Raw genomic sequence first — 71,581 nt, 5'->3', positions numbered from 1 at the left:
ATAGAGGGATTTTTGATCCGTCCGGCCGAGGTGATGTGCTTATATGTTGCATTCCATGAGAGCATGTTTTATCACCTGTTATTTTACTATTCTACTCACTGGGCTATAGTAGCTCATCCCTCTCCCCTAACTCCAGTTGTGCAGGTTCAGAAGTCAGAGAGAACTCAGCAGGGTACAGGAAGAGTACAGAGTTTTGTCATAGCTAGCGTGGACATGTAATTGTATAGAGATAGTGTATATGTATAGAATGGTGCTTGACTTATAAGACTTGTAATCCCTTTGTAGCGTCACATGATCAGTTTATGTATGTTTCTTTCTTGTTGTATGAGCAAAACCAGGCTTAACATGATGAGTTTGATCCGCCTAGGGCCATGAGGAGCTCTAGTAGGGATTAGTAGAGAATAGAAAGATTGCATGCACAGGTTAAGCCTTGGAATGAAGAAAAGTTTTATGTGTTTTACAGCAAATGTATGATCATGTATGGGATTTTACAGGTATACACAGGATAGCAGGCTTACTACGGGTCCCGGCGACCTTAAGTCGATCTGGATCCTAGTGCCGGTGGCAGTTCGGTTTCCGGGCTGTTACAGATTGGTATCAGAGCCCTAGGTTCACATGGTCGGACCTATAGAGAGAGAGTTGGGCTCATAGAGAGGTTTAGCAGGCCAAGCACCATAGGAAAAACATGTCCACTAGGATAGGATGTTAGTCCTGTCTATATGCTGATGTGCAATGCCCTGAGTTATGCATGTGCATGTTTTTGATGTGTTGCTGATGTGTTATGTGAATTGTTGTTTTCCAGCGAGTGAAGATGCGAGGACCTCGTCGATCCGCGAGATTGACTGGAGTCCCATCTGTAAGTGAGGGTACAGCTGCTCGTCCACCTGCCTTCCCAAGGGCAAGATCTCACAGGTCAAGCAGGGAAGGAACGTCACGAGACCCTAGAAGGTCTTCTGACGAGAGCAGGAGAGGTGTGATGGAAGAGGATAAGAGTAGAGATGTAAGCATGGGTGTGGGAAGGTCAGAAGAAGGTATGGGGGAGTCCCAGGGAGGCGTTCAGGCCTCGGGGTTTGGATATCCACCCTTTCCACAGGGCCCAGAGTATCCGATGGGAGGCACGTCGGATTACTCCATATATGCCCTATCGAAGATCCACCATATCACATGTATCCACCCCCACCTGTTCATCCAAGTCTAGTACAGCCTGAAGTGAGAGAACCAGTTCCTCCACCACCACCTCCTGAACCAGTAGCCCCTGTTGTGGAAGCACAGCAACCCAGTTCTTCAGGGGGAAGTAAGGTGAAGATGACCGAGTACTTAAAGTTGGATGCTCCTAAATTCAATACAAGAGATGATCCCTTTGAGTATCTCAGTGCAGTCAGAATGATAACAAGTGAGTTGGGAGCTGATGATGGTAGAGCCATTGAGATGGCAGGGTTCACGTTAAAGTGTAAGAAAGCTAGAGAATGGTTCAAGAACTATGTGGACCTGAGACTGGAGAGTATGACATGGGAAGAGTTCGCCAACGAATTTGCTGGATGGGCTTTTCCTGACAGTTCTAGGGAACTAAAGGTTGTGGAGTTTGAGCAGTTGAGACAGCTGGAGGAGATGAGCGTTGATGAATATACAGATAAGTTCCTGGAATTGTTGCCATATGTCGGTCAGGCATATGATACAGATCAGAAGAAGGCAAAGAGATATGCCACAAGGCTTCATCCCAGGTATTTCTCTTTGATTCTTCATGCGGAGAAGGAAAGTTTCCACTCTATTGTGGATGCTGCTAGAAAGATGGAGGCGAGTGCCATAAGTCAAGGTGTAGTCAAGGCACAGTCTTCTGGTGTTAAACCAGGTTCCTCCTCACAGAGTACAGCAAGTGCAAGTAAGAAGAGATGGGAGAAATTCAGAGGAAAGAGAGGCAAGTTCTGGAACAGGCTTAAGTTGGGTCTGGGAATGAGTAGTGGCTCCAGTTCTGGCGCAGAGTTTCCAGTATGCAAGAGGTGTGGCAAACAGCATAGAGGAGCTTGTCAGTTGGGATCCACAGCCTGCTATAGATGTGGGCAGGAGGGACATTATGCACGGGAATGTCCTCAGGCGACTTTGGTTGCACCATCCCAGCAGATGAGTTCGGGCAGTGTAGTACAGCCAGTAGCTTCAGCCCTACCACCAAGCAGTGGCAGAGGAAGAGGAAGAGGGGCAGCCTCTTCATCAGGGATGGGTTCCCGAGGTGCAGGTCCATCAGCCCCAGCACGGATTTTTACCCTGACTCAGCAGGAGGCAGACACGTCGAACACGGTGGTGTCAGGTAATCTCATCATTGGGTGTTCAGAGGTGTATGCTTTAATGGACCCCGGTGCTTCTCACTCTTTCATTTCTTCTAGAGCCGCAGAGAGGTTGGGTCTGATAGTGTCCGAGTTAGAGTGTCCTCTATGGGTCAGTGGACCCAAATGTGATCCATCTTTGGCAGAGTCAGTCTGTCGGTTCAGTCCAGTGTGCATAGAGGGTAGATACCTTCCAGCTGACCTGGTGGTTCTAGAGTTGACAGATTTTGATGTCATTCTAGGGATGGACTGGTTATCTACGTATGATGCTACCCTGAACTGTAGAGACAAGGTAGTCAGTGTCAGAGACCAGGATGGGTCAGAGTGTGTCTTCAGAGGAGACAGGAGAGGGACACCTAGGGGTTTGATATCAGCCCTCCAGGCTCTTAGAATGTTAAGGAAGGGGTGTCAGGGGTTCCTAGCTTATGTGAGAGAGCTAGACAGTTAGGTTAGGGAACCATCCTCAGTACCAGTTGTTAGAGACTTCCCAGATTTGTTTCCTGAAGAGCTTCCAGGACTACCACCGGATAGGGAAATAGAGTTCGAGATTGAGTTGATGCCCAATGCCAGACCGATCTCTATTCCTCCCTACAGGATGGCACCAGCAGAGTTGCGAGAGTTGAAAGATCAGTTACAGGATTTGGTAGCTAAGGGTTTCATCCGCCCGAGTACCTCACCCTGGGGTGCTCCAGTATTATTTGTCAGAAAGAAGGATGGACCTCTGAGACTTTGTGTCGACTACAGACAGTTGAACAAAGTCACGATCAAAAACAAGTATCCATTACCCAGGATCGATGATCTATTCGACCAGCTGGCAGGAGCAGGTTGTTTTTCAAAAATAGATCTGAGATCTGGATACCATCAGTTGAAGATCAGGGAAGGAGATGTGTCCAAGACTGTTTTCAGAACCAGATATGGGCATTATGAGTTCCTTGTGATGCCGTTCGGGTTGACTAACGCCCCTGCAGCATTCATGGATCTCATGAACAGGGTTTTCAGGGAGTACTTGGATCGTTTTGTGATCGTCTTTATTGATGATATCTTGGTGTACTCCAGGAATGCAGAGGACCATGCCCAGCATCTGCGGATAGTGCTGCAAACCTTGAGAGAGCATGGCTTGTATGCCAAGTTCTCCAAGTGCGAGTTCTGGCTAAGGAGCATTTCCTTTTTGGGACATGTCGTATCAGAGGAAGGTATAGCAGTAGATCCCAAAAAGGTAGAGGCAGTAGCCAATTGGCCTACACCCACTACAGTGACAGAAATCAAGAGTTTTATGGGTTTGGCAGGCTACTATCGGAGGTTTGTTCAGGACTTCTCGAAGATAGCTGTTCCTATGACCAGACTGACCAGAAAGAATCAGAAGTTTGTGTGGTCAGAGGAATGTGATGAGAGTTTTGCAGAGTTGAAGAGACGGTTAACTTCAGCACCGGTGTTAGCTCTGCCGATCAGTGATGCATCCCGAGTGGGATTAGGTTGTGTGTTGATGCAGAGGGATAGAGTAATAGCTTATGCTTCGAGACAACTAAAGAAGCACGAGTGCAATTACCCGACACACGATCTGGAGATGGCAGCTGTTATCTTTGCACTTAAGATGTGGAGGCATTACCTCTATGGGGTAAAATGTGAGATCTATACGGATCATAAGAGCCTGCAACACATCTTAAGTCAGAGAGAGTTAAACTTGAGGCAGAGACGGTGGGTAGAATTGCTCAGTGATTATGATTGTAAGATCCAGTATCATCCGGGCAAGGCTAATGTTGTAGCTGATGCCTTAAGCCGAAAATCACTTGGCAGTTTATCCCACATTGCAGTAGAGAGAAGACCGGTGGTGAAGGATTTCTACAAGCTTGTGGAAGAAGGGTTACAGTTGCAGTTATCTGGTACAGGTGCTTTGATCGCACAGATGAGAGTGACACCAGTGTTTCTAGAGCAAGTGGCTCTGAAACAGCACGAAGACCCCGAGTTAGTGAAGATTGCCAGGATTGTTCAGTCTGGCCACAGTGCAGAGTTCAGATTTGACGGTGAGGGGATTCTTCGGCACGGTAAGAGGTTATGTGTACCAGATGATAGCAGTTTGAAGGCCGACATTATGAGGGAAGCTCATAATACGCGGTATAGCATTCATCCGGGAGCCACCAAGATGTATCAAGATCTGAGAAGGGTGTATTGGTGGCCAGCAATGAAGAGAGACGTGGCACAGTTCGTGTCAGCCTGCGAGACATGTCAAAGGGTGAAGCTAGAGCACCAAAAGCCGGCTGGAATGCTTAACCCACTGCCGATTCCAGAATGGAAATGGGAGAACATAGCTATGGATTTTGTAGTGGGGTTACCGGCGACGTCTAACAGACTAGACTCCATATGGGTGATTGTGGATAGACTCACTAAATCTGCTCACTTCCTTCCCGTCAGGAGTAACTACTCTGTGGACAAGTTGGCGCAGGTGTATGTAGACGAGATAGTAAGGTTGCATGGAGTTCCAGTGTCGATCGTATCAGATCGAGGACCTCAGTTCACCTCCAGGTTTTGGCGGAGTCTGCAAAACGAAATGGGCACAAGGTTGGATTTCAGCACTGCTTTCCATCCACAGACAGACGGTCAGTCAGAGAGGACCATCCAGACCATTGAAGATATGCTGAGAATGTGTGTGTTAGACTTTGGCGGTTCTTGGAGGCAGCATCTACCTCTGGTGGAGTTTGCCTACAACAACAGCCATCATGCTAGCATAGGGATGGCTCCTTATGAAGCTTTGTATGGGAGGAAGTGCCGAACACCTGTTTGCTGGGAAGAGGTAGGAGAGAAAACTCTTGCAGGGCCAGAGTTAGTCGAGATAACCAGCAAGTTAGTGCCTATCATCAGAGAGAAGATCAGAACAGCTGTAAGCAGACAGAAAAGCTATGCAGACATCCGTAGGAAGCAGATAGAGTTCCAGGAGGGGGATATGGTATTGCTTAAGGTGTCTCCGATGAAGGGAGTGGTTCGCTTTGGAAGGAAGGGTAAGCTAGCTCCACGGTACATTGGTCCCTTTGAGATCTTGCAGAAGATCGGGCCTGTGTCGTATAAGCTAGATTTACCGGCTTCTATGGAAAGAATTCACCCGGTATTCCATGTTTCTATGTTGAGGAAATTTGTGTCAGATCCAGAGAAGGTTCTTAGTGAACCTGAGGTGGAAATCTTAAGTGATCTCACCTATGTAGAGCAGCCAGTGCGGATCCTTAACACCCAGATCAGAAAGCTGAGAAACAAGGAGATACCAATGGTGAAAGTTCTGTGGAACCACCACAACCTAGAAGAGTGCACGTGGGAGACTCGGGAGTCCATGCTCCAGCAATACCCATATCTGTTTTAAGGTTAGTTTTTCCCCTTTTCTATGTGTTTATGTTGTGTTAGGGACATTCGGGGACGAATGTTCTTAAGGGGGGGAGAATGTAATACCCGGCTCGAGTCCGGCATCGGCATTCCTGTCGTCCGGTGGACTCTCGGGTGTCGGAACCCTCGAGAAGGGTAATGCATATGTTTTCCAAGGTCTTTTCACTTGTTTTCATGTTTTGAAGTGTGAAAAGCATTGAGTTTTGAAAGAAAAGCAACAAGGGAGAAATGGAACGGTTCGGCCGCCGAAGGTCACTTTCGGCCGCCGAACATTGCATGGTTGCGGCTTCACGTTCGGCTGCCGAAGGTGGTCTGGCCAGCCACCTATAAAAGGGCCAAGGGTCGGTGGAAGGAGGGTATTTCTCCTCCACTTGCAGCCAGAGGTGAGTTCCAGCCTCTCCTACGTTGACTTTCATGTTTTCCATGATTTTCATCAAATCTTTCAAGAGTTTTAAGAGTTTTGGTGATTTATGAAGGTTTTGAGCAAAAGAACCAAGGTTTGAAGCTTGGAGCTTTGGAAGAGCTTTTCTTCATATCTCCACGTTAGGATCCTTCATCCTCAAGTTGTGTAAGAGGTAAGTGAAGATCCTGAGCTTCTTTGATGATTTTGAAAGGTTTTATAAAGTTTGTATGGGTAGTATGCATGTTTAGGTTTAGGTGAGGTTTGTGGTGATTTGTGGTGTTCCAGCATGTTTAAGTGTTATGTGCTATGTTTGTTTGGGGTTTTAGGGTAGTTTTAGACCCCTTTGTGCATATATATGTGTATATGCTAGTTGGGAGTAGTTGATATGCATGTTTGTAGGTTTTTGGGCAACGTTTGCATGAAACAGAGCAGGGTTCTGCCCTTCGGGCAAAACCAGGTTCGGCCGCCGAAGGAAGGTTCGGCCGCCGAACCCCTTGTGGAGGCAGTTCGGCTGCCAAAGGTTGCCCCCGAAAGCTAGGCTTTTGGTTTAGAAAGAGACTTTCGGCCGCCGAAAGAGGGAGTTCGGCCGCCGAAAGTGTGTGAGTTTCGTCTCTGGACGAGACCTTCGGCCGCCGAAGGTGCCGCCGAACATGCATGAGTTTCGTCTCTGGAGTGGGGTTTCGGCCGCCGAAAGTGCCCTGTCCAGCTTTCTTTTGCATGTTTTATGTGAGGTTTGAGGTTTGTTTAGAGGGGTTTTGGGGAGTTTCTTAGAGATGTTATTGAGTGAGTTTGGTCCCTCATTTGAGTCCACCTGTGTAGGTACGGACCAGAGGAATCAGGGAACTCAGCAGTGAGTCCAGTGTCAGAACCTGCAGAGTCAGTTCAGAGATAACAAAAGGTGAGTGGAATTTAACTTAAGGTTTTAATATGACAACTGAATATTTTATCATGCTTCATGCATCATGAATATGCTTAGGGTGAGTGCATTAGTATACACAAAGATGATGCATTGCATTTATCCTTGTACTTGGCACTGCTCCTTGTACATTGCTTATGTGAGACGGCACGGACTTCGTGAGGATTCATTAGCCCTCAGAGGAAGACCTGGAACAGCCCTACGGGGACCAGGCACGACACAAAGACCTGGAACAGCCCTACGGGGACCAGGCACATGGTACTTAGGTACCCCAGATGAGATAGAGGGATTTTTGATCCGTCCGGCCGAGGTGATGTGCTTATATGTTGCATTCCATGAGAGCATGTTTTATCACCTGTTATTTTACTATTCTACTCACTGGGCTATAGTAGCTCATCCCTCTCCCCTAACTCCAGTTGTGCAGGTTCAGAAGTCAGAGAGAACTCAGCAGGGTACAGGAAGAGTACAGAGTTTTGTCATAGCTAGCGTGGACATGTAATTGTATAGAGATAGTGTATATGTATAGAATGGTGCTTGACTTATAAGACTTGTAATCCCTTTGTAGCGTCACATGATCAGTTTATGTATGTTTCTTTCTTGTTGTATGAGCAAAACCAGGCTTAACATGATGAGTTTGATCCGCCTAGGGCCATGAGGAGCTCTAGTAGGGATTAGTAGAGAATAGAAAGATTGCATGCACAGGTTAAGCCTTGGAATGAAGAAAAGTTTTATGTGTTTTACAGCAAATGTATGATCATGTATGGGATTTTACAGGTATACACAGGATAGCAGGCTTACTACGGGTCCCGGCGACCTTAAGTCGATCTGGATCCTAGTGCCGGTGGCAGTTCGGTTTCCGGGCTGTTACAGAGCCGAACATGCAAAACCACTCGGGGGCAAGCTGTGGCAACCAAACCACCATGCAGGAGGTTCGGCGGCCGAATGAACCTTCGGCTGCCGAACCTGAGTTCATCCAGAACTCAGCTTCAACGGCAAACCATCTCCTCCTTCCCTTCAAGCTCTCAAAACATGCATATCTCATCTACTCAACTCACATATACTCAAGTATATGTTCACAGGGGTCCAAAACTATCTAATACCCCAAACAACAAATCAAACATAACACAGAAACATATATTCATGCATATATCCGCAAACCTCCCATTTAAAATCTAAACATGCATCTCTCTCTTCACAACTCCCATAAAACCTTCAGAAAACATATAAAAACATAGTCAAAACATCACTTACCTCCTGGTGAGTGATCTAAACAAAGGAAAACGGATCAACTCTCTTCACCCTCACTAACTCTCCAAAGCTCACTTTTTTTTTTCTTCAAAACCTTCAAAACTTGGTAAACGAGCAAACTCCTGCATGAGCTGCTCAAACTTAGCAAATAAAGCATAGGAGACGTGACCAAACTTCTGGCAACAAATTGGACATAACACCTGTCCACAATGCTGACTAAGGATACCCAACAGCTGGCTGGCCAACTCAGTTTCGGCTGCCGAATTGCATGCAAAACCATGCAACATTCGGGGGCCGAACCTGAACTTCGGAAGCCAAACATTGAGCACTTTCGGCGGCCGAACTTATCTTCGGCGGCCGAACTTGGCTCCTCTGCCTTAGTCCATTTCAACTCAAAACTCATTACTCTAACACATCAACACAAATCACACTACTTTAGTAAACCATAACCTGATTTATAGAATTCCGTCACCCCGGATTCCACCAACTAACAGGAATTCCGGTGCCGGACTCTAGCCGGATATTACATCCCAAATGGCAATCCAATGTGCATGAATTGTAATCCAATTACTGTCGGATGATAATAGAGATGTGTTATGAAGATCAGCTGGCTGGCGTGGTAGATGTGATATTGATTGTTGCATCCCGAATTGGCGCAACACTCTATCAGGTTGATGCCATTCTACCACGTGGAAGCATATCAAGGGAACCACTGCTTTCCAAATGTCACGTCCTTGCGTGCAATATAATGACAATGATGCAAGGAGTTCATCGGAATATGGCTCCCATACCAGAAATTTTTCATATTTTAATCCCTATATTTTTTTGTCCAAGACCCTATATATATTAAATTTTTTAAATAACTACATTTTCAGATCAATTATGAATATTATAAATTTATTTCACCACTTTTTATTTCATTAATTTTTTAAATAAAATAAATCTAACTAAATAATTTTTTTCTAATTTTCTAATATTTTCCCTACACAAAAAATTTACAACAACATTTACATTTACAAATTTTTTCCTACTTTAATACTACCTTAATTTCTACAATTTTACTCACAACAACATATGTAAATTAAATTTTTTAAAAAATTAATTTCATATTTATTATGAATAATATAAATTTATTTCCCCACAAACTACCCTATTTTTTCATACATTTCTTTTTTATTTATCACATTACTATAAATCAGGAATTTTTTTTCTCATTTTCTTATATTACTTTTAGTAATTTTAAATTAATACAACTATACATTTTTTACTATTAATTACATACAAAATATAATTTTTTCAACAATATAAATATCTTACTAATTAATTAAATAAATAAAATATATCATATTTTTATAAATAATATTTAATTACTTACTTGTATGAAAATCAATCCCAAATCTCACGTGTCCACGAAGGCTGTATCCGAATAGAAAAAACTACAAAATACAACATTTACATTTATTAATAAATTTTTATTTATCTAAATTTCATAAAAAAATTAATATAACACGTACCTTTTTTTGTTGAAAATTTAGTGAGATGGGTTGTGCATAGAGAAAATATTGAAAATTTTTTTTTTAGATGGATTCAGATGGGTAGAGAGAAATTTAAAAGAAAAGAGAAGCAGCGAAACTTGGAAGAAAAAAGAAATATGGAGCAGGGAGGGAAGGTGGAGTAGGGAACAAGGTGGCAGGAAGGTGGAGCAGGGAAGAAGATGGGGAGCTGGGGAGCGGGAAGAAGATGGGAGCTGGGGAGCAGGGAAGATGGGGAGCAGGAAAGCTGGGGAGCAGGTGATACGGATCCAATAGGGCAAATTTCTAACAATAGTGTGGAGCAAACTTATGTCATTCAAATGGATCTAAAAGAGTTCAAAATCATATTCATATGATCCATATACATTTGGGGCGTGCTTCAACTCATATGGGACAGATTTGATGCAACACTTGCAATCATAGGCTTAGGGAGCCTAATCAAACCTATGGGCTAAAACTACACAAAGGGAAGCCTAAAGTGAAGATCAAGTAAGGCTTTTGTGAAGATTCAGCTTTGTTATGATGGGCTTGCTATGTTTTATTATTTGAACACTTATTTTATTTTAGCTTTGTTTGGGCTTGTATTTTGGCCATATTTTATCTTTTAAGTTTTAGAGTGTTGGACCATGTATTTGGGCTTATGTTTTAATACTTATGTGTTTATTGTGTGATTGGGCTTGGGCCTTATATTTTTTTCGGCCAGGCCTAAGAAGAGTGTCTTAGGGCTTTATTTGTTTTCTCCTTACTATATAAGGATAAGAAACACTTGTAAGAAGCAGCTTTTAATCAAAATTTCAGAATTATTTTCATGCCTTTGGCTTGTATTGCTTTGAGTGAGAGTGAGGATTTGCTTTCACCAATTGCACCAGGAATCTTGGCTAACTTATCAACTATTCATTGTGGCGTTTGTCAAATTCTCATCTAAATCCTTCGATCATTGGTGTTTCAGCTTCTCTAAGTGTGGGGTGCCATAGGAGGTGGGTTTATCAAATCTTTGGATTTCATATCTACTTGTGCGTGTGGGTTTGAGGCTTGTGCCATAGGGTTCCGCGTCAGTTGGTATCAGAGCCAAAGTGAGGTAAATTCTGATTTATCTTAGGATCTAGGGTTTTTGAGTTTTCCTTTTCTTCCTTGTTCTTTTCGGTGAAAGCTTGTGTGTCCATGGCTGCACCTTCTTGATTATTAGTTATAAAAAAAAAAATCAAAATCCAAAAAAAAAAAAATCAAAAATAAAAAATCGCCTTTACATTATTTATCTTGATTTGGCCGAAATTGTGGTATGTTTCCTTTTTCGTCCATATTGCCTTACCTATCTCAATTGATTGCTGTAATTTATGGGAATCAATTTTGAATTTTGAATTTGGTTGAATCCAGATTAGGAGATAAAAGAATTTCTGCCTATTTCCTAAAGTGCACATTTAAGGAAATTGCATCTAAATTGATTTGATGTCAAATCCTTCTTTTAACACCAGAATTTTCGTCCATGTTTCTGATCTGAGTGAAATTTACATTTTTCTTTTCTGATTCTATTTGTGGGGTTTTGATACTTTCTTTTTTGGGTAGATTTATATAGATCCATATTTAATTTTCTTTGAAGTGAATTAAATTCAAACATTTATTCAGGTTCGTTTTTTTTATTTGCATTCTAAGTTTCTTTTTTTGGTTTAAGCTTGCTTTTACTTCCTTGACATTGCTGGAGTATTGTTTGCTTGTGTTTATACTCTAGGTGATATTTTTTTCAAGTAGCACAAAACCTGGTTCTTGTGTTACTTTCCAAATTGTCAGTGTCTTCTTTCTAGTTTTTGCGCGCTTCCTTCTTCTTTTAGGTTTTCTTCTTTGTTTCATTAAACGCACCTTGTGGTTGGTTGGTTGACCTTAGTTTCTGAAGTGCAATTGAAGAATCAGCAAAAGAATGGTAAGAGTGCAAAAACTTGAGTACTTTCTTTTTTTAACACAATATTTGCTAGTTCTTTTTGTTCTTTGTTGATTTAAGGTAGGATGAGTAAAAACAAGAATGTGGTGGATCGTACTGATAGAAGTGAATCGAACATGAGTAACGATTACAAGCTCTTTAAGAAGTCAATCAGTGGTGAGATACAAAGGCTCAATAAGACTCTTGAGAGGTTGACTGAAACTATGGAGAGTTTGAATGTCTCACAAGCTTCCACTTCTACAAGACTACCTCAAAGAACTCTTAATTGCAATAATGACTGTGACGATTCGGATGTGTTGGTTAATAATGTGTTGCTTGCTGCACATTGTGAAATGCTTGTTGCTAGGGGTGCTCTGAATATGCAGGTTAAGGAAGAAAGCCTAGAACAACGGGAAAACATATTTCACACTAGGTGTTTGGTTAATGAAAAAGTGTGTACTCTCATTATTGATGGAGGTAGTTGCACAAATGTGGCTAGTGTGTATATGGTGGAGAAATTGGGCTTGACTTCTATTAAATACCCTAAGCCATACAGATTGCAATGGTTGAATGATTGTGGTGAGGTTAGGGTTACACGCCAGGTGGTTATACCATTTTCTATTGGTAGGTACAAGGATGAGATATTGTGTGATGTGGTACCTATGCAGGCAAGCCATATTGTTGGGTAGGCCGTGACAACATGATAGAAATGTGCAACATGATGGGTTCAATAACAAGTACTCCTTCACTCATGAAGGACAGAAGGTTATATTCGCTCCTTTATCACCTCAAGAGGTATACGTTGATCAAATAAAGATGCTGGAGAGGGAGAGGGAGGCTTCGGCCTTAGCCACAAAGGGGAGTGAGAGCTTGAATTCTGCGGAAAAGATGAGAGGAAAGAGTGAGTTTGAGGGTAAAGAGGCTGAAAAAGAATCAACGCTAGTTCAAGGAGGGAAGGTGGAGAAAGAAAAGGAGAATGAAGAGGCTAAAGCTTTAATCTCAGTTTCCATAGAGATTGAAATTGAAGAGGAAGTTGTAATGCATGAATCTGATGTAGTTGTTGAAAATTCCATCAATGAGCTTATGGAAGAGGTTGTGAATGATGGTGGACATGGGGAGCACGTGATTGATGAGGTGGAGGAGGCGAATGAGACTGTTTTGGAAGTTGTAGAGGAGAATGGGTCACATCCGCAGGATCTTTCTATGACTAATATTTTTATGCCTAGTTCATTTGTTCTTTATGTGCAGGTTGTTGATGAAAACATTCATGACGAAAGTTTTATCCTATTTCCACCAATTCAAAAGGAGGTTTTTGAAGATACATGGGTTCCTAAAACTTCTCTTTTTGACATAAATATCAGCAAGATTCGAGGACAAATCTTTTCTAAAGAAGGAGAGAATGATACGGATCCAATAGGGCAAATTTCTAACAATAGTGTGGAGCAAACTTATGTCATTCAAATGGATATAAAAGGAGTTCAAAATCATATTCATATGATCCATATACATTTGGGGCGTGCTTCAACTCATATGGGACAGATTTGGTGCAAAACTTGCAATCATAGGCTTAGGGAGCCTAATCAAACCTATGGGCTAAAACTGTACAAAGGGAAGCATAAAGTGAAGATCAAGTAAGGCCTTTGTGAAGATTCAGCTTTGTTATGATGGGCTTGCTATGTTTTATTATTTGAACACTTATTTTATTTTAGCTTTTTTTAGGCTTGTATTTTGGCCATCATAACAAAGCTAAATCTTCACAAATGCCTTACTTGATCTTCACTTTAGACTTCCCTTTGTGTAGTTTTAGCCCATAGGTTTGATTAGGCTCCCTAAGCCTATGATTGCAAGTGTTGCACCAAATCTGTCCCATATGAGTTGAAGCACGCCCCAAATGTATATGGATCATATGAATATGATTTTGAACTCCTTTTATATCCATTTGAATGACATAAGTTTGCTCCACACTATTGTTAGAAATTTGCCCTATTGGATCCGTATCAGCAGAGAAGATGGGGAGCTGGGGAGTAGGGAAGATGGGGAGCGGGAAGAAGATGGAAGAAGATGAGGAGCAGGGATGTATTTATTGAAAAATTATATATATATATATTTCAACTAATAAAATAAAAAATATTAAACAATCAACTTAAAATATAAATGTTTCTATTTATTTTACGAGAAAACAAATTAAATGATTAAAAATCATGCATAATTTTCATTTTTTTAAAATTAAAATAAATTAAAATAAATTAAAATAATTTAACTTTTTTATATTCTCTCTCCTCTACCGTACTTTTAAAGTGTAGTAGAGACTTTTTCTGCACAGGGATATTATTTGTTAAATGTATAATGATGAAAAATATAATAATTAATAATTATTTATTAAAAAAATATATATATATATATTTCAACTAATAAAATAAAAAATATTAAACGATCAACTTAAAATATAAATGTTTCTATTTATTTTACGAGAAAACAAATTAAATGATTAAAAATCATGCATAATTTTCATTTTTTCAAAACTAAAATTTTTGATATTCTATCTCCTCTACCGCACTTTTAAAGTGCGGTAGAGGATTTTTTCTGCGAGGTGCAGGAATCCCTGCACCTAGCAGAGATTCTACCGCACTTTACAAGTGCGGTAGAAGGCAGGAGGCGTGCTCCTGCTCACGGGGCAGAGACAGGTCTTGTCTCTGCCCTCTCTGCCAGTAGATTTTTAATTATTAAAAAAAATACATTAAAAATTTTACCACACTCTTAAAGTGCTGTAGAATTTTTTTTATTTAAAAAAAATTATAATTTACTCATCTCTACCGCATTTTATAACTTTATTTTTTTTTTAAATTTTATTTTGCAAAAAGCCCTTGATTCCTCACTTCTCCTATTACTGTTGAAAGAAAAACCGACCCAAATTTCTCTTTCAAATCTTCTCCTCTCTCTCCCTTCTTCTTCTTCTTCTTCTTCTTCTTCTTCCTCCCTCTGTTTGCCTAAATCCACCTCATCAACAGGCATCTTATACCTGCAAACAGGGCACGACCCATGAATCCCCAACCACTTCTTTATACAATGAGCATGAAACCTACGGTTACAGGGCATCTCCTTGGCCAACCCACCAAGCTCCCACTCCTCTAAACAGATCACACACTCACAATCACGATCACCAATTTCTGAAATCTCTACACTAGGCAAGGCCTCTATGGATGCCTTTGAGGCAGGAGGTTGACCATTCTTGGTAGCTAACTCTCTAAGAAGAGAACCCAAGTCCCCAGCTCCTTCAACCATCACCATCCCTTGAGTGAAAGGGTTAATAAGGATTATTCTTTCTTGATCTGGGTTGGTGCCGGTAACACCCAAGATGAGAGGCAAAAACAAAGAAAGATCTCTACGCCTCAACATCCTCTCAAAAGCGGAAGATACTTCAGCAAGTTGAGACTGAGAGGCCATTTTACAAGTCTTGCAAAGGGAGAGAGCCGAGGAAGATAAAAGGAAAAAAAAAATTATTTAAAAAAAAATTATTTTTTGTATAACTGGGGCAGAGACTCGTATAAACCCTCCTACCGCACTTTACAAGTGCGGTAGATTTTTATAAAAAAATTTATTAAAAATTCTACCGCACTTTTGAAGTGCGGTAGAATTGTTTTTTTTTTAAAAAAAATTATTTTTTTTATTAACTGGTGACGGGGCAAACACGAGACCCGTCTCTCTGCCCTTTCTGCCAGGTACAAAAATTCCTGCACCTGGCAATCTTACCACACTTAGTGCGGTAAATTTTTATAAAAAAATTATTAAAAATTCTACCGCACTTCAAAAGTGCGGTAGAATTTTTTTTATTTAAAAAAAATTTATTTTTAAATTCATCACTCTCTACCGCATTTTATAAGTGCGGTAGGCTCTACCGCACTTATAAAATGCGGTAGAGGACCGATTCACCCTGATCTGGAAAATATTTTCTCGCGAACCAGGGTTTAAGAAATATATTTTTTTTTAACTTTATTTTGCAAAAAGCCCTTGTATGGGTGTTTTTATTTTGGCATTTTGCCTTATAATTTTTCTAATCTTAAGAATACTTTTTATCTTTTGAAAATATATATATATATATGCTTTTCTTTCTTTCTTTTAAAAAAAATAAAAAGAAAAATTGATAACTATCTGCAGCTTTGAATAAAAAATTAAAAATTAATATATCTTTATTTTTCTAATATTGAAAGCAACAATCCGATTCTAGTACCGTTATGCTAAAAATTAAAATTAAATCTTCCTCTTAATTTTTAGGGATTAGATTTCAAATCAAATTTCAATACACATTCAATTCAATACAATTTCAATTCAGTTCTAATTTTTAATTGAAATAATTATATATATATATGTAATTTATTTTTTACTACCATAGATTAATTTTACATATACATAAAATAGTTATATTGTATAGTAAAAAATTTTCAATATCTAACAAAATATATGATTTTTTATAATATTGTTAATAACTATTTAAGATTAAAAAGGTTATACTTATATTATAAAAATAAATTAATAAGGTTAGAATTTAAATTTTTTAAAATAAAATCATATAATTTTAGTGAAACAAATATAATCTTTCTTTCATATATTTTATAGCATATAAAATTATATTAAAACTATATAATATATAAATCCTATTATTAATTTTTTTTCAATTCCAATTCAATTATTATTAAAGAACCAAAATCAAAATTAAGTAGTTAAATAAGTTTATTCAATTTCTACCATGATTCTTTTTCAGTTTTAATACAGTTTTTTAATTCAATTTAAAATTGAAGAAATCATACACAATCCTAATTAAGAATTAAATTCATACTAGTTTATAAAAAAAAAATCAATATAAATATTAAATTATAAAATTTAAAAATACCCTCTTATACTCTGATCATTACTAACACAGAAAAGATCAATTACAGTTAAAACACGACTGGAAAACAGAAATGAATTAGCCTCAAAGAAATCTAAGTTAGGGATTGCTGAGTTTCCATACCTCAAACGCTCAATTGGAAGCTTTGAATCTTCTGAAGCTTGAATTAGCCTTTAAAAAGATCTGTGTAATACCCCACTTGGGGAAATCAATTACATGCACTCTTATACAATGTTGCAAAACCAATTAGAAGGAAAATCCAAGAAATCGTTAACCAGGAAAAAATTACATTTTCTTATGAATGTTTACGGCTTCAATGGTATAACAATGACACTGAGATTTGGGTGGTTTTACTTCCACCTCGTCCATACGTCATCATAGAAAATATACAACATTTTGCGGCACACTGGAGATGGGTTGCCGGTAAGGATCATATGGTTACAACAGCTAAGCAGGAACTTGATGATCTTCTGCGTTTTGCACCCCAGCAGAAGTTTAGCTTAGCAATCCTTCTTTTAGTTCCAAGGTGAGTTCCAAGGTAACCATGACAATTTGGAGCACCACAATAGCACTTCACCTCTGGTCCAAATTGCACAAATCTACAAAGCCAAACACATAAAGATTGGATATTTAGTTAAAAGCCTTAATGAGCAGTATGTTTTGCTTCTATCAATGAATTAGGGTTGCAGACTAGCTCTAGCTTATCCATGAACTCGTGAATATACATATATGACGTTTCCATCCTCAGTGTAAAGATAATTTGCCATGGTGCAGTTCAACCACTGGCCCAAGAGATGTCATGAAACCTCACTCCATTTTTTCTCATTAATTCACATTTTTCAGAAGAAAGATCATTACCATCTACAACGCACGTGTGCCACAAAAATAATCCAGGGAGCAACTGAGGAGCAAATCTATTAGGTAATAAAAACATTCCATGTTCATAGCTTCAAATATGGGGATAGTTTAAGTGTAGAATGGATTGGAAAGAGCTCCATCTAAACAACAATATTAGTTGATAAATTGTCGTTTAGATGTCACAACTTGATGAAAGTTTGATTGTTGTCCTTATAAACCTTTCAGTGATGCTTATGGCATTGCAACAAATTCTCCTTTCTACTACATTACAAGTAAGGTGATTGCTGTCATTTGTCATCATTTATAATCGTGTATTGACTAAACAACGTGATATATGGGATTGTGCAAATACAACAGATCATGTACCTGTAATCATACGTCAATGGCTCTCCGACTTTTATTGAACGAGCAGCAAACACACCCACTCGTGTCTCTCCTTCAACCTGCCTAAATCAAACAAGAAAGAAATGGTTAAAATTTGAAATTGTTCTGCCGATGGGAGCAGTTTTTTTAACAGAAATTAAATTTCACTTTTACTACCTATAGAACGGATGACATAATTTAGCCAAATTATAAAATAAGTTGTATCAGAGAAACACATGCACGATAGTATAAATTCTTTATTCCAAAACTTAACTATGTTGATTTTAGAATAGTAATTCTTCCATTAGACTTAGACTATATGCTTGATAAAAAAATTTTCCTAAAAATACATGGTACACAACAATAACTAGAGACACAAGGGGGAAATTGTGTGTCCCTAAGTAAAAAAAATAAAGTAATAATAAATAAAAAAATGAAAAAAAAACTTACTGAGGATGGACAAAAGAAAAAGAAAAAAGAAATAATTGGTTAACAATATCAACCAAATAAATTTTTTAATCTACATTTTAATGGTTAAACCAAATCAAATCAAATTACATGTAAATTTTTATTTACATATTTTGTTAGTAAATACATTCCAAATACTTTGTAAAAAAAAAAAATACTTTTGCGTCCCAAATCATTGGGAGACGCAATTTGAGTCAATAAAAAATAAAAAGATGGAAGGCTACAAAGAAAAAAAAAAAAAGAAATATAGTTTAAAATATTTTAAGTGAGATATAGACGATAGATTTAAATGTTAATGGAATAAGTGGTAATATTAACTTGGAAGGATAAATTACTATTTTATTAGTTAAACTTTAAAATGTAACCAGAAAATATAAATATTATTAATAAACTGTTATATATTTGATCACGTAAACTGTTAAATTTGAATCGAGTTTAACTCATCTATTTTGGGGAAGGAATACTTAATACACTTATAAAAGACACATTATCCTATTTAAGATTGATACGAGAATCAACGCACTTTCACGCCCAAGACTACACTGTTACGGCTCTAAACTCTGATATCATGTTAAATTTGAATTAGATCTAACTCATCCTAAAAAGTTAGTTCAAGAGGAAAATGTGTCTAAAACTCTTGGCACATAAACCCTTACAAGAGACCTATGAATCGATGTGAAATTCAATATACCATCACACTCAAAACTTTATTCGCGTTCAAAATTATACTAAAACGTAATATATTTATGGAAGGTCCAATATTGAGGAGGGAAGACTATAATTCCATATTAAAGGCCAAGTCTGACTCATTCCAAAAGTTAATTTAAAAGGAATGAGTGTCTAAACCCCTTATAAGAGGAACGTTACCTGTCTCAAACCGACGTGGAATTCAATATAAACATTATATTATATTACATAAATATAATTTACATGTCTTAAATTGTAGAAGGATAATATTTGTTGTATTTCACAATAGAGATTACAATCTATTTATACATGAGAGAGGGTATCTAAATAGGAAGGAAAATCAAGTTTATGATTATACAATCCCTAGGATTAAGCAACTGACCCATCTATCAATATTTACTTCCTATATTACCATATTTACTTTCTATAACTTATAACACTCCCCCTCAAGTTGGATCATAAATGTTAATCATGCCCAACTTGTTACATATATAATCGACTCGAGTCCCATTTAGAGCTTTAGTGAAAATATCTCCTAATTGTTCTCCAGTTCGGATATGTTCTGTTGATATTATCTTTTGTTGAACCTTTTCACGAACAAAATGACAATCAATCTCGATGTGTTTGGTCCTCTCGTGAAATACTGGATTGGAGGCAATGTGGATAGCTGCTTGATTATCACACCACAACTTAGCAGGCACCGAATTTGAAAACCCAACTTCTTCCAACAGTTGACGTACCCACAAAATTTCACAAACGGCTTGTGCCATGGCTCGATATTCAGATTCAGCACTAGAACGGGAGACCACATTTTGCTTCTTACTTTTCCATGAAACCAAGTTACCTCCCACAAAAACACAATACCCAGTAGTTGACCTCCTATCAACTTTCGAACCTGCCCAATCAGCATCAGAAAAGCATTCAATATTTGAGTGCCCATGGTTACCATAGAATAGGCCTCGCCCTAGGGCCCCTTTAAGGTAACAAAGAATCTGTCCCAGAGCATCCCACTGGGCAACAGTAGGAGAGGACATAAACTGACTTACCACACTCACTGAATATGCAATATCAGGACGAGTCACAGTCAAATAATTCAGCTTACCAACTAATCTTCTGTACCTTCCAGGATCTGCAAATGGCTCACTGTCTTCTGTGGTAAGTTGAAGGTTAGGGGTCATTGGGGTACTACAAGGCTTAGCACCCAATTTTCCTGTTTCTGCCAACAAATCAAGAACATATTTTCTTTGAGATAAGAAGATGCCTTTCTTACACCGCATAACTTCAATTCCCAAGAAATATTTCAAGGAACCCAAATCCTTTGTATGAAACTGTGTTTTAAGAAATTCTTTTAGGGATGTGATGCCAGCAATGTCATTTCCTGTAATAACGATATCATCCACATATACTACAAGCAGAATTACTCCACTATCAGAATTTCTATAAAACACTGAGTGATCACACTTACTCATCTTCATTCCAAACTGTTGGACCACCTCACTAAACCTGCCAAACCATGCTCGAGGACTCTGTTTCAAGCCATAAAGGGATTTTCGAAGTCTACAAACCTTACCTGACTCCCCCTGAGCAACAAAACCAGGTGGTTGCTCAATATAAACCTCCTCCTGAAGATCACCATGAAGAAAAGCATTTTTAATATCCAGTTGATGCAAGGGCCAATCATGAGTAGCCGCCAAGGAAATAAACAATCGGACAGATGCGAGCTTGGCAACTGGAGAGAATGTATCAGAATAGTCAACTCCATAAGTTTGTGCATAACCTTTGGCCACTAAACGGGCCTTGAGGCGAGCAATAGATCCATCAGGGTTTACTTTTACTGCAAACACCCATTTGCACCCAATAGCCCGCTTTCCTGGGGGCAAGGACATCAACTCCCAAGTACCATTAGTGTCAAGGGCCATCATTTCCTCTTCCATTGCAGCACGCCAACCAGGATGGGACAAAGCCTCAATAACAGTTTTGGGAATTGAAATAGAATCTAAAGCAGTGACAAAACAACGAGAAGAGGAGGATAATTGATCATAAGAGACACAAGATGAAATAGGATAAGTGCAAGTACGTTTACCTTTACGAAGAGCAATGGGCAAATCCAAATCAGACGGTGAAGGATCAGTGGGAGCAGGATCTGTCGACGAAGAAGCAGGTAGCGGAACGGAGTCAGAGTCCTCTAAGCGTCTGGAATACACATGAAAGATGGGAGGGCGACCTGGCACATGAGCGAAAGGTGTAGGAGTAGTCTGAGGAGACAAAGAGCGAACAGTGTATAACAAGAGGTCATCTTCCTCCCCCTCGGTGTTATAAACAGATGATGGCGGAAAAAATGGAGTGGACTCAAAGAATGTTACATCCGCAGACACAAGATACCGATTCAGATCAGGAGAAAAACAACGATACCCTTTCTGACGTCGAGAGTAGCCAAGGAAGACACATTTGAGTGATTTAGGATCCAATTTAGTAACCTGTGGACGAACATCACGAACAAAACATGTACAACCAAACATACGTGGCTCAATAGGAAACAAAGATTTAGTGGGAAACAAAATGTTATAAGGGATATCACCATGAAGGATGGAGGAAGGCATGCGATTGATCAAAAAACAAGCAGTGGATACAGCATCAGCCCAAAAACATTTAGGTACCTTCATTTGGAATAAGAGAGCTCTGGCTACTTCAAGAAGATGTCGATTTTTTCTTTCAGCAACTCCATTTTGTGAAGGAGTGGCAACACAAGATGACTGATGAAGAATCCCTTTTTGTAACAAATAAGATTGAAATTCCCCAGAGAGATACTCTTTAGCATTATCACTTTGCAATATACGGATGGAAGTATTGAATTGGGTTTGGATTTCAGCATAAAATGCACAAAAAACAGAAAATAATTCTGAACGACTCTTCATTAAAAATAACCAAGTAGTACGAGAGAAATCATCAACAAAAGTAACAAAATACTTAAAGCCAGACTTAGACACAACAGGACAAGGACCCCAAACATCTGAATGTACTAACTCAAAGGGGGACGAAGCCCGTTTATTGACTCGAGGCAGTGTAGGTAAACGATGATGTTTGGCAAATTGACAAGACTCACAATCTAGAGTAGACAAAGAATGAAACTGTGGATATAACTTCTTTAAAACTGAGAGAGAAGGATGCCCCAAACGACAATGAACATCAAAAGGTGTTAAACGCGTGGAGCATACCAGAGATCGAGGAGATCGAGGTAGTTGCTGATCCAAGACGTAAAGACCCTCTGACTCACTCCCTCTACCAATAATCTGCTTCGTCGAAAGATCCTGAAAAACACAGTGATCAGGAAAAAATGAGACACAACAATTCAATGCACGAGTGAGTTTACTAACGGAAAGCAAATTAAATGCGAACTTAGGGAGACATAACACAGAGGATACAGAAAGAGAAGGGGTTAAGTTGACATGACCAGAACCAATGACAGAAGATTTAGTGCCATCAGCAAGAGTAACATAAGAAGGTGATGTACGAGACTCAAGATTGGACAAAAGGGTAGAATTACCTGACATATGATCGGTAGCACCAGAATCAATAACCCATTTTGAGGATGAAGACACAAGACATGTAGTAGAGTTACCTGACTCGGCAAGTGCAGTGATAGAGGAGGAATTAGAGGATTTTAGAGATGCCTGGTATTGGACGAATTGTGCATACTCATCTGCAGATATCAAAATTCCTTGATTGGAAGATCCATTCAATTTGTGTTCCGTGATTTTAGTCATCATAGGAATCACATCAGTTACGGTGGTGGTTTTCACTTCAACCATGACAACAAACCCAAAACGACAGCAACAAAAGAAACACAGAATCAGAAAACAGTATCCGGCGTGAACAGTACCACGTGAACAGTACCGATGAACAGTATCACGTGAACAGTACTCGTGAACAGTGTCGATGAACAGTACCGTGAACAGTTCCGATGAACAGTACCGATAAAAACACCTCCCCCAAAACCCGAACGGCAAATAAACCTCAGATCTGACAAGGGAACGATGTGGCGACTCCAGCGATGGTGAGATCCAAATAATACCCGTTATGGGTAACCCAAATAAACAGAGCCCTAAGTCTCCAAAAAAAAATTTTTTTTTTTTTTTTTTTCTTAAAAAAACTTTGACGGGAGAGAAAAATTAAATCTCTACGAGAAAGGCTTTGATACCATGTAGAAGGATAATATTTGTTGTATTTCACAATAGAGATTACAATCTATTTATACATGAGAGAGGGTATCTAAATAGGAAGGAAAATCAAGTTTATGATTATACAATCCCTAGGATTAAGCAACTGACCCATCTATCAATATTTACTTCCTATATTACCATATTTACTTTCTATAACTTATAACATAAATTAAATTAGCGCACCAATTAAATATACCACCAGTCAAATTAACGTACCTATTAACCTATTTCTACGTATTCTATATCTTATTTATTGGTGTACCATGTACCACATACCCGTATCACGACTCAAGAGTACCTCAATTTAGATAACTATGGTTTTAACACTTTCCATTTATTAAACATAGATGATTATACATATATAATTTGACGTTTCAATACGATAGATTAATTTGAAAAATAAATATATAGTGATAACAAATGCACACTTTATAATGACAGTAATAAACTTTACAAAACGAATTTAAGCTAAATCAATTACCATTACTACAATTTTGTTGCTAAAATTGAAATTTCAAAGTAACAACTTTTATTTTTACCTCACTGTAAACACCGACAACCAATAAAAAAACAATACCAATGCTCAATTAAATGGTATTAACTCAATTCAAAGAAAAAAGAATGGTTCACTAGGCTATGATCGCCTCTACTATAAGTAATCCATGAAGGTGTTCAAGGATTTAGCAGATGCAGCTTAGAAAGAAGAATGGCAGCTAGTTATATTAGTTGAAGACGGAGGCATTTTAAACAATCTTCATTCAAACAAAATACTTTGTAATATGTTCAACTAGCAATAGAAATAATCTAAAAGTCAAAGAAAAAGGGGATTTAGAAAGCAAGATGCAGTTGCTTTTGGGATTTAGCAAACAGAAAAGCAGAAATACTAAAGGTACAAACCACTTTTCCAGGATGCAGTTGGGATCACAACTGTGATTTAGAAAGCGAGATGTATTCCCCTTAAAAGTTGCATCAATTGTGAAGTCTTTTCGGATTTCACACATGTAAAAATTCTGTACGCCTTTGTATTTCATGTCCCACAGTCTTTGTTCGCACAGTGCATCATCAATCACTGAAACAGAAATACAGCAACTGAACTGATACTCCAGAAAAAGCAATATACATATACATATATCTAAAGTATTCCTTGATTATACAGAAAAATGGACTGCAACTTTAAAGGATATCATAGTGGAAGGATAAAAAACAAACAGTATGAGAAAATGTTTTAGTAACATTTGTTTTAGAATATCATGGTTAAACTTTTCAAATGCAAATGCAAATAGAGAAGCTAATACTGATCCCTTAATGATAGCATAGGAGGCAGGAGTAGATCTCCTAAAAAAGGAGACCAGCTACAGTTGGATATTTTGAAGTTATAAAATTCATTTTATAAAAATGCCTAACTATTCTTTTTCTTTTTAAGCATGTGCTTTTTATAATTGGGGTGGGAGCAGAGGTGGTGGAATTTATGAAGTAGTCATAGTGTCATGCTGGTAACGGCCACTGCTCTTATGTAATGGGCATTATGTCTGCTTTTCTACCAATCTTACTAAAGTCAGCCATAATTAATGAGGTTACTATAAGGTAATGGTTTGTACATTTGATTATGAGTTATTGAATCTCCACCAAAGCAGTATGAAGAACTTGTAGTAAAGACAATAAAAAGAATAACTAGAACTTGATTCAGTGCAAATGAAAAAATAAGAACCAACAATAAAAATACCTTCCCCAATATACTCGATTATAAAATCGCCCTTGCTTATTGGTTCTGCTGCCTCTACTCCCCAACCACAAAATTCAGTCTGAAACCGGGGTAAAAACTATCAAGCTACGAGTAATTAGTTTAAAATCAATCCTTGTTCTAATTTTCAAGGAAATTAACAACTAATTAATTTAACCAGGACCAAGTAATCTCTTGGTAAAAATATAAACAGAAGCAGAAAAAATAACTAGTGACTACAAGTAAAAGTTCTCACCTTGACAATCTTGATCTTTTTTTCTTTGCGAAATGGCCTGTTGGTGCAATTTTCAGGGCAACGACATGCCCTTGAGCAGCTTATACATTGAACCCTATTGTACATTTACGTTACAACCCCATTATATACTTTGCCAAAATACCTAAAACTCAAGTAATCATAACTCAGCTAAATAAAAGACAATGGCAAAATATGATTTGACTACAGGACGCGATTACTTATAAAAAAATGAAGACATTTTTAATGCAATACGAAAGAAAATGTGCTGAGCTGAATTGATAGAGTGAGGAGTAGGAAACACACACAGATTACAGAAAACAGAGGAGAAGAATGCTGAATGCTTTACTGAGAAAAAAAACCAACAACTCCCAATACTCAGTATTCTCAAGTAAGAACCACAAGAAAGAAAAAGAAACAGAAAGTTATCTAGCTCAAGCTAGCCCAGCTATTGTAGTAAAACAATTCTCCCAAATCAAAAATGTATCCCTTCCTTACAAGGAATCATTCTATATAGCTGTCCCCGTGCTCATGTGTCCCTGGCAGTGGTATCTCCTTGATTCTCTCTAAGAGAATCATTCCCTCTCTGATTTCCTTCCACCTGTCCACTTCTAGAAATATTCTGTTGTTTCCATTTCTTCCTGAAATACAACCTTAAAGGCTGGGGTAGGGTACTGTGGCCCAACAACATTTTTACTCTATTACTGCTGCTTCTATCATTGTCCTCCCCTTTAAGAACAGCCTTGTCCTCAAGGCTGAAGGATGGGAATTGGTTAATGACGTCAAAATATGGCATCCAAGTAGCTTCTTCCACAGGCTTCCCTTTCCACTTAATCAGCAAATAAACATTTTGGCAGCCGTCTGCTTCAACTAATTTCTGTTGCAACACATCTTTAGGTTCTAATAAGTCATCCTCCACTTCTAATTCCTTAAGCAGATCAGTAATAACAGGATGATCCCCGACCACCCTTTTCAGCAGTGATACATGAAATACTGGGTGCACCTTTGCAGTAGGAGGTAATCGCAATTTGTAGGCCACATTGCCAATTTTTTTCTCAATGATGAAGGGGCCATAATAGCAAGCAACTAACTTAAGGAAAATGAGACGCTTGATAGATGATTGTCGGTGTGGCCGTAACTTCAAGAATATTGAATCTCCTTCATTGAACTGTACCACTCTTCTATGTTTGTTAGCAGCCCTTGTCATCCTTTGCTATTTACGAGCTAATTTGAAAGCCAGTTGCTTTAATATCTCATCACGAGTAGCCAATTCTTGCACTACTTTTCTACTTTCGTTTCACCAGGTAAAAACTGCTGAAGTGTGGGAGGAGCTCTACCATAGACTGCCTTGAAAGGTGTCATCCCAGCAGCTATTTGAAAGCTGGCAATATACCAACATTTAACCTATGAAATCCATTTGCTCCAAAAATTTGGTTGCTCAAAAGTGAAACATCTAAGATATGTTTCCAACCCCCTATTTAACACCTCTGTTTGCCCATCAGTTTCTGGGTGATAAGCAGTGCTCATCCAAAGCTGGGTGCCTTGCAAACAAAACAGTTCTAACAAAAAATGACTTAAAAAAAATAGGATCGTGATCACTTACAAATGAGTTAGACCTGTCATGTATGCAAACTATTTCTTTGGCAAATACTTCAACAACAGTCTCAGATGTGTAAGGATGACGAAGACCCAAGAAATGAGCATATTTTGTAAAGCAATCCACAACCATCAATATAGCATCATATCTATCTAACCTCGGAAGACCTGTGATGAAGTCCATAGAGATGTCTTCCCAAATTCTTGTTGGAATAGGAAGGGGTCGTAGTAGCCCAGCAGGAGAGGTGGTCTCTTCTTACGCTTCTGACATATTAAACACTCAGCAACAAATTTTTTGGTTGACTTCATCATACCCGACTAAAAGAGATTGGAAGCCAGTCTCTTGTAAGCGCGAAAGACTCCCGAACGTCCTCTCGAAGGAGGAAAGTGGAATTCAGTCAGCAATTGAGGAATCCAAACTGAATTTTTGGGAATGACTAACATACCTTTGTAAAATAATTTGTTTTGGATCCAGGAATAATGTGGGTGTGCACAAGCATTTTCCTTGAAATCTTGAATCATCTGCTGTAGTTGAGGATCTGCTTGAATTTCGGCTTCCTTCTGATTCCAATCAATCCAAAATGACAGCCTGATAGCATTTAGATTATACTCTTCCTCTTTTCTAGAAAGTGCATCTACAGCTGAATTGGAATTTCCAGGCTTGTAGATGATTCAAAAGTTGTATCCCAATAATTTTTCACCCCACTTTTGCTGGGATGGGGTTGCAATGTGTTGTTGCAAGAGGTACTGAAGGCTACTCTGATCAGTATACACAGTGAACTTACGCCCCAGTAAATATGGTCACCAGTGTTAGACTGCCATTACCAAGGCCATCATCTTGCGCTCATAAGCAAACTTTGATAAATATTTAGCAGAAAGTGTCTTGCTAAAGTACAGGCCCAACTCCATTTCCCGAAGCATCACACTACACAACAAACTCTTCTATGAAGTCTAGAGCACAGGAGATGAAATAAGAGCCTGCTTAAAACCTTTGCAGCTTTATCATACCAGTGCAGCTTTCCTTGGTGGTCTTTCTTCAGTAATTCTGTCAATGTTTGTGCCAACATTCCCTACCCCTAAACCAACCTCCGATAATAACCTATCAATCCCAAGAAGCCTCTTAGCTGCTTTAAATTTTTTGGTTGCTACAAATTCATCACTGAAGAATATTTTGTTGGTTCCATGGATACTCCATTAGCTGACACAAGATGCCCAAGTATTCAACTATCCATTTGCCAAAGGAGCTTTTCTTTCTATTTAACTGAAATTGGCGTGAAAGTAGCAGTTGTAACACTACTTTTTTCTACTCTTATTTCACCTTTTACACTATCTAAAATCACATTAGCTAATAGTTCAAAAACTCAAGTTAAAGGGATCAATAACGTATATCTCCTTCCTTCTATCCCCTTAACTTGTTTTATTTACCCTTGAACGTCCATACAACCTAATCTCTGTTAGCAAATTAACTAAAAATCTTCACTGTTCAATCATCCAAGATTGGAGCATTGGATATAGTTATTTACACATTGCAACCCCACTTTTTCACCCCACTTCTCTAAAAATCTATGATTGTGCAGGATGGAGCATTGGAAAGATGATTGGAGCAGAATATGAGTCACTACTATTTTTTCACTTCCAACTCTCCAATTGCTTTTGTGTCTACTAATCCCGCTGAACTTATTCATAGTCGTTGAGGACATCCAAGTTTGAACAAGTTAAAAAAACTAGTTCGCAGCCTCTCTTTCTTACCTTCTTTAGAATGTGAGTCTTATCAACTTGGGAAACAAACTCAAGCTTCTTTTTCCAAGTGAGTCAATAATAGGACCATTTCTATATTTGACATTATTCATTCAGATATTTGGAATCCAAATCGAGTTAGTACAACTATGAGATTTTAATATTTTGTTACATTTATTGATGATTATTCTCGTTACACTTGCTTTTTCTGATGAAAAATTGTTCTATAATCAATTCGGTGTTCGCATTAAGATATTGCGAATTGATGATGCAAGAGAATATTTGACTTCCTCATTCAATCATTTCTTATCTACTCAGAGTATTACTCACCAAACTTCTTATTCTCATACCTACCAACAAAATAGGATTGCCGAGCAAAAAAATAAGCATTTGATTAAAACAGCCTACACCTTACTCATGCATCACAATGTTCCATTGCATTTTTTGGGGAGAAGCTGTCCTTAATACTTGTTACTTGATTAACCAAATGACTTCCTCCGTTTTGCAGCGTCAAAATCCTCATTCTGTTCTATTTGCTAACCAAAATTCCACCCAGTTGTCTCTCCGTGTTTTTAGATGTATATGCCTTGTACAAAGACAAACTTCGACCCAAATCAATTAAATATGTCTTTCTCAACTATTCACAGTTTCAAAAAGATTACAAATGCTATGACCCTACTACTAACAAATATTTTGAATCCACAGACATCAACTGTTTTGAAACCTCTCCTTACTCTTCTTCTAGTCCAGCACACAAAATCTTTGTTCCTAGAGTTTTGCCTATACCTCCGACTCTTATTTCTCCTTTGCCCCAAGTGTATTCATCTCCCACTTTTATGCCACCTCTTCAAGTTCACAATCATCAGCCTCATCAATCTACTAATAAAAATGACATAAAGTGGGAGAGGTATTTCTAATGAATCACCTCCTATTCCATTATCATCTACTTCGATAATGCCTTCAGCAGCAACAACTACTCTTCTTACTCTTCAAAAAAGTATTCACTCTTCTTGAAATCCTCATTTCATTTATAATTTTATGAGTTGCCATCATTTGTCTCCTTCCAATTATACGTTTGTTTCTGTTGTATTTGCAGTCTTTATATCCAAGACAATTAAAGAAGCATTGGATCATTCTGATTAGTGTAATACCATGGTTAAGGAAATGATTGCTACTCATAATAATGGAATTTGGGAACTAGTATCCTTACCGCTTGGCAAGTCTATCGTTGGTTGTCGATAGGTTTATATAGCAAAATTGATCACCTTAAAGCTTGCCTTGTAAGTAAAAGTTACACACAGATTTTTAGGCTTGATTATAGTAATACTTTTTCTCCAGTAGCCAAAATAGCTTCTGTTCGCCTCCTTATCTCATTGCCTACAATTAACCATTGGACCCTTTATCAACTAGACATTAAAAATACCTTTTTCCATAGAGAGCTCACTGAAGAAGTTTACATGAAGCAACTTTGAGGGTTTGCTACTCAGAGAGAGTCAAGCTTAATATGTCATCATCAGCGCTCTTTGTATGGACTAAAACAGTCTTCAAGAGCATGGTTTGGATGATTCAACACTGCAATTCAATAGTTTGGAATATTTCAAAATAATTCTAATTATTCCGTATTTTTTCATCATAGTGGTGATAGATGCATCTACTTGGTAATCTATGTTAATGATATTGTCATTATAAGAGATGGATATGATAGAATCTCTCAACTTAAGCAACACTTATTCAGTCATTTCCAAACTAAAGATCTAGGAAAATTGAGGTATTTCTTGGGGATTAAAGTGGCACAGTCTAAAACAGGTATTGTGATTTCTCAATGAAAATATATTTTGAATATATCAAAAGATATAGGCATGTTAAACTATAGACAAGTGAATACTCCCATGGATCCAAATGTCAAACTTGTCCTTGAACAAGGAGAATCACTTAAAAATCCTACTAGATACAAAAAATTAGTTGGCAAGCTCAATTATCTCACTATCACGCGACCATATATTTCCTTTGTTGGGGGTGTGGTTAGTCAATTTCTTCAAACCCCCGACAGTAGTCACTATGGGATGCAATCATTCACGTTCTTAGATATATCAAAGGAACTCCATAATAGAGTCTACTCTATGAGGACAAGGGTTACTCACAAATTATTGACTATTTTGATGCAAACTGGGCAAGTTCTCCTTCAAATAGACAATCTACTTCAAGATATTGTATTATGATTGGAGGGAATCTTATATATTGGAAAAGTAAAAAACAGGGTGTGGTTGCAAGATCAAGGGCAGAAGCAAAGTATCGAGCTATGGCTTTGGCAACATGTGAACTCATTTGGTTGAAGCAACTCCTTCAAGAATTGAAATATGGTGATAATCAAACTTCTCTCCATATTGCTTCAAATTCAATTTTTCACGAGAGAATGAAGTATATAGAGGTGAATTGCCATTTTATTAGGCAAAAGATTGAGTCAAGATGCATTTATACTAGATTTGTCAACTAAAATGCTCAACTAGCTGATATTTTCACAAAATCTCTTGGAGTTCACAAATCGAATATATTTATAGAAAGCTTGGAGCATTTGACATGTACGTTCCAGATTGAGGAGAGAGTGTTGAGATACTTTCTGTAGATAGCCTAAATTTGTAATGATTATATACATAATTAGGAATATGATTGTGTGGTATAATTAAAATATGATTAGGCTATAATTAAAAAATTAATTTATTCTTATAAGTAGTATATATACCCCAATTGACTTGAGGAAATCATCAAGCATTTTCTCTCAAAGCTTCTACTTCTTTTTTCATCACTATTTTCAGTCTCGAAGGTCCTGTTGATTACGAAATGTTGTTTAGCTTTAGCAAGCCACTCGAGTGGGTCTTCTCCATTAAAATTAAGGAGTTCCACCTTCTTAATAGTCATGGAGTTATCAGCCATCATCATGGGCTAGACGCTCTATGGAATAGTAGGCGTAACAATGCTCAATGTCGGATATTGGGAAGAGGATTCTCCCTCATTCTGAGCTGCCTTCCATTTGCTTCTCCTGTTCTAGACATAAAGCTGCTATTTGTTCTTCTAGGGTACCAATACTCCTCTCTACTTGCTCAACTCTTGCTTCCAATCGTGTTATGGATTCAGCAGGTCGAACCAATTTGATAGAGTGAGGAGTAGAACACACACAAATTACAAAAAACAGAGGGGAAGAATACTGAATGCTTTACTAAAAGAAAACCAACAACTCCCAATGCTCAGTATTCTCAAATAAGAACCATAAGAAAGAAAAAGAAACAAAAATTTATCTAGCTCAAGCTAGTCCAGCTATCGCCGTAAAACAATTCTCTCAAATAAAAAATGTAACCTTTCCTTACAAGGAATCATTCTATATAGCTGTCCTTGTGCTCACGTGTCCCTGGCAATGGTATCTCCTTGGTTCTCTCTAACAGAATTATTCCCTCTCTTATTTCCTTCCACCTGTCCACTTCTAGAAACATTATGTTGTCTCCATTTCTTCCTGAGATACACCCTTAAAGGCTGAGGTTGGGTACTGTGGCCCAACAATATTTTTGCTCTATTACTGCTACTTCTATCAGATATTCAATATGAGAATGAAGAAAACAGACATTGGGATCTATAATTTGAGCAAGGGCCTCAAGCATACTAGACTTGCTAGGCAATTAGATCAAGGGGAGATACATTTCATAGTAGAAACATGAGATTTTCCTTACAGTTAGTTTGTAGATAATAATAGCTATTAAATCATGGGGAGAAAATATCTAAGAAAGAGAAGTACATAAAAACATGATATTTCTCTTGCATATCATTGCAGATAAAAGTAGCTTACAGATATAACAAGTAATTCAAAAAAAAAAAAAATCATCTAGGAAAAGGAAGTGGAATGCAACCCATAATATATATTAGCTTACAGATATAACAAGTAAACTCAACATTTTAGCATAGTGTCATAAAGTATAGATATAACTAGTAAATTCTCAACCTATTCAGTCCATTATACAGCATCATAAATTCAAAATTTTAGCAAAAGAACCTCAGCCTTGAGTTTGATCAAAACAACAAATAAACCTCATTTAAACTTCTAAAAGAAGAAACTGAAGGAAATGATAATTCTAGAATAACCAAAGAGGGATTACATCTTGTCAATTATATGTGGTTCAGGAACTTATTTGTTCTTTTTATTGAATCAAATTTTGGAATCATTCAGGTATTACCTGCACACGCAATCAGCACAGCAAGTAGAAGTGCAATTTGTGCATCCAACATCATTGTCACCAACATCACGCTTTTTCTTGACCAGATAAACATCTAATATCAATTAAGGATAGTTTCATTCCAACACAAAAGTCCAAATATAATAACCACAATAGCATAAAAAATGAAAAAGGTTGTTGAAAAAAAAAATGCCAAGCCAATTATCTCATCAAGCCATGATTAGCTAGCATTTTCAGCATATGGGATTAGATTAATACATCAGTCCTCACACACACACACATAGAGGATACTCCGTCTGATATGCACATATGGAGGTGGCTCTAGTTTATTCTCCATCACACCTTTCCATGTTAAGTCAATCTTGAACTCTTCATCAATGTAAGGTAGAGGCAAGCGACAAAATACCTCCTAAAAAACAGACATGAAAATTTAGATTGTGAAATACATCAAATAAATAACAAATGGTATCGATATTGCTTATAAATAAAGCAAAGTTGCCCTAAATCCAATTATGATGGATGTTATATTTGAGCAATAGGTTCCTATAGTAAATAGCATATGAGGTTGTACATTAGGACATTGAAACTGTGAGAAAAAGATTTTAAGGTCACTTATTGGATCCCATTGGTTCGATTAGATTTCTTATATCATATATTGCTCAGCATGAATGCTTTAGATTCTAGAAATTAACTTGTACAAAATTAGAAATTAACTAAATCTCTAATTAGATTCTAAGGTCAACAAAATGTAGTCATAAAAAACATTTGCAACCGTGCAACTATTTATGTAAAGTTAAGGAACAGTCATTGATGATTTAGCCATATCCCAACCTAAATCCATGAGTAAATCAAAATATAAAATGATGAGGGGATCTAAGTTGTGAAAGCAAGGAGAAGAAAGTATAGTTCTTTTTTATTTTACATTTGCTTCTTAGGATAAAAGAAGTGACACGGTATCATGGTTATAAAATTTGTGACAGGTTAACTCTCATTGTCAAGTATCTTTTAAGGAAATTATTACAAATGACATTACACTCTTCCAGGAAAGAAAATAATGGTATGCAAATTTCTTCCTTCATCAGCCTTATTATTGAACATGCTGGTATTGCTAATTTTCATAATCCCTTACTGATTAATGTGCCATAGGTTTTTAATATCTATGTTGAACAAAACAAAAGAAAAATTGTAAAATAACTGACCTCTATATCTCTTGTTGGAAGCATATGCTGCTCATTCAACAAATACATCAATCCTGTCAGCCAGCCTAACCAATAAAAAAAATGAAGAAATAAAACCTCAACCAAAAAGACAAATGTTAATACATAGAGTAATTAACTAATTAATTTGCTACGAAGGCAATTGGTTCATATTGGTTGACCTTACAAGAAATTAATGTACCCTTCATAACATGAAAAACAAGTCTAATGTTATTACCAATTTTTTAATTTATACATTGTTGAATGCCACATCGGTTTGGGAAAGGTAATGTGCCCCTTATATGGGTCATAGGCAATCCTCCCCTTGAGCTAGCTTTTGAGAGAATCAAACATAATTCAAATTTAACATAGTATCAAAACCTTCCACGATATTAGGATATTGGGTCTCCTATGAATGTATCACACTCCAGTGGGGCCCTGGACGTGAGGGGTACGTTGAATCTCACATCGATTTGGAAAAGGGGTAATATGCCCCATTATATGGGCTATAGCCAATCCTGCCCTTGAACTAGCTTTTTTGGGGTGAGTTAGGCCTAACTCAAATTTAACATATGCACATCAAACAATGCAATGACAAGTCAAATGACATAGACATCAACCTCATAAGTTGATCTGTAACAATGAATGCAATAGTCAATTGGATAAGAACATAAAATTACTAAAACAGTATATCACACTAAACAATATAAACAAACATGGAAAATTCTGCTTTTCATATAATCGACATAACATACAAAACGTGCAAAAAGGGAAGTCAAAGGTTAAATAAAAACAAATAGATCACAATGAGCATTAATGGCACAAAATAAGCATACAAACTTTGACTAAAAGTAACCTTAAACACCACCTACTTTTGATATTAAACAAGGTAGCAAATAAGTTGTAAATGAATGCTTACAAGATAAATCAATATTTGTAACACCATTACACGTAGATTATTAATGCCTACTTTGCCAAATAAATTTTGTAAAAGATTTTAATGTTTTGACATTTCTCCAAAATAGGACTTCTTCCACATAGTTTGTATTGGGTATTTTGGGGGATGGGCCTCATTTGTCACCAAAAGCAAATTGTCAATGCAATTTGAAAAAAAAAATGATACTGAAATGCACAAAAAAAAATAAAGTGAAGAACAACCTCCTAAAAATATTCAATAATTTCAAATGTTTTAGATATCATGTATAAATCATTAACCATAAAATGCTTCCTTTGATATATAGATAAACAAAAGAAAGAAAATACATAGAGGCACTTGGCCAATTGTAAACAAACTAAGCAAAGTAGCTAGAAGTTCATCTTTCACATTCCACAGTTGAGTTTAAGAAGTTAAGGCAGAAACAAAAAAATTCCAGTTCAGTGATTAATATAAGAAAGAAATTTAACCAACTTTATTATCAACACAACAAGAAAAAAGACTAAAGTTCTTCATCAACATGCATTCAGTTATCAAATCCAAATTGAGCTAGAAATTTTTTAATAGAGATTCTTCCCATTTACACGTGGATCTACAAACATGGTTGATCCTTCCCAAAAGGAGGAGCTTGTGGACTCATAATATATTCGATGGTTTCATCATAAATTTTCCTAATTTTCAAATAAGGCAACTATTGTAGTTGAAAATAAGATCAAAAAATCATAGTTGATTAAGGAAAGAAGAGATTGACCTTCTTATCTAACCGCCAGTTAGTTGGATGTCTCCAACATACTGCTCGTCCTTGTTGATTTATCAAATGAATCACTTTATCTGGCCATGGGCCACACTTATCATGTGATGCAATAGAGCATCTCACACACCGCCAATGAAGTTTTTGTTTGCAAATGAAGCATGCCTGTTCACAACAATGTCACAACTCACACGTGTGATCACCATTAAATACAATCAACAAAATTATGAAAGTTATAATGGACATCCATAGCATTCAAATCAAACTTAAAATTTCTCCAAAAAAATTCTATTATTAGTAGTAGTAGTATTATTATTATAATACATATCCCTATAATTATGCTAACTAATTAGGAATATATTCCTAATTAGTTAGCATAAGGGATATGCATCTCTAATTAATTAAACTAATTATAGAATATCAATCCCAATTAATAAGCATAATTATGGAAATATATCCTCTAATTACTACCTAAAATTTAATTTTCCAATCAGTTGCTTGAAAAGAAAATATGGATTAGAGTTTAGTCTTTAAAAAGAAAGGAAAAAAAAACATGCATGTTATTTTCAAGAGGCGATGCCATGCCTCGCGCCTCGAGCCAAGCGAGGAAAGGCGCTCACCTCTTGCAAGAGGCCTCACCTCATCCAAGCAAGGCAAGGCTGCATCACCTAGCACCTTCTAAGCTAGTTCTAGCGCCTTTAATAACACTAGTGATAATTGATGAATTTAACATCACTATTACAAATGCATTAGTAACTAACATAATCACGTGAGAAGGCTAACAACAAAGTGAATAAAGCACCATCACCTAGTATAACCCATAGTTACCTAAATCGTGGTACTTTCGAGTCATGGTACGGGTATGTAGTTTGTGATACGCTAATGAATAAAATATAGGATATGTAAGGAGTAGACTTAATAGGTATGCTAATTCAACTAGTGGTATATTTAGTTGGTGTGTCAGTTTAATTTGGGGAATGTAAATTATATTTTCGTAATTAAATATAAGATTGATAGCTGATAATATTTACATTTTCTTAGAATATTTTAAAGTTTAACTAATAAAATAGTAATTTATACTCTCAAGTTAACGTTATCACCTATTCTACTAAAGTTTAAATCTATTATTTGTATCTCACTTAAAATGTTTTAAAATGTATGTTCTTCTTTTTACTTTTCTTTTGTTATAGGCCTTCCATCTTTTTATTTCTTATTGGGATCTCAATTTTGGTGTCTCCAATCGCATCTCCAAATGATTTGAGACGTAAATGTTTCGCATTTAAATATGAAGTATCCGGAACGTGGTTCGCAAGAGGATTGGGAGAATCTAGTAACTATAGTATAATCTTCTTAACACCCAAAAAAAAAAAGCAACAGTAAACCTATATGCACTTTAGAGGTAAAGAACATAATACACTATAAAGTGTCTATACTATGTGAATTTAGACTAGCATAACAACATAAGAAATCTTAAACTCAAAAGAATCAATGGCATAATTAATTAAACCTTACATGTTGTGGACACTTAAATTTTTCAAGATTTGAGACACCTAGTTTTTCCTTCGCACATAGCAAGTGATAAACTCCTTCACAATTACGAACAGTGCATATTACCTCTTCCCCAGGGAGGATAAAGCCATGGCAAACAAGACACTCAACCTGAAATGGACAAAAGGAACACATCAATGCTACTTTACGAGACAAGTAAAACAGTAAAGCTGAGTCACACACTACAAACTTCAAAATAAGGTTGAGATCACTAGAAAACCAAAAGAAAATAGAAGGAATGAAAAAAATCTAGAGCAAATAAAATGATGTAATTATTGTATATTCTACCAATTAATCATACTTTCTGCTTTACCATTGTCTAATTATATGCCTTAGTAGTTAGTAGCAAGATAAGCATGCTTCAATCAATACGAAATGCTTCCATACAATTTCTTTTTTCAAATTTTTATCAAGAATAATAAAAATGTGCAACTACTATTGTCAGAATCTTACAATTCGAATCTACTTTCAACAAATTGATTCCAATCTATAGGGGAATCTTAAAAATACATGAATTTTACAATTCTTTATTTTCTAGTTTACGATTCTCAATTTAGTTCCACGTCCTAGTGATTCAAATATATAGGATAAATTGCAAATATATCTAAATTGTGACTAAATTGAAAGAATCAAGTGAATTAATATAAATCAACCAAGTCTTCACTTGATTCAATCAATTATTTAAAAACAGTTTGTCATATCTAATATTTTTAAAATTTAAGATCTCATTCATTTTTGCCATGAAAGATGTACAAAAGATCTCTTCTTAACTATATTTCTTCTACCACCCATTCTTTTCCTTCTCCCTCTTCTTTTTCTTTTTTCTTTTTAGTTAATTTACTTAACTAATTAAAGTTGTCAATTTATGCTAAATTGTATAATAGTATTAAAACCTGCTATTCTTTTTTGCTATTTAATTATTTGACCAATTTTAAATGGGAATTTTAGCATGTGTATAATGATAACTATTGTTTACAATTCAAAATTCACAATTTATAGCATAGAACTATATAACATAGAAAGTACATATAATTATATTGTAAAGAATATTTCTAATTATATAAATGGTAATTATATATTTATCAAAACATGTAATTATAAGACTTTTTACTTATTTTTAGAACATTTATTATTTTTCATTAACTTTTAGATTTTTTGTTAGAATCTTACGATTCAATTTGATTCTCAATTCATAAAATGAAGATTTTGATTCTTCACTTGAATCTAGATTTGACGATTATGTGTACGACACTAATAGCACTAGCCTTTTTCGAATATGGCAGAAAAAGACACCACCAAAACAAAACTCATATCCCCATAAAAATTAAAATGTCAAAAATTTAGTTGTCCAAAGATGCAAATATTTAGTTGCCCTTCTTTCAAATACTGAAAAAAGAATCTAGCAATCCTGTCCTATGTACACCTAAATTCACTTATTGCTATCATTCACACACTAAGCATAAACTAAACAGAAGCGTCCATCTGCCTGGCACGACCTCCCCACCATGGACAAAAAAGACAAGAATGCAAAGTCCTTGAGCCACAAAAACATCAAAACAAAGATTACTGAACGCTACGTATTGAATGTACATCAAAGCATTAGTTGGATGGGATCCATTTTATACAATACAGACTGTTAATCATATATCTCCACGAGCTTTTCATTACTGAAATAAGAACCCATTCTTTCACCCCAGCTGATGCTCTATCCTTTATTAATCTACAATCCTCTTCCTCAAAATTTAACTTAACACCCACATTTCTGCCTAGTCAGTCTATGCACTGCTATAAGCTGTCAAAACCACTTGTTAACCGTCATTCTAAAGCTTATACAAAAAGAAAAAAAAATTATCTGTACCAACTTTCCACATGAACTTCTCTCAAAGGGGTAACACTCGCAACTTTGAATGTGCACATTATTGAACTGCAGCACAAATAATAATAAAAATAATCTCCAGCATAAAGAATATATAACAAAATAGATATCACAAATACAGTAAAATGCGGTGACTTTTAAGATAGAGGATGAAAAAAAGGAGGAAGAGGGAGCCTTCAGTTCACCAAGAAAGAAAAAGGAAACTCCTAAAGGTACATCAACCCTCAATTAAGTACACATTATATCCCCAACCACCGGGTAACCAAAATTCAACAATTTTCCTTTTTTATTCCGAGTTTCTCAAACTTCAAACCAAGAAAAGTAAATAAGGGGGAAAAGAAAAAGAAGACAGTGAAAGAACCAATTACAATTTTCTTTGATCCAACCAGAAAAGGAAGAGAGCATCGAGACTGCGGGACGCCAGAATCCATCTTCTTCTGGACCCAAGCCCCAACGTAATCATTCAAGCATTTACCACTAGGCCCTTTCTTGGCAACCCCGCGGCTGCGCCTCACGACCCTAATAGAGTCACCATTGCAGGAGTCAACGATAGGAAGTTTAAGTTTCGCATCCCAGTTGCAGTCATTGACTAGGGTTTTGACGGAAGCGGAACAGAGAGGAGTGGCGTCCAAATCCAAATCCAAATCCAAATGGGTGTCAGCAAGAGGAGGAGGAGAAGGAGGAGGAGGGATAGGCTTTAGAGTAGAGCAGCGGGTGAGGGAGAGAGAGATATTGCCTAGGTCTGGCATTGAGCTACTCTGAAATAAAGAATGTGGAAATCCGATAACCCTATATCATAGAAGAGAGCGGAAATTTTTTGTAGGGAGAGGGAAGATTTGGGCGGGAAAGATCAGGTTTGTAAAAAAAATTGAGTAGCGGAATGACTAAAAGGTGTATTGATTTCGTAAGAATTACACAACTGCCACGCTTAAAGTAAAATTGGCCGTTCGATTGGAGCGTAGGAAGCAATGTCGGGTCACACGTGGATGAAACTTGGACTTTGTGTCGGTGATTCCCACTCCCAGCTTCTTGTCCCAGACACCAAGGCGCTTAGAGGTATAAGCCTGAGCAGAATTTAATTGGAGAGAATTTCAGTTTCACATTGTTGAGTGAAATTAATTTTTTTATTTTTAAAAATATATTAAATAATATTTTTCATTAATTGTACTGGCCGGATAATGTAATTTTAAAGTTATAAAATAATAAATAGTTATATTTTAAAAAATATTTTAAAATATTTTAAACATTATAAAAAAATTATTAATTAATTTTTTTATTAATTTTATTATTAAATATTTTATTATTTAATTTTTATAATTTTAAAAAATTTATTAATTGATCTAAAACTCCACTAATTAATTTTTCTTTATCATTAATATTTTAATTTTTTATAATATTTAACAGTTAAAATTAATAAATAAATTAATTAATAATTTTTTTAAAATATTTTAATATATTTTTTAAAATTAATAATTTTTATTTAATTTCTGATTTAAATCATTTTCAAAAATACTTTTTTCAATTTGATTATTTTTATTAATTTTTTAAAAAATAAGCTAATTGAATTTCGGGTCTATTATTACAATGGTTTTTGATGTTTTGCTTGTAAGAATTATATACTCAAGCTCAATTTATTATCTAGTAATTTCATTGTGAAAACACAATTCCTCAAGCCCAATTCATTTACGCATTCTCTCTCAGCTCTAGCCATCTATGCTTCCATTTAATTTATTATTGGTGAAAAATCAAATTTTATCCTAAATTATATAACCACAGTTAAAATATTAAATTTCATTTTTTAATTTAATTTTTATCTAATTCTGTAAATGTAAACTAATTTTTATCTTAATTTACTTTTTTAAATTAAATTTATCAATCTCAATAAATAAAAGTTTTTTTTTTAAACAAACCACATTATTTATAAACTATTCAATTTCTAAATAAGTTAAAATCGAATTTAATTTTTAGATTTGTTTCTAAATTCACAAACAGATTTAACAATAAACTCGTGAACAGTCTTACTAATCATACTTAAATTAATATTATGAAAAAATTATAATTTTATATAAATTTTATGAGTCAAATCTAAATTATTTAAAATTATAATTTACTTAGAACGTTCAAATATTTGGATGATTAAAATTTAAAAATTCATTATTTATTGATTTACAAACTAATTTATATATATAATTACATAACTAAAATTATTTAGTATTAAATTTATTATTTTTAAATAAAAAATCATTATATCAGTAAATAAAATAAATTATTTAAAATTAAATTTGATAAAAATTCGATTCGTCTAAACTCATTTATTAAATAAGTTAAATTTAAATTTATTAATACTTAACTTAAATTTAAAAATAATAAAATTCGAGTTGAACTTGAATGCAAAAAGTATAAAAATTAAATTTCAACTATTTAAATTTTAACTCAAATTAATTTATTTAAGATTAGATTTTCTCCTAATAGTACATTATAAATAAATAAATGTATATTAGCATCACAATTTTTTCTATTTAAATTATTGTAAACAACTATTTCATCACCTTTGCAAGCCCTCCATCGCCATTGATTTGCCATCCATTGCCTCTCCTTCCATCCATGTCTCCCCATGATAAAAATGCAGTCTTTGTGTCGTGGTGCTTAAATAACTCTCCCTCTCTTTCTCAATACCTTCCCTGGAACGATCACTGATAAAGATATTGAACTCGGCAATGAAAGCAAGGAGCTCTAATATTCATATTATCCCTTGATTTGAAATTATCCCTTTAGAATTAGTTTTAATTTTATAAATTTTATTGTAATTTTTTTAATTGTTATTTTGACTTCATTTTATAACACAAACCATTACATTAAATCATTTAAAAAAATTTTAACTATTATTTTTCAAATTAATTATGGTTATTTTTTTAAAAAAAATTATTTAGTGGGTTCATTACATATTAACAAGCCCCCAAAATCATCACTGTCTTCTTCGTTTATTTGAAAGTTGAAACAGAAAAACATCCAAAACCCTAACAATGGAGATAACTGGACTTCCTCAACCCCCACAAGTCCACAGAATCCCTCAATTCAGATATGTAGACTCAATCCGCTGGCTTCCTTCTATCTCCCCATTTCAGAAATCTCTCATTGTCGCTTTCTTCGATACTGACACCAGCACTCCGTCCCTCGAAATTCACTCTCTAAGCCCCTCAAAAACCCTCTCTCTACTCTCCTGCTGGAACCCACCTTCCCGCATCTCCTCCCTCAAGTGCACCCCTTCTCTTATCGCCGCTTCCACATTTTCCGGCTCTCTCTACTGCTTCTCCACCGCCGGCAAAAGCCTTGAGTCTGTGGTTGCGGAGCCGCAGGTCTCGGTGGTAGGTAGGGACTTTCATGTGGGGCCGATTGGGGGAGTGGATCTAATGGAGGGCGGGAGTGATTGTGTGAGTGTTGGGGAAGATGGGAGGGTGAATTTAGTTAAGCTTGGATTTGAAGGTTATCATGGAAAGGGGAATTGCAGGAGGGTTTTTGATGGGAATGGGTTAGTTTCATATACAGCTGTGAGGTGGGCTTCGCCAACTGAGTTTGTGACCGGTGGATGTGGGTTTGGGCTGCAATGGTGGGACCTAAGACGGCCTGGTTCTGCTGTTGCTCAGTTCAAGGGTAATTGGTGAGTCAATCTATATATTTATGGCGCTGTTCTGATGTAATTAAGTGCTCATGCTCTTAGCTTTTACCAGTCCTCAAGTTGTCTGATTGCTGAAGTTATCCCTGCTTGGGATTGAGGTTCAAACCTGCATTTTATAAAACTGTTTAGCTGTTTTAGAGTTCCTACAACTGAAACAAGTGAAGTTTAACTGGCCTCTAATTGGCATACTCAAGGTGGTGAGCATCTCAAATGACAATGTTAAACGAACTCTTAACTCTTTGTATGGCTAGTAGTTTGCGTTTTGTTGTGTTTCTAGAATGGGATTGTCAAATAACAAGGAAGCTATATTACCATATACATTATAGGTTTGCCTCGTGCTCTGGAGGATAGCTTGCTGTGTTGCTTATTTGTAGGAGCTATATTGTTGCATTGAGGGCCAGTATTTAGTAAACTTATGGTAGATTTCTGTGCTTGATCTAATGTTACTTTTCAGTGCTGTTTCTTAGGATGTCAGCAATGTTGAGTTTATTCCTTTTGTAAATATGACCTAAAGTAACGGTGCTCTTAGTTCAATTTGTAATATGTAAGTTGCTGTATTTTTGTTTTTCTACGAATGGTCTAACCTGCTTATCATGTGAATCTTGAAGCATGGTGTGGCAAACAGTTTTCTAGATGCTGTAGGAAAATGGGAAAATATAGAGGATATGAGCAAAACAGGCTTTGTAGGATCCTCAATTATCATTTGGTAAAGGCTGTGGTATAACTGGGGAACAAATTGTGTTTTAATTAACTTATTTCATAGAAGGAAGTTAATGGTTTACTTCTTGTGCTTGTTAGCTACATTGAGCAATATAACAATTTTCTGAATTATGTGAAATAAGGGGGATATAGACTTTCTAATGAAGTTATTACTTATTGCTGTAGGGATCAGGGAACAACTTCTGGGATCATACACTCCATTGATATTCATCCATCAAGAAAACACACATGTCTGGTAAGATAGCTGGTCCACCAATATCTTTATTCTCATTTAGCATGAAAACCTTACAAAGGTTACAGGTTTGCTTGTTGGTTGAATTCCTTTTATATTTTAATTTGCATTGGATCATGTGTGCTGGATGCTCCCACTGGTGACTGTCTAATTGTCCATACAGTCTCGCTGCTATCCTCATCCTCTCTTAGCTCAACTCTATTCATTTCTGCGGCAGAAATTCTACTTTTAATATAATTAGTTGCTAATATTTACTAATATAAATGTTGTAAAAAATTATCACTAGCATATGACTGTTTCAGGCAATAGATAATAGGGAAAATTACTGTGGGGTCCCTGAGTTTTAGTGAAATTAACCATTTAGTCCTTATAATTCTCAACCCCAATTAAAATGTCCCTTATTTTCTTAAAATAGAACCATTAGATCCTTCTGTTAAGTGTTAAATATTCCTGTAGTCAACTAATATAATCATCAGTCAAAGGAGAGGGTTTATTAAGACATTACAAAATTACCCTCATATGTCTCCAAGAACAAATCCTGCCCCTTCCTCTCTGCCCCTTTGTCTCCACTCCTATTAAAAAAAACCCAGAACTCAACACTCAAACAAAGCCTTGCTAGCAAATTTCCAGCAAATTTTTGTCGATTCATTTGGAAGTTGATAGGGCACTTAACACTGCTCTGACCCCCCCTAAATTTATCGAGGTCTCTGATGGTATTTGTGATCTGGATTTTTTGTGCCCATAAACAAGTCATAACTCAGAAGGAGAATGGTGGCAGTGGTAGAGGAAACACTTAGGTAGGAGGAATCGGCAGTGTAAGAAGAAGATGATAAGCATGATTGCAAGGAGAGTTTTGCAGGAGTGGAAGGTTGTCAAATCTCTCCTTCAAAACCTCGTATCCAATGGTCGTGTTTCTAATCCCTCTCCTGTCTGCAGAAGCTGATCCATTGTGGTCATAATGAAATTCGATTGATTCTTATTTGATGTCTTAAATGAACAAATATCAGCAAGAGGATCAACTAGAGCCTTGGAGTGGTTAGTCTCTCCTTTGTTGTCGATTGTGCAAAGAAAAATTATTCAATTAGGGATTTTCTGCGTTTTATATGAGTTGAACCAAGTGATTGATATTGTATTGTTGAAAGGAGAAGATGAGTGAAATTTTCTGTATTGAAATTTGCATTGAATTTCTTTGTTGAATTTGTAGCTTTCTCTGTAATTTTTGTTCAATTTGAAATGGAGATGATTGAATTTGTTGCTGTTGATTTTTCATTTTATCCAGATGGGGCTAAAACACTAAGGAATGAGATACAAGACAGTAAATGTGTTTTTAGGGTTCAGGATTTAGAAGTAATGGTCTTATAAATAGGGAGGTTTTAGATAAGGGCATTTCAGACTTTTCACTCAAAATAAACAGAATTCATTAAGCGGTCTTTAATAGAAGGACCTAATGGTTCTATTTTGAGAATATGAGGGATATTTTAATTGGAGCTAAGAATTGTAAGGATTAAGTAGTTAATTTCATTAAAACTTAAGGACCCCATAGTAATTTCCCTAGATAATAGATATGAATCATATTGATGGTTGGTACCTGTGCTTTACCAAGTGTATAACTATATCATTGCTTGCATTAGTGGAGATTTATCGTCATGCCATATGTGTCTTGTAGAAAAACATAACTTTCTCAAAGTAAAAAAATCAACGTGTTTCAAATTCTTTATGGTCAATATGTTTCAGAGGATCAGATTTGTTATGGTTTCTATTACCTCATTAACAGAGGAGACATTTCATTCAAACATGTATGTTATTTTCAATTCAAGGAAATGGTTCACATTTTGAATATGCACATTTGAATTGTTGTCTGGAAATGTACTAGATTTTCTATTTTGATATGATGTGAAATATTTTTGTTGGGATTGGATTTTATGCTGATTCTAATTCTTTAGATTTAATTTATAGGCAGGAGGTTCTTCAGGTACTGTATTTGCCTGGGACCTACGCTGGCAACAAGAACCAATTATTCTTTCTGGGGTTGGTACAAATGAGAATAAGACCCATTCATTATCTGAAAGTGATGTTTGGGAGGTTCAATACGACAGCTACATAAAGTCTTCCAGCAGCAGTATCTCATCCTCACGGATCTTACCTGCAATGATCTGTTCGGAAGATGGGATCCTTGCTGTTATTGAACAAGGTAAGGAGTTCCTACTTTGACTCCTGCTTCTCGTTTTGTGTTATCAGTCTTCTTCCTTCTAGCAGCAATATTCAGTAACTATTAGGCGCAGAATCATTGATTTAGTACTATTTTTGTTGATTGAGTAAACAAGAGCTTTGTACGTTTGTTCTTACCAAAACAAATGCCTGGAAACTTATGTGCATCTGCTGCATCAGGTGAGGAACCTCTCGAACTCTTGGCTGAACCATGCGCAATCAACAGCTTTGACATTGACCGTCAAAATCCCTCGGTATGTAGTAAGCTTACCCGAATGAATTGAACTCTGCTTGAAACCATGTAATTGTGGTTTTTTAACTTATTTAATTTTTTTTTAATTTGCTGTTACATATGCTACCACACAGGATGTGGTATGTAGTTTGGAGTGGGAGTCGATAGCCATATTGTCGAGACCATAATTGCGAATAGCGAACTCAAAACTGATGGAATGTGATTTTTCCGGGCGATTACCAAGGCATCGCATTGCAGAGCCATGTTTGTGCACATCTTGAGCAATATTTTGTCATTGAGATCTCATTGGTGTTACCTCATAGAATTTATGCTGGATAGCAGTATATTAAAGAGCATTAGTTGGCATCAAGTGTAGAATATTTTGATGTTGTAGTTGATACGAGTAGATGCAATTTGATATTTTGCTTTTCTTGCAACAGTGATGCAGAGTGAGTTTGATGAGTTCTAAGTTTGTTGATAGTCCTGCAAAGCCTCATAGAATTTTGATTTGTGATTTGTTAAATAAAAGTAATCTTAAAATGAATAGATTAATGGGTTCAAATTTGGTTTCATTTTTTTTATCCTTTAAATATAAAGAAAGATTAATTACCAAATCATTCTTGGTTGATTAGAATTGATTATATTAACAATTTAGCATTCATTTTCTTCTCTAAACTAGTTTTTCTTACCCGTTACGTTTTTTATTTTTTCGTAGATTCAATCATCTCTTTGCAGTCAAAACTACAAACGGACCAATTTTGATTTTTTCTCTTATGCCGATGCGCGGGGTATTGATATCTTGTATTTTCATTCCAAAATTGGGATATAAACATGAATTTAAGAAAATATTTGAATTATTTTGGTCAATAAACTAAAAAAATATTAGAACAAATTTAAATTTATAAAAATATTTGGATTATTTTTTTAATAAATAAAAACTATAGGTAATAAAATATAATAAAATAGTCACATGGGAAGACTGGTGGTAATATCAAATTTTATTAAAAAAATAATTTGATAATATCAGATTTTAATAAAAAAATTGTGACAAATTTTAAATGTTTGTGTTTGATTATCTAAAATTAAAAATTTAAAATGTTTTCGAACTCAATTTATTTTAAAATTTAGTAATAAGAGCTGTCTCTAAAAATGTCAAAATTAAATTAAAAACTGATGTTTTTTTGATATATTAATTATAAATATACTATTATCTATTTTTATATATTTTTTAATTTTTATATTAATTACAATATTAAATTTTTGATATTTTAAATTAAAAAAATTATAATTAATAGCTTTAAAGGTAATTTATTTAGTTAAAAAATTAAATTAAATATATTTAATTGTTGAGTAATTTTAAAACTATGTGGTATTGTTGTTATGAGCTGAGTTTTATATGCACATGATGTGCATATGATGTTGTCTGGTATAAAAGGAAGCGGTGCTTCCAGAACGATGTGTAACGTCATTTTATTACATTTTGAAATAAAGCTCTCGTTCTTTTCTCTCTCTTTCTTGTTTCTGCACATGGTATCAGAGCCTGAACACTAACCACGGCGGCGCATCGCCGGTTGAATTTTTTGACAGTGCGGTTGTCGAAACCGGTCAAAAATAACCTTCTTGGTTATCAACAATTTACAACTGCAGATAGTGGTGAAGGATCGAATCCACAGAGAATTGATTACCTATTTATTTTTCTCAATGAAGACAAAGAGAACCAATTGAAAACACAATTGAAAGCAAGTTATTGAAAATAGAACAAAGATAAAGTGCAAGAAAGTAAAAAGAGGGTTTTGAGATTGATTTGATTAACAACTATTGAAAGCAATTGAAACAGCAAGTAATTAAAATAAAAGGGGAAATCAATATGAGAAAAGTCTAGTTGAAGATATGGATCCACTTTAGTTGTTTGGGTTGATCATTGACACTTAGGTTTTCTTAATTCATTTAATAGATTAGTTATGGGACTACACAAACACATTTGTGTGTGCTTTCTAGATGGAAAAACAACTCAGGTTACCCAATCTGGAAAGCTAAATCTCTTTGGCAAATTGATTCTAGATGATGTTCTTTATATTCCTCATTTTCAATACAATTTGATTTCTGTTGGTCAATTAATGAGTAGCCATAGATACTGTATAGTAATGTGGAAGGATTATTGCCTTATACAGGACCCACTGAGTAAGAAGGTGGTGGCCATAGGCAAGAAACAAAAAGGCCTCTTCAGGCTGAACCAAATGAGCTTTTCTCATTCTGATGTAAGAAATTGTTTGTTTGAAATCATGAACTCTAATGCTGATCTTTACAGCTTTGTAAATAGCTCTATCTCCCAAATGGAGTTGAATAAAGAACATTCCATACAATTTGAGCAGAGACATAAACATGTAGTGACCATGAATGATATGCATGATAGACTAGGGCATGCATCAGTAGGTAAGCTCAAACATGTTAAAGGCATAAATATCAGTAATGAGACCATGAAATATTGTCCTGTCTGTCCCCTAGCTAAACAAGCCAGATTACCCTTTCCCAGAAGTCACACCTTAGCCTCAAAACCTTTTGAATTAATTCACATTGATATATGGGGGCCATATAAGACCAGCTCTATCACTGGAGCATTTTAATTGGTCCACACCTTATGAAAGGCTATATGGGACATCACCTGACTATTCTCACCTGAGAAAGTTTGGTTGCTTGTGTTTTGCTACTTCTGTGGGAACTCAGAAGGACAAATTTTAAGAAAGAGCCATTAAAGCTGTGATGATAGGTTATGCCAGCACACACAAAGCCTATAAGCTTTATAACATCAGTGATAAAACCTTCTTTATTAGTAGGGATGTCGTTTTCCATGAAAACATATTTCCCTTCCAAAACACTAATCTGATTGAGAACTCTGTGGTTCCTATTCCTGTGATTGAGAATGATTGCCCAGATGTTGATTTCTGTCCATCTGGTCACACCAGTGATAACATACAGAAATATCCTTTAGTTAGAAGGACCCAAAGGCATAGGCAAGCGCCTGTGTGGATGCAGGCTAGGGAGGCAGCCTTCGGCTGCCGAAGCTTGCCCCCGAAAGGAGACTTTCGTCTCTGTCTAGCAGTTTCGGCCGCCGAAAGTGCCGCCGAACATGCATGAGTTTCCGTCTCTGTCTGGGAGTTTCGGCCGCCGAAGGTGCCGGCCGAACCTGCCTGACTTTCGGCTCTGGAAGGACTTTCGGCCGCCGAACCTGCCGCCGAAGTGCCCTGTCCAGGCCTCCTTTTGCATGTTTTTTGTATGGTTGTTTCATGATGTTTTAGGGGTTTGTTGGGGAGTAGTTTATAGTTATGTTCAGGTGTGTTTGGTCCCTCATTTGAGTCCACCTGTGTAGGTTCGGACCCGAGGAACCGAGGACCCCCAGCAGTGAGTTCAACTGCTTCAGTGTTGTCAGAGTCAGCCAGAGGTGAAGTGGAACTAAACTTAATCTTTTAAATTAAATGTTTTATCATGTTTCATGCATCATGATATGGCATAGGATGATTGCATTAGTTTCACGAATATAATGTAAACTCCCAACAAGCATCCTTCATGATCAATAATCCCTTACATCAGTCTTACATTTGCAATATCAATAAGGTCACTGAACCTTGTACTTACACTCAAGCATCTAAGGATGCACATTGGGTTGAAGCCATGAAGCAAGAGCTTCAGGCCCTGGAAAATAATAACACTTAGGTGCTCACTAATTTACCTAAAGGAAAAAAGGCAATAGGCTGTAAATGGGTCTATAAAGTAAAATTTAAGCCAAATGGGGATGTAGAGAGATATAAGGCTCGGTTGGTGGCCAAGGGCTACAAGCAAATTGAGGGGTTGGATTACAAAGATAGATTTTCACCTGTGGCCAAGCTTACAACTGTAAGAATTCTCATTGCTCTTGCTACTTCCAGACAATGGCCAATTTTCCAATTGGATATAAATAATGCTTTTTTACATGGATATCTTGATGAAGAGGTGTACATGACACCTCCCCAAGGTTATCACAGAGCCCAGCCAGGGCAAGTTTGCTTGCTTAAAAGGTCATTATATGGGCTTAAACAAGCCTCTAGACAGTGGAACATTGAATTTACCAATTTTCTCAAAATTTTGGGCTTTGTGCAGTCCTCACATGATCACTGCCTCTTTACCCAGCATACTGGTACTGTAACTTTGATATTGCTTGTGTATGTTGATGATATTATTTTAACTGGAAATTCCATTAATGCCATTACTGAGTGCAAGCTTGCTTTACATTCAAAATTTACTATCAAGGATTTGGGACCTATGAAATATTTTTTGGGCCTAGAGGTTGCTAGATCCTCTCAAGCAACTTTACTTAGTCAAGCTAAGTATATTTCAGACATATTGAAAGATGCAGGCATGTTTCACTGTAAACCTGTCTCTTGTCCTTTGCCTCAAGGCTTGCATTTGTCTCCTGAATTAGGAGAGCTTTTTGATAAACCTGATTTATATAGGAGACTTATTGGCAGGCTTCTTTATGTCAATCTCACAAGGCTTGATATATGCTATGCTGTGCAGCACTTGAGCCAATTTATAAGCATACCCCGAAGACCTCATTGGGAGGCTGCTTTACACGTGCTTCGATATCTTAAGGGCTCCTTACATCAGGGGCTTTGTTTTCCTGTAGATACTGATCTATCTTTAAATGCCTACTGTGACTCTGATTGGGCAGCTTGTACTTATTCTAAAAAGTCACTCTCTGGATATTGCATATACTTGGGTCCTTACCTTGTTTCTTGGAAAACAAAGAAACAACCTACTATTTCAAAATCCTCAGCTGAAGCTGAGTATCGTGCAATGGCTAACACTGTGTGTGAACTTCTCTAGATTAGCTATATTTTGCAGGATTTGCAGGTTCACATTCAACTGCCCATTCCGCTGCATTGTGATAGCAAAGCTGCCATGCATATTGCTGCCAATCCAGTCTTTCATGAGCGCACGAAGCATATTGAAATAGACTGTCACCTGGTCAGAAATCAATTTCAACGGGGATTTATATTACCTCACTATCTCACTACTGAGGATCAGTTGGCCGACATATTCACCAAGGCTTTACCAGCCTCTCGTCATGGCACTCTAACCCGCAAGTTGAATCTTCTGCCCTTACCAGCTTCAACTTGAGGAGGGGGTGTTAAAACTATGTCGTATTGTTGTTATGAGCTGAGTTTTATATGCACGTGATGTGCATATGATGTTGTCTGGTATAAAAGGAAGCGGTGCTTCCAGAACGATGTGTAACGTCATTTTATTACATTTTGAAATAAAGCTCTCGTTCTTTTCTCTCTCTTTCTTGTTTCTGCACAAATAAAAATATAAAAATTTATTTTTAAATAGTTTTTATATGATAATTAAATATGCTTTTTTTTAAAAAAATGGCATAAAATTATTTTAGAAACCAAAAACTGAATAGTACCGAAATCTGAGAACTGTATCTAACTAAAATCGGACCAGTGATGAACCAAATCAAAATTTCACTTCAATTTCTAGTTTCGTTCTTAGGTGGACTCCAAACTGGACCCCGAGACACACATCCATGATGTAAAAGTCAATAACACCGCTTTGATCCATGGCAAACGCGCGTTGGTCGTTGGATGTGTTTTCTGTGGGATATAAATTCAATTAAACTACTATATTTTTTCTAAACCTAAATAAATTTAATTAAATTCTTTTATTATTTTTTTAAATTTTCATGTTAATTAAAATATTAAAATTTAATTTATAATTTAAATTAAAAATAATATTATATTAAATAAAGTCAATAAAATTATAAAGATTTAATTAATAAAAAAATTGAATTTAACTTAAGCCTTTGAATAAAAATATAGTTTTTTTTAATTGACTTATTTCTTTGGATTATGACTGAATTGATTATTCTAATTAAGGCTTTGTGGTTTAACCAAACCGAATCAGGCTTCGCCTTATAGTTAAACCGGTCTATCTGCACAGTCCAATAGATATAATTCTAAATCGATTTCAGATATGACCTAGCCGTTTCGGTCCAGTTCCGGGATGAACCGGCTCTGGCTTGGTCTGGGTTCTGTCGCAGTACCGAAACGTAAATGAGAGAAAAGATTCAGACCTCCAATTTACTGCTACTCCTATCCGCACTCTATCGCTCCACGTCATACCTCTTCTTCCTTCCTGCTCCAAAGCGCTCGCTCACAGGAGCCTGCGAGAACCCAATTACAATCTTCAACAATGGCTTCTTCAACCATGTTGTCTTTCAATTTGAGGCTTTGCCTTCTACACTTTCCTCCAACAGCTCGACTCTCTCAAGTTTCTGCTCAACTCTCGCCCTTGAATAAGTTGAGCAACTCACTCAGACTGAGTTCCAGCAACAGCATTTCTGGGTCTCTCTCGTTTTTGTCGAGAAAGCCCTCTACTATCACTCCTTTAACTCAGAGGCTTCAATCTCTTACAGTTACTGCTGCTAAGGGCTATAAAATGAAAACCCACAAGGTCAATTTCTCTGTCTTTTTGCTATTTGTGCTGGGCTCCTGTGGTTTGAGAATTTGAATTATTTGCTCTTCATCTTGTTGTTTTCTTAAGGTTGAGTTAATGTAGCAGTACCTTGGACAATTTTGCTATTTTTAAATTTTATTTTGATAATGAATTTTGTGAGGCTTTCTTTGTAGGCATCAGCGAAAAGATTCAGGGTGACTGGTAGAGGAAAAATAGTTCGGAGGAGAGCTGGGAAGCAGCATTTGCTGGCCAAGAAGAATACCAAGAGGAAATTACGACTCTCAAAAATTGTGGGTTCTCTTCATACGGTCTCTTCGATTCTTCTTACATGACAAGCCTATGTTTTGTTAGTTCAAACATGAGGGTGTGTGTGTTTGTGTATATACTTGTCCATCTTTCTATCATGATATATCCACATAATTTCATTGCATTGATGCTATGCATTTTGGTTTCTTATCCTTTATTGTTACAGAAGCTGGCTTCATATTGGATAGAGTCTTGAAAGTAACAGCAATATCTTCCATTCCCAATCCCAACATTAATCTTGGTTTTTATACCATTTCTGTTTCAGTAGAGGTTGGGAGGCCTAAAAAGAGTTTTCTAAAAAGTATAATTCTAGATGTTGTTGAAAAGAGTAGCTTAAAAAGAGTTGTTTATTTGTTTTGTAGTTCTATGATTAAAATATGTCAAATTTAATTGTAAATAAAATTTTTAATACCATTTAACTAATATATTTGAACAGATTTTTTTTTCTTCTATAGCAGCTTGAACAATAATTCCAAATGGATCCTTAAACATTTTTCCATGACTCTCAACTCAACCATGAACTGTTTTGTGATTCCTTGAATGATGAAAGGAATTTCTTGTGTGACCAGTGATGCAGATATTTGCTAAAGCTTAAACTGACTTTGGTTTGGTGATCCCACATAAAGAAAGTAAATCTTGTGAAGCACAAGTTGCAATTGAATTGACATGATAGAGGCTTGTAAATTTTCACTTGTGGCAATCATATATGTTACTTGTTAAAAATGAATTCAGTTATGAAATGTCATCGCTATAATTTGATGAAGTGAAAATGGAAAAATAGAATTTCACAATCTAGAGACATTAGATTAATTGATATTGACTTTACATGTTTATTTCTAAGTTGGCTTGAGGAAGATATGCATATGCTTGAATTCAAAGTTTTTTCATGTGTCATATCATATCTGTTATAGCCATTGGGTCACTCAGGTATCAAGTAGGATACTTGAAGTAAAGACCTTGGTGGGGTTTTAGGAGAACAGACAAGGAAAATGATTGCCCTATCTTATTTCCAGAGTGCTAATTAGGGATTTATTCTTTTCAAAATCATTGGGGACTCATGTTGTAAATTCTGAATTTATTTATTTATTCGTTTCACTGGGAAACAAATGCTGTTGAGAGTTGATCAAAATATTATTATACATATATTAAAATTTACTGTAACCATGGGAAAGAAAATATGTATTTCTTTGGAACTTGAAGTTAGATTTGTGCAAGGGGAAGAAATAGAATCAGTAGAGCATTATGTATGAGGATATCTAGAAGAAGTAATATCCCTCGTCATTTGCTGTTATGCAAGATAACAGAATCTTGGACTTTTGGCCAATTATTATAAATCTGATGATTTTGACACTTTATATTCACCAAGATGTCTTTGGCCTAGAGAAATTTCTGCAAATAAACTAGTTAATGCTTCTACTCTTCTGAACACCTTTCGTGTCCTTTAATTTTAATGAATAGAAAGCTGAAAACATCAATAAGTTGCTGGGTCCAGGAGGCAAGTTGCTAAATTGGACTTTATGTTGTCAAAATGATGATAGTTCAAATATTTATCCATTTCTGGTAGATGCAACTGTCTCTTGTTTGCCGCTGGTCTAAAATATTTTGGGTGTTCTTAGTTCTTATGTGTGAATTTTTAAGGCAGATGCTTTAAATAACTACATTCTACAGAGAACTGAAGTGGTTTTTCTTTTTAAATTCTTTAAATAGGGTTATGCAAAAAAATGCTGCGAAAGAGAAGGGATAGAGTGAGGGGATTCATAAATTCACATAGTTTTTTGAAGTGTTACCAAATGTTTTTATTTTCTTCATTTTGTATTAGATCTCATTACAGATTCATTGGTTCTATCTCCAGGAATTCTAAACTAAAAATCTGGAAGATGCTGGAGCAACATAACTGCTCAGGACAAGTCGCTTGAATGCATGCATACTTGCATTGCATAAACAGTATCATGATTGTGTTTTTGTTTTGAATTTGCTTTTATGTAGCACCTGAATGCAGAGTTACCATGGAGACGTTGACATATGTGTTTAGGATAACAACATAAAATAACATCATATGTCAGATTATCTGTGATTAGTGTTCATCTCATCTCAGTGCTTTTAATACAAGATTCCTTTTCAGTGCTGATATGACTGTTAACAATCGGGTAGGGTGTTCACCTGTCAATTTGAATCAGTTTTGCTAAATAATTCCGATTGAGCAGCATAATTCTTCAAATTAGACTCTTACTATTGTCCTTCAAATTATTTCTAAAATCAGTTTGATCCTTGTTCCATCTTTTGGTCTTTAAAATGTTCACATCTCCAAACCAAAGCAAACTGTTAACCAAATGGAACGACCAAAACTGAAAACTGAATCACCATTTCAACTGAGCGTATTCTTTGCTGTTTAAACATCAATGGTTGTATCACATATTTTCAGATTTTAGATCATGAATTTTGCTTCCACAAAGAAGTTTGATCTCTTACTGTAATTGTTTGTTATTATGTGCAGCACCCAGTTAGCCGGAGTGACTATGACAATGTGATTGGTGCTTTGCCGTATCTGAAAGTAAATAGACAGGCAACTTAGAGATCATTTCATGTGAGATGAACACTTTTTTTTTTGGTGGCTGCTTCTTGTATGCAATAGACAAATTTCTCTTGGTACCTATTTTCTTCTAATCCAGAACTCAGTCAAGTTACTCTGAAATTTCTGTATTTGTTGATCATTTCATAAAGCACACCTTCTTCCTCTCTACAGCCTGCATGTCTTTTTGGTAGCAATTTGTAATTTGTTTGAGATAATAAGGCTTAATGGTTTCAGAAACAGAGAATATTTGATTCAAGTTCAAATTTAAATGAAATCTGGCATTTGCTTCATTTGTTAAAATTTGATAATTTTGCAGTTGGCTAAATATGGAGAAAATATTAATTTTGCTCTATGCTTAATATGTATAAATGGTAAATTACAGAAATGCCCTTGGAATTCTCATTTTGTGACTGCTAATCCTATATTTTTAGAATCTAGAGGTGTAAATGAACCAAACTGTTCGTGAGCTATTCGAGATTCGGTTCGATAAAAATTCGATCGGGTTTGGCTTGTTTTCTAAACGAGCCGAGCTCGAGCTCACTTTTTAGGCTCGTATAATAAACGAACCGAGTTTGAACTTAGCAATATTCAGCTCGTTTAGACTCGCGAGCTCGACTCGTTTTCAAGTTTATGAACAAGTTCATGAACAGACTCGCAAACAAACTCGTGAGTTCGCCAATACCAATTCCATATCGAAAGTTTACTTTTTTATAAAAAAATAACCCTTCTATATTTTTTTCATTAGTTTTGAATTTAAGAAATTTCAATTAAATAAAAAAAATTAATTTAAAAGTTTATTAATGACATTATAATTTAATTTTTATTTTTAGTTTATAATTTAAATGAATTTGAATTATATTGTGCTTGTTTATAATATAATCGAACTCAAATTCGAGTGTAAATGAGTTCAACTTCGAGTTTTTTGAATGGAATTTGAGTTGACTCGTTAATGTGATAAACAAGTTTATTACGAATCAAGTTTGAGTTTAATATTTATTTTATAAATTGAGGTCTTGTAAATGAAGGTCGAGATCGAGTTCGAATTTAAACTTTTAAATTTATTTTCTAGTCGAACTTGAACTTATTAAAACTAAACTCGATTTGATTATATAGATATTAGAATCCTATTATAATATTTTTAAATTTTAATTTCGTTAAATACTTTCGTCCATAGGAAAACTAATGACATAAATATTTTAATCAATTTTTAAAAAATAGATGAAAATGGATAGAAAGAATAAGGAGCTGATCATTTACAGAAAACTAGAGTTGTTTTTAAGATTTTTTTTTTTTAAGTCTGAAAATTAGAGTTTTGAGTTTATAGGTACAAATTTTCTGAATTGAGAATTAAAAAAAAATTAGTCTTTTAAAATTTCGTTAAGATTTGAAAAATAGTCTTTGAGTTTTTCTTTTTTCATTGATTTCTTTTATAATAATGGTTTTGTTTTCTAACTATCTTTACAAATGAAAAACAATGACCCTTTCATAACAATAAATATATTGCAACATTTTCTTAATTAGATTAAATAATTATTAAAATTATTTATTTATAATTATAAAAATACTTATATAATATAAAATAAAGTTATGTTTTATTTATTTATTTATAATTATAAAAATACTTATATAATTATAAAATAAAGTTATGTTTTTTTTAAATTATAAAACTATTTTATTATTATAGGTGAACATTTTTTTTCTGTTTTTCTTATTTTCTGTAAAAAATGAAAATTAAAGTTATTTTATAAAATAAAAAATAGAAGAAAAAATGTTTTTCATAGGTAAATGCAGCTCAAAATTTTAATGAAATTAAAATTTATAGACTTTTTTTTATGAGTATTTTAACTATTATTTTTTTAATATTTAGTAAAAAATCAAATTTGCTTTTATAGTAAAATAAAAATATTAATTTTTTAATATAAATATATCGTGAATTATTATTAAAAGGTAAGAATTTTATTTTTAAATAAACTAAATAGACAGAATGGGGTTAAACTCACTATCTTATTTAGCTATTCAATGATAAAATAAAAATAATTTAAAATAAAAAATAAAATTTAATATTTTTATCATTAGGGAAAAATTTGAGCTTTTAAAATTTTCCCCATTAAAACGTACAAAGGGATTATTAATAGCAGAAATAATTTTATTGTGTTTCCAGTAATGTCTTGATACATTTCCTCACTTGTCAGGCAATATTCGATTCATGCGGCAAATTTCTCACCGGACCAACTGCCGCCGTCATTTTAAAGAATCAACGGGCCCCACATTTTATCCACCAACTTTTACGTGTCGGCCGTTTCTTGCTTTTGTTAAATTACCAAACTGCCCCCATTCTCCTCGCTGACTTCTTCAGGCAAACAACTTTTACGTAATTTCAACCACAGCTGTCAACACGGCACGTGCGCATTTCTCTGCGGCGTTTTGCACGTTCACGCAGTCAAAACGCACCGTTAAGATCTGTCTTGCACCTCAACTCTACTAGTCTAGGGTTTTTCACAGAAGCATCCCCACGATATTTTCTCCATCCCAAAAAAGAAAAAGGGAAACAGAATAGGTTTTGATTTGTTGGATTTGTTTTCCTTTTCTCGGAAAATCTGTTGGATTTGGATGCGGATTTCTCGGTGCCGTGTTTGCTTGGGGTGATAATCGATGGTTCAGTTAATGGAATCGGGTAATCTGCCGGCCGAAACCGAAATTATGTCGTCGAGTGGGAAAAAGGTGACGGTGAAACTAGAGATCGCGGAGGATCCCTTAGAGGAAGATCATGAGCCTCTCAACAAGCGATACAAGCCATCGCAAGCTGTTCAACAGGTGCTCATTCTGCTCTGGTACCTTTGTTTGCTTGGTTGACGAGAAAATGAACAAAAGTAATAGTACACAGATTAATCAATATATTTGAGCTCTGTGCTTAGCAATTTCATTTGGCTAAATTTGTTATCCTGTTGTCATTCTCCAGAAATTGTTAGGTTTTCGCGGCTGCCAATCAGATGAGGATTAGTGTTCCATCTAGTATATATATCATTTTACGATTCAGTTGTTTGCAGATTGAGTTGTAACATTTTGTTTGGGTTTAGTTTAAATGCCTTCTGTTTGTAAAATTAGATTTTCTTTCCGCACTTCGGCTTGTATGTTGAAATCTGAGACAAAACATGAATATGTGTTTATTTGTTTTTAAATTTAATTTTGAATTAACCGAAGGCTTAACTATATTTGTTCGTATTGGGCTTTAATTAGCATGTTAATTTGATTTCAAGGTTGTGGTTGATTCACAGTTAGCTTGCAATTCATAATTTTATTAAATATATAACTGCTTGAATTTTTAATTGTCTTTGCTGATAATTTAGCAGTGGGGTGCGGGTGCTAATGCATTTCCAATTCCTCCTGCGCACAATCCGCTGGATGAGCCTAGCCCGCTGGGATTGCGGCTGAGAAAAAGCCCGTCCCTTTTAGACTTGATCCAAATGAGGCTCGCTCAAGCAGGTGCTTCAGTTCTTGGATCTGAACAGACTGAAAGTAATAACTCAGGAGTTAAGAAGGAGACTAATACTACTGCTGCTTCAGGCATCACAGATAAGCTGAAGGCTTCAAACTTTCCTGCTTCTATTTTAAGGATTGGGAACTGGGAGGTATTTGTTTGTTATATGCTTGAATTTTATTTGTGCATATGCGTGAGCTATGATTGGTTTATGCCAATACATAAGTGAGGTATCATTTGTCATTTGCAGTATAAGTCGAGGTATGAAGGGGAGTTGGTCGCAAAGTGTTACTTTGCTAAACACAAGCTTGTTTGGGAAGTTCTTGAAGGTGGTCTGAAGAGTAAGATAGAAATCCAATGGTCAGATATTATGGCTCTGAAGGCCAACTGTCCTGATAAGGCACCTGGGACATTGACCGTTGTGGTAATGATACTTTTACTCTACCTCTATAGATGCATCTCTCTACAAGTTTATGTGAAGCTACAGATATGGCTCATTGGGACAGTGATGTTTTTCTTGTGTTAGTGCAGCTTGCTAGACAGCCTCTTTTCTACAGGGAGACTAATCCACAGCCCCGAAAGCACACCTTATGGCAAGCAACAGCAGATTTTACTAATGGACAGGCTAGCATACACAGGTATAATTATTCAATTTTACTCTGTTACTAATTGGAGCTTTTGTCTGAATGAACCTGCTAGTGCTTTTGTTTGTTTTGTTATTTCTAATATTCTTCTAAATTTCGCTCTCAACAATTCTTTTTGCTGTTTATTTTGTTTTTTAACTGAGAACGTCAAACTTCTGTTATAGTTGTCATGATTAATGATGTTAATGATGCTACGAGAGTTAAGCGAGAGAGCTGGTTAGTTGAGCAGAGAGTTGGTCAGTAAATCAGTTGCAATTGTAAATAGGGATGAATTGTATATAAAGAATCTGCATTTAATTGGGGGAATGAATCATCAAGTCTATATACAAAAGATATTTTCTCTCTCTTCTTCTTTTTACTCTCTCTCCCTCTTCCCTTCTCAAATCTCAACATAATAATGAAAGGCACTGCATGCTCAAGGCTCACGAGGCTCCTAACTCTAACGCCTAGACAAGAGAAAAGTAGGCAAAATTCGCCAAGCATGTTCTTTTCCACACCTATGCATGTGCCTTGTTCTAGGTGTAAAGCTCTAGAAAGTGCACTTTTGTTTTTTGACATTTGCGATGGCTAGAAATTCCATTGACAGAAAAAAAAAACACCCAGGAGGTGTGGATGCATTATGAATTTTTTGAAATTAGTACCATTGGTGTAACTAGTCGTTAAATTCTTATCAAGGCACCACATTTACTCTCCCATCTTTCCAACTTTGACACTTATGGTCCTTTACATCTCCTTCTATGTTGTTTCAGTGTTACTAAGGAAAAAGGTGACAATGAGGCAAAAGGGTATCTTATGACCTTAGGCGAGAGGCAAGGTGAGGCAAGGTCCTTTTGAAGTGAGGTGCTATAATGTGTGTGTGTATACTTTAAAGGGAAAATTACTGTTTATCCCTATATTATGAGGAAACTAATTAGTTGGTTTCTCGGTTTTGAGAAATACACTAAAATGTCCTTGACGTTTTAAAAAATCTACTAGTTAATCTCTCTATGAATTTTAACCATTAATTGCTTTGTTGTTTAGTCCTTATGGTTTTGAAAAACTCAATAGTTGGTCTCTCATGTTTGTAAAATGTCTACTAATTAGTTCTTCCATACCGAAGATATTTTAGGCTTTTTTGCAATACGTAATGGCTAAAATTAATGGAGAGATCAATTAGTAGACTTTTAAAAGCGTCAAGGATGTGTTAATATATTTTTTAAAACAGAGGGAATAACTAATGAGTTTCCTACTAAATAGTAAATTTTCTATTATAAATAAAAAAATTAAAAGAAATAGAAGTAAAAGAAGTAGCCTGCTGGATTTTCTGTGCTGGACAGCGAGAAGAGTAGAAGAGATAAGAGGATAGGAGAGAGAGAAGAAGAAGATTAAAAAAAACTGCTGGATTTGCTGCACCATCAGTAAGAAAAGAAGAAGAGAGGAGAGAGAGGGGCAAGGAGAAGAGTAAAGGGGAAAAAAATAACGGAAATGTACCTGAAATTTAGTTCTCTAGCAGTTGTTGTTAAAATAGACACTATGGGTTAGGGTTGATGTTTAAGAGGCCAAAAAAAAAGGAAACAAAAGACTGATTTGCCTATTATTTCAAAGTGGCGATGCCCCGCGTCTCCTGGTGCCTCATGTCAGGCAAGAAAAGGTGCTTGTTCTTTAATTTCACCTTGCCTTCCATCGCCTCGCCTGGCAACTTATGGTGAAGTTAACAACGTTTCATTATATATTTATATTCTTTTTATCTTAACTGCTTTTTGTATTATATTGCTAGTTTATTTGAAATTATCCTTTTTATACATTGGACATGCTATATGGGTGTTTTATGTCAATATTATTGTGATATTGCTTGTTTATTTATTTATGTTGTCACTAAAGACTCTAACATGTTATTTATGTGATCTATTTCTTCATTATTTAGGTCCTCTATTTCTTTTTCTCATTTTTCTGTAACAACACTAATGGTGTTATTTGGATTTGGCTGTGAATATAAAAAATCTAAGGTTTATTTTTGAATGTCTAACAAGTCCTAAGAAATTATTATAATAGTAAAGTATATATCAATTTTATACTTTTCTGTACTGATTAATGTTTTATGGATTGGCAATTTTGATAAGTTTGATTATATAGATTTACATTTACAATTCTTTTAAAATTGTTTTATTTTATTTTGAGCCTCTCATTCGGGCACAAGCATGTGCCATGTGCCTAAAGCCCTAGGACACCTTTGCACCTTAGTGGATCTTGATCCTTTAATAATTATGCTTCTTGACCTTTCTCTGTACCATTCTAATTCTTCCTTCTGCTTCTCTTTTTCTGTCCTACTCTATTTTTTCTGTTTCTCTTCCCTTCATTCTTCTTCTTCAGTTCTCGTGTTCTGGTGCCTTGAGAACCTTGCTACATGACAAATTATTCCTCCCCCAGTTTCTTTGCTCCTTCATTCATGTTCCTATTAGGCATCACTTTCATTCATATAGGATGAACCTTTGTCCTTTGGATACATTAAATTGTGACATTTATTATTAGGTACGTGTTTTCAAGATTGACTCCTTTTGACAATTTACTTGAGAGAAGGTGTCACTATTATCTAGAATGAACGAAGCAACGATAGTGCTCTTACATAGAAATCTACTATTTTGGTGCTGTAGGCAACATTTTCTGCTATCTCCCCAGGGGCTGTTAAATAAACATTTTGAAAAGCTTATCCAGTGTGACATGCGTTTGAGCTTTTTAAGTCGACAGCCGGAGATAATTTTGGAATCACCATATTTTGAACAGCGTTCATCTGTTTTTGAGGATCCTGATGAATCAAAAGGTCAAGATCTTAATCAAGTGGAGACTGTTAAAGGATCCTCTGATTCTGGTTTCCAAGATATTGCATCACCGTCTGCAGCTCACTCATCTTCCTTAGAGATTGAAAAGGGGGATCATGCTGGTACATCATCAGAGCACATGTCCCGAGAAGCTCCTTCTCCTAGCTCAGGTGTGATAAGTTTTTTGGAATTTGTTTTGCATTTCTTTGATCTATGTGAACAACATAGTTTTAATGTGATAGTGTTGCATGAGAGGATAGATAATGATGCTTGATTTTTCAATACCTTTTCTTTGGCTGTTGTTGGGGGCGTGGGTGGGGCACTGGGTTTACTCGAGGGATGGTGGCCTTTTCCCAAGTCATCTGTCTATAATTGATTGTTTATGAATCTTTCTTCCAACATCCAAAACTGGAGACATGTTCTAATACTCTTTCTAGGCATTGTAAATTAACTGGATGTCCTTGTGCTTGTGAGGAAACTTATGACGAGATATTGGGTTGAGTGAAAAAACGTAGATCGACAATACTGTTAACTAATTGTACCGTGTAAATTATCTGTATATCATGCTTCAGGCTATTAATGCTTTGATTTTATGATACTGTTTCAAGTGTCTTGACCAAATCCCAGTTTTGTTGATTTAAAGAAGCATCCATTGAGGGGGTGACTCGGCCACATGATCCCAAGTCCTAAACTAATTAGTCTTTATGTCGTCTAAAATCGTTATATTCTTCTTTTAAGTGCTATTAATTTTGGTATTTTCAAATTCTTTTTCATAGGGTTCGAGTAGTGCAGTGGTTTCATAATCTGGTTTGTAATTTGAGTAGACATGTACTTATTATCAAAATTGATCACTGTCTTTACCTCATGCTAGTGATGGACACTCGTGCAATTGAAGGGAGTGGAATTTGTGAAGCTGTTGATTCAAAGGGGCCAAGGAATTGGGACCAGATCAAAGTGCCTGGCTTGCACCCTTCTATGTCGATGAGTGATCTCATGAATCACATTGGGAACTGTATTTCAGAACAAATGACCTCGGGATATCCACCATTTTCTGCTGATGGATCAGAATGCCAGGACATACTGGAGGACATTGCAGAGTACCTTCTTAGTGACACCCAACTAACGACATCCTCTGATGAGAAAAGGCTTATGGCGAGGGTCAATTCTCTCTGTTGTCTCTTACAGACGGACCCTGCTTCAACCCAGAACTTGCAAGTTAATGATGAACGTTGCTTTGGAGAATCAGAAAATGGGAAAGGGGTTCAGCTAAACCCCACTAATGAGCTGTTGCAAGAAAACAAGAGTAAAATTGATACAAAAGATCCTGAAGTGATTGTGAAGGATGTGTCTGGCAGCAAGCAAGCACCAGGGATGTCAAGGAAAGACTCATTCGGCGAGCTGCTGCTTCATCTCCCTCGAATTGCATCTCTTCCAAAGTTCCTATTTAATATTTCTAAAGAAGATGATGGTTAGAGTCAAGCTAGATGGTTGATATTGGCGTTTATTAGTTTAATGGATGAGAAATCAAGCTCCGTAGTGAATCTCCATCTTTCTCTATCTCTTGTGAAGTGGAAATGCATGGTTACTGGCTGTCTAATGCATCCAGTGTTTCTGATTTGCATTCATTAAAGACTTGGAGAAGCTCTGGGTTCCGAAATTTGTATAGATGAAGAATCCTTGTAAATATCATTTGTAAAAATCTGGAGCAGTGTCGTGGGTGTATTGTTGGCTGCTGTTCATTTTGCATTAAATGCACAGTTCCCCTATTTATAAGCACGCAAAGCTGACACTTCTGGAATTCTACTAGCCTTTCTGGACTAGATTCTGTGTGCTTTACACCTCATGTTTCCTGAACAGAAGCCTATTACCAGTTTCTGTAGCTGTTAATGCCTGTCATCGGACAAGACAGTCGAATCAATGTGCTTCTCTTATCCACAGTTCGGAGGGTAAAGAACAAGATGCTGCTTATAGCTCAGTAGAATTTGCTCTGTATATATGGTGAAACAGTAATTCTTCAGTGATTTTGAAGCCTTTGGTATAGCGACTGTAATGGGTATGCTATTATTATTCTCTAGAAAATCTAAATGTGAATATTTTTCTTGTATTAAGTATTGGTATTTGTTGAATATGGTTTTGCTCCAGGAGGTTTCTCATTCCAACTCATACAGTTAGAATTTCAGGTGGCTTATTTCATTGGCAGCCTCTCCAGTGCCTTGTATGAATATCTGAGTCAACTAATATGATGAATATATTACTGATGATGAGCTGCATAAGACTGCCATTAATCCTCTTACATGGCCATTTTAATATTAAAATATCAGTCAATACGATATATTAACTCTTTTTGTAATCGCAAATATCTATAAGGCACTCCCAACTTATAATATCTTCTTTTTGGAGTATTGCAAAAACATATATATGATTATTATGATTTAGTGCAGGGATACATAATATGCGCTCATTATATTTACAATATAAAATGATTATATTGTTTGAATTTTTCAATTGATTGTTTAAAAGTGTAAAGCAATTCATAAATGAATTTTGAGTCTAATTGCCCATATCCTTAGCATGCATTACCTTATGCCTTATAATTCTCAAACCTTTGTTTGGAATAAAAGTTAAATTCAATTTTATTTTTTTATTAATTTTCTTATAATTTGAAATGAAAATTTTATTTTATTTTATTTTTAATTTGTATAATTTTAATTTTTTTTAAAAAAATTATGTATAATTTTATAAAAATTTATTTAAATTTTATTCTTGCAAAATAATTATTTCAAACAAAGGGCACGTATTAAACATTTCCTTTTGAGATATGTGGAGATGCCAGAAACAAAGGGTACGTATTAAAATTTTATGTGATTTAATTATAAAATTAATGTATTTTTCGAATAATAAAAATATATCTAAGGTTACGAATAATTATAAATATATAAAAAAAATAAAACTTTGAAAACATTATATTAATAAATATTTATAATTAAGAGCTAAACATAATGATCTTCCTTCATCTTTTTCTTCTCTTTTTTGATCATCTCCAGTGTCACAGAGATATGTCCTTCAGCTCTGTATCCATCTCCTTCAAGCCTGACGAGTCCATATCTGCCTCCCTTCTGCTCCGACACTTTCGGCAAAGGAATCCGAACCCTGCCCACCAATGTCATGCCGGTGGAGGTACCAGGGTCAGGAGCAAATCCTGGAGGACCAGCCCTGAGCACTTCCACGAACAAGAACCTGAAATTCTTCGACTGGTCTAACTTGATGATGTGTTTCATTATGTTCCACGCCGGATTTGGCAAGCCGGCTACGACATCGGTTGCATATGCGTCGTTCGGATGAACCCAAAATACCACCCTGTAAATTCTTGCTTTTATAGAAGGATACCTCGTTGGATTGTCTAGCCCATCTGCGTCATGGATGGAGACTAGCAAATCAATATCGTAGTCTTTGTCTTTGCTTATTCTTTTCTTCTTAATGGTTCTTTGGAGTTCACAGTCCATGATTCTTGAGTTTCTGGTTGTTGTTAATTGCCTGTGAATGTGATGAAAAGGGATTTGCAGAGGAAAAGAGAATGAGAAAACCTGAAAAGTAAAAAGTATGGAGGAGTCTGTTTCTTTTAGTAATATACGAAAGTGTTGAAGGCTAGAATTCTGATTGGATGCCAAGAAACTATAAAGGAAAAGGATTCTTGATGTAGTTGTGTTATTTGCTTATTTAACTTGCTGCCCAATTAAATACTACAATTTTAATTATTTACTTTTTGAATGTTTTATTTTTCCTGAATAAGGAGAATTTATTTATTTTTTTTAATTTGGATTTATCTGATATTAGAGAATTTAATTTAATTTTCTTTAATTTTGCATTATCGCAAAAACTCATATTTTTTTAATTTGTAATAAAAATTGAGTGGTAATGCCCTAAGGATGAGTCATATATTATTTTGCGACAAATATAAAGGGCAAAGTAAAAACACTATGAATTTTATCACATAAAAATTTTTATAAAAGTATTTATATTTTTAATTTTAAAAATGAAAAGATTTTCTTTCAAAATAAGAAAATTACTAAAAAACAGTTGAATTAAATTTTTACCAAAGAATAAATATTTTATATTTAGGAGAAGCTAGTTTATATGTATTTTGGTATTAGAATTGGAAATTAAATTTGTGATAAATTAATACTTTTTTCATTATTATTGATGTGTCAAAAAAATTACTTGTGATTTCACAAATTTTTAATTAATAACCTAAATTTAAGTTTATAATACCTCCACAATATTAATCAAGCAATACCTTTTTATTAACACAATAAATGTTGATGGTAATATTAAATAAATAATTAAAATATTATCAAAATAAATATCACTGAAAATAAAAAATAAATAAATTTTAGATTTAAAATAATGTTAAAGAAAAGACAATAAAATTTTTAATAAATATTCATTTAATTTTTTGAATAAATAATTTTAATCATTTAGTTTATAAATATTTTATGTTAATTTATATTATTATAAATGAATATAATAATTTTATACAATTTATAAAATAAATAAAGTATTATTTACAAATTTTTTAAAAAAATTATAATTAAAATTTAATAAACAGTAAGTTAAAAAAATCCTTTATATCAATCAAAACTATAAATAATTTTATATTTTTTTATTAATTAATGATCAAATTTTAATATTAAATTTTTTTCAAAAAATTTTAATAAAAAATACAATTATTATATGTAATAAAATATATTAAAGTTTAAATATAATTTTCTTATATAGATATGAAATTTAAATAATATTATAAATTAATTTGAAAAATATTTTATAATTTTTTTATTAACGACTTTTAGCAATTTTATATTTTCATAGTTTTTATAATTAAGTTTTATTAAAAAAATATTAATTAATTTTGTATAAATTAATTTTTTCATGTATTTTTATAGTTTATATTATCTATCTTATATATATTATATATTTTAATAATACTTATAAATTTTTAAATGAGATGTTAATATTAAAATTGGTCTTTCATTAAAGATAAAACAAAAGGTAATTTGAATTTTTTTAAATTGAATTATTTTTTTTATATTTTATAATAATTTTAAATTTAAATATTTATAAATTTCTATGATATTTTATTTATTTTATAAATTATTATTTTTATTTATTATCAATACAAATATTAATAATATATTTATATACTAGATATTAAATTTTAAAAATTAAAATTATTTATTTAATAAGGCTGAATTAGAGGCAGTAATGGATTAGGTATTTATAGATATTCAATTCAACCGAATTTAATATAACGGATTTAAATATTTATAATAGGATTTGAAATTTTGAAAAATAATATTTGTTAGATTATATTTAAATTTTATTTATAAAATATTCACTATTGCAATGTATTTATATAAATAATTAATTTAATATAAAAATATAATATTTATAATATTTTTTATTTAAAAATTTAAAATTTAAATATTTTTTAAAAATATTAAAATTTTCATTTTAAAAATTATTAAAAAAATATTTTTTATATAAATTATTAATTAAAATATATAAAGTTAAACGAGTGTAACAATTTGGATGGTTTAAATTAATTTTTAATCGAATTTGGAATGAGTTAGTGTATTGTTAATATAAATTGGATTTGAATTTGGATAGTTTAATTTTTTCGGATATGCTGTTTATTAATATTCTGCTATTAAAGTATTTTTTAAAAATTTAAAAATTTAATTTTTTAATTGGTAAAAGAGAGTTTTTTGAAATTGACTATTTTTAAAAAATTTATAGTCTTAAATAGTTATTATATAATGAATATTTAATTTAATTTAGAATTAAATGATTTTGAATAAAATTTTTAATGTAATAAAGGGGAGAAATCAATGAAATACTGTTGCTAACCTATTACCTTCCTCATTTATTCTTCACTTCCTCAATTGCAACTCCACAGCCCTTTAATTAATAATCCACAATCACCAACACCATAAATTTAGAGGCAACAATTGAAAAATTAAGGATAGATTTGAGAATAATCTGAATTGTTATTTTATTTTATTTTTCAAATAAAACTTATATTCATAGTTAAATATTATTTTAAATAAAATATTTAATATCACGTCATTAAATTTAACAGTATATTTAAATTAATTTTAAACATTAACTTGAAAAATATATAAAAACATAAAATACTTTTTCGTAATTACCTTATAATTTTAATATTCTCTTATTTAAATTAGTTTTATCATATTTTATTATTCTCATTAATTCTAGATTTTTCAAATCACCTGTATATATTACAAGGATTTTAATTTTGTTGTTAACGATTAATGTATGGCTACTAGTAATATTAACAACGGTATATGGTTAAATTTAGAACAAAGGAAAAAAGCTACAAGTTCTTACCAGCTACAGCGAAAAACCAATAGCAATTTGAAACCTTAATGTCAATACAGTAACTTCCAGTTCTATATATCCAACTTATGTGCAAAACAGCACTAGAGCAAAAGAAGAACTGGCTCAAAAGTTCCCAAATCTATTTTCCCAAGTAAATGTCCCTACAATGCTCAACTCCTTTCTTTCCCTTTTTGCCCTTCAGCGTGAAAAACTTATTGTAGGCTACAACTAAATTTCATCTATCTATCCGATAAAGTAAAAAACCAATGTCATAACAACTGGCGGTTCACCTGTTCACATAATAACTGAAACTTTTTTCTTTGGCAAGTGATGAGCATCAAAGATCCTAAGAGCTCACCAGCAATGAGAAAGTAAGAGAAGTCAGAGCCAGTGTAAACTGCAACCATTCAATCGGTATATGCTTATCACTTGCAAAAACTGAGACCAATGCTAAGATAAGATTAGCATAATGGTAAACAAAGTTATACGTAAGAATTATAAGAGAAAGACTCCAAACCAATTCTCAGAAATGCGGTAATGCATAGCATGACAGCATCTCTTAGGAATCAGCTTATTTGATCAATCAAGACATATCATGCAAACACAGAAAGTATCACAAACTACGCAAAGGTATTTACAAAAGAGGGAAAAATGCTAATTTAAAATTGTCAAATTTAGCTCAAAATGACTAAGATGGAAGTCTACCAACCATAAAGATTGCATTACACTTTTCTGTTCATTGATGAATCGCCAATGCTCCTTTATGGTTAGCTCTAAATTCCTAATAGGAATTGAATTCCTGCAACCAAATAATTCCTCGCCCTTGTGCTTTACTTCACTAAACATCTGCTTAAACACGGAAACCTTCTTCTCAAACTGCCTATGGGAGTTGCTACAGTTCTCAACAACTTTTCTCAGGTTCTCTTCTTTCACAAAATCTACTAAAAACTTACGTGTAGTAGTCTGCAAAGCTGGATGAAGTTTGATAGACCTCAGTTTTTCTAAATCCCTCTTGTAATTCATTAAGAGTTCAGAATGAATCCTGTGCTGTTGCTTATAGCGTTTCATGAATTCTGAGTAATTCTGACTAATCGCCCTATAGTATTGATCCAGATTTACCCTAGCAACCTCAATTGCTTGCTCCTGCACCCTTTGTTCCTTCAATAGCCTCTCACAATGCCCATACTTCAAACAACTTCTACTGTATATTGCATGACCCCTGTGATACTGGTACCTAAATTGCCTCTCATAAGAAGGCAAAGCCTTCAATGCTGGGTCCAATGCATCATCTAAGGGGTGGGGATCATTTAGGCCTGCTGGTGAGGGAGGCTCTTCAACCTCAAGAATATCAACTTGCTCAGGCGGAGGGGGCGGGGAATTGTTTTGGAGCTTAGCTCTATTGAATATAAACACATCTCTATCACTGGATGGAAGTTTATAAGCAGAAAGTGGCCTCTGGGATTCAAGTTTCATATCGGAACACAAAACAAGCTGTTCATTGAAATTAATCCCGGTGACTGATTCAATATACCGCATAACTCCCTCCACTATTGTTGTTTCATCACAATCAAGCTCAAAGGAGTGGCCATTTTCTGCTATATGGACCAGAAGCTTACCCTCATGAACCGAACCTTTTGTGATGCTTGAACTCATCTTATCCTTAGAAGCAGAATTGCCCCACCACAAAATGCAAGAGAATGAAAAATTCACCAACTCTATGGCAGAATGTTTCGTTAAAACTCCAAATGAGACCAATCAACCAAAGATATAGTCGAAACAATTCAATTAATTATGTGTTAAATGGGAGGATTACCCCTTTAAAGAGCTTTAAAGCTTGAATTTTCACCACCCCACTACAGAAATTTGCCAAACACAGCCAATAATCCAAAAACCCGCCAAGAATTAAATCAACAGAGAACCAGTTGGCTATCGACTCACCATGAGAATCGGGAAAAACAGTCCTATCAGAAGAGAACTTCCAGAGATACAAGCAAAAACAGCTATTCACAAGCACACGAAAGACGTAAGCCAACGAAAAGAGCAGCAGGTGGATCAAAGACACAAGTTTTTTGACACCCAAAAGGGAATTTCTCCAGAAAAGTTTTAACAGTAGATTTTAGACAAACACAAAAGCAAGTTAAGAGATGATGGAATCTAAAAGGAGAATTTAGGCTACCAAGATAAGGTTCTGTCCCTGAAAGCCCTCAATTAGTTTATATCAAATTTATAATTTTTCTTTTCAAACTATCCTTTTAATAACAGGCAGCGGAGAATATCACAACTTCTGTAACAAGCAACCACCTGATGGTACCAGGGGAACACTCGCTCTCTCCCTCCCTCTTGTAGATATGCGAGAAAAGAATGATTGGGAGAGGAAAGGAGGCAGCTCTGAGTTATTTTTGAGTACTGACGGGACTTCAGTGTTTTAGTTCTCGTTGAACTTGGGAGTCAGAGTTGAGCGTTTTGTTGGTTGAGTTTCAAATTGATTAAATGGAGAATTATTTTTACATTAATGAGTATATTAAAATTAACCGTATTTCTATTTTTAAAATTTAAAATTTTAATTTTATAAAAAAAATGTTATTAATATAATAAAATAAAATAATATTTACAATTTAATTTTTATACATTATAATTATTAACAAATCAGTTTTTATATTTTCAAAAATCTATTAAAATATTTTTCCATCAATAAAATTTTTCAAAAATCTATTAAAATATTTTTCCGTCAATAAAATACTCATTCCATCTACTTCTTAAAAATATAACAAAAATTCTTCATTTTCTTCTTTTTCATTTATAATTCTTTTTTTTTTATTT

The 71,581-nt window shown here is 35.0% G+C and overlaps 5 protein-coding genes across 10 annotated transcripts; 3 read left to right on the top strand and 2 right to left on the bottom strand.

The window, feature by feature from the left end:
• Positions 1-14,536: 14,536 nt before the first annotated feature.
• LOC110600486 (E3 ubiquitin-protein ligase MPSR1) lies at positions 14,537-15,193 on the bottom strand (the record flags this gene model as incomplete). The annotated part of the gene is made up of 1 exon (XM_021737353.2): positions 14,537-15,193. A coding segment is annotated over exon 1 (603 nt), but the record flags the coding sequence as incomplete, so codon positions are not given.
• Positions 15,194-16,661: 1,468 nt separating this feature from the next.
• LOC110631123 (histone-lysine N-methyltransferase ASHR3) lies at positions 16,662-39,831 on the bottom strand. Of its 2 annotated transcripts, none has more exons than XM_021778842.2 (11): positions 39,376-39,829; positions 37,096-37,242; positions 35,584-35,748; positions 33,902-33,928; positions 32,994-33,111; positions 32,703-32,796; positions 25,153-25,246; positions 24,900-24,978; positions 24,074-24,245; positions 17,805-17,885; positions 16,662-17,179 (listed from the first exon to the last, which is right to left on the bottom strand). In XM_021778842.2, the coding sequence occupies exons 1-11, from the start codon at positions 39,754-39,756 to the stop codon at positions 17,011-17,013; spliced, it is 1,527 nt and encodes a 508-aa protein (XP_021634534.1). In that variant the 5' UTR covers positions 39,757-39,829; the 3' UTR covers positions 16,662-17,010. The 2 variants fall into 2 exon arrangements, with proteins under 2 accessions (XP_021634534.1, XP_021634536.1); XM_021778844.2 differs by having other exon boundaries at positions 17,042-17,179; positions 17,805-17,881; positions 39,376-39,831.
• A 2,118-nt stretch (positions 39,832-41,949) lies between these two features.
• LOC110630774 (nuclear pore complex protein NUP43) lies at positions 41,950-46,512 on the top strand. 2 transcript variants are annotated; one of them, XM_021778348.2, is made up of 6 exons: positions 41,950-42,665; positions 43,569-43,638; positions 45,592-45,826; positions 46,024-46,097; positions 46,210-46,276; positions 46,322-46,512. In XM_021778348.2, the coding sequence occupies exons 1-5, from the start codon at positions 42,031-42,033 to the stop codon at positions 46,261-46,263; spliced, it is 1,068 nt and encodes a 355-aa protein (XP_021634040.1). In that variant the 5' UTR covers positions 41,950-42,030; the 3' UTR covers positions 46,264-46,276; positions 46,322-46,512. The 2 variants fall into 2 exon arrangements, with proteins under 2 accessions (XP_021634040.1, XP_021634039.1); XM_021778347.2 differs by having other exon boundaries at positions 41,951-42,665; positions 46,210-46,512.
• A 5,660-nt stretch (positions 46,513-52,172) lies between these two features.
• LOC110630636 (50S ribosomal protein L35, chloroplastic) lies at positions 52,173-55,618 on the top strand. 2 transcript variants are annotated; one of them, XM_021778148.2, is made up of 3 exons: positions 52,173-52,567; positions 52,744-52,860; positions 55,371-55,618. In XM_021778148.2, exons 1-3 carry the CDS (start codon positions 52,307-52,309, stop codon positions 55,446-55,448), a joined length of 456 nt encoding a protein of 151 aa, XP_021633840.1. In that variant the 5' UTR covers positions 52,173-52,306; the 3' UTR covers positions 55,449-55,618. The 2 variants fall into 2 exon arrangements, with proteins under 2 accessions (XP_021633840.1, XP_043806728.1); XM_043950793.1 differs by having other exon boundaries at positions 54,729-55,423.
• Positions 55,619-57,903: 2,285 nt separating this feature from the next.
• LOC110599638 lies at positions 57,904-64,506 on the top strand. Of its 3 annotated transcripts, none has more exons than XM_021736118.2 (6): positions 57,911-58,262; positions 58,796-59,077; positions 59,177-59,350; positions 59,458-59,564; positions 62,201-62,535; positions 63,237-64,506. In XM_021736118.2, exons 1-6 carry the CDS (start codon positions 58,101-58,103, stop codon positions 63,836-63,838), a joined length of 1,662 nt encoding a protein of 553 aa, XP_021591810.1. In that variant the 5' UTR covers positions 57,911-58,100; the 3' UTR covers positions 63,839-64,506. The 3 variants fall into 3 exon arrangements, with proteins under 3 accessions (XP_043806349.1, XP_021591810.1, XP_021591812.1); XM_021736120.2 differs by having other exon boundaries at positions 57,912-58,262; positions 58,799-59,077; XM_043950414.1 differs by lacking the exon at positions 62,201-62,535 and having other exon boundaries at positions 57,904-58,262; positions 59,453-59,564.
• The last annotated feature ends 7,075 nt before the right edge of the window (positions 64,507-71,581 follow it).

The sequence above is a fragment of the Manihot esculenta genome, chromosome 14 (genome assembly GCF_001659605.2).
Source record: "Manihot esculenta cultivar AM560-2 chromosome 14, M.esculenta_v8, whole genome shotgun sequence".
NCBI lineage: Eukaryota > Viridiplantae > Streptophyta > Magnoliopsida > Malpighiales > Euphorbiaceae > Manihot > Manihot esculenta.
The sequence above is the reverse complement of the archived record's forward strand: the minus strand, read 5'-3'. Positions and strand labels throughout refer to the sequence as shown.

Bases quoted from the DNA above. Each gene is read 5' to 3' on its own strand.
- LOC110630774 (XM_021778348.2), top strand. From the start codon at position 42,031: ATGGAGATAACTGGACTTCCTCAACCCCCACAAGTCCACAGAATCCCT. The intron at 42,666-43,568 runs GTGAGTCAATCT...TTATTGCTGTAG, and splicing joins GCTCAGTTCAAGGGTAATTG to GGATCAGGGAACAACTTCTG. The intron at 43,639-45,591 runs GTAAGATAGCTG...TTTAATTTATAG, and splicing joins CAAGAAAACACACATGTCTG to GCAGGAGGTTCTTCAGGTAC.
- LOC110599638 (XM_021736118.2), top strand. From the start codon at position 58,101: ATGGTTCAGTTAATGGAATCGGGTAATCTGCCGGCCGAAACCGAAATT. The intron at 59,351-59,457 runs GTAATGATACTT...GTGTTAGTGCAG, and splicing joins CTGGGACATTGACCGTTGTG to CTTGCTAGACAGCCTCTTTT. The intron at 62,536-63,236 runs GTGTGATAAGTT...ACCTCATGCTAG, and splicing joins AGCTCCTTCTCCTAGCTCAG to TGATGGACACTCGTGCAATT.
- LOC110630636 (XM_021778148.2), top strand. From the start codon at position 52,307: ATGGCTTCTTCAACCATGTTGTCTTTCAATTTGAGGCTTTGCCTTCTA. The intron at 52,568-52,743 runs GTCAATTTCTCT...CTTTCTTTGTAG, and splicing joins ATAAAATGAAAACCCACAAG to GCATCAGCGAAAAGATTCAG. The intron at 52,861-55,370 runs GTGGGTTCTCTT...TATTATGTGCAG, and splicing joins AATTACGACTCTCAAAAATT to CACCCAGTTAGCCGGAGTGA.
- LOC110631123 (XM_021778842.2), bottom strand. From the start codon at position 39,756: ATGCCAGACCTAGGCAATATCTCTCTCTCCCTCACCCGCTGCTCTACT. The intron at 24,979-25,152 runs GTGAGAACTTTT...CCCCGGTTTCAG, and splicing joins AAAAGATCAAGATTGTCAAG to ACTGAATTTTGTGGTTGGGG. The intron at 17,886-24,073 runs GTTTGTACCTTT...TGTTTGATTTAG, and splicing joins AACTGCATCCTGGAAAAGTG to GCAGGTTGAAGGAGAGACAC.